Source organism: Syngnathoides biaculeatus, chromosome 11 (genome assembly GCF_019802595.1).
Source record: "Syngnathoides biaculeatus isolate LvHL_M chromosome 11, ASM1980259v1, whole genome shotgun sequence".
NCBI lineage: Eukaryota > Metazoa > Chordata > Actinopteri > Syngnathiformes > Syngnathidae > Syngnathoides > Syngnathoides biaculeatus.
Window position 1 is genome coordinate 1,990,926 of NC_084650.1, and position 72,089 is coordinate 2,063,014.

The following is a 72,089-nucleotide window of genomic DNA, read 5'->3' on the forward strand; positions in this document are numbered from 1 at the left end:
GGGGAAAAAACAATCCAGCCTAACTTGACTGTGTTTTGGTCCCAAGTTCTTTTCATGCAATCTGTACGTGTTTATTTATTCATTGTTCCTCTTGTCCAGAGGGATAATGCTACTCTGTTGTCATCCTTCCATGACCTTTACATCCTTTACATATTTTCAGTGGCATTTTGACAAAGGTGGACAGGGTGGGCAGGCCCTAAGGAGATGCAGAGGCTCCGCTCGACTTGACTGAATTATGTGTATGTGAGTTCACGTGTGTCTGCATCTCCAACTTCAGCAGAAGAGCCTAGAAGGCAGAGGAACACACTACTCTCTCATGGTTTGACTTTACTGCAGCAGTGTGAGGCTATTATCAAGCCAAGGCAATAGAGGTGAGGAAAGCAGGGGCTGTAATAGTTTTTTATAGGTTCACCACTGCCCTGTCTCTACAGCTGGCATTTATCTGCCCCTGGAGGTGTAGCAAATGATTTTAAATTAATAAACAGGTGCAGGTGGGTTGCTACTGATGAGCTTGGATGCCCTAATGACAGGAAGGTGAATAACTAGCTGTATTACAGTATGTGGTAAAAGCCTTTTTTTTTTTTTTGCCTTCCATCTGACCAGAAGTCAATCAGGAGGCGAAAACCAGGGACAAGCCTCAATTCAATCTGAAAGATTTGTCATCTGTGAAGTCTGTGAGGGAAAAGGTTAGATCAATTACATCCTTTTTTATAGGACAGTTATTTAAGAAATACGTACTAATTTTTTTTTTCTTTTAGTTTGACTTGGATAAAAGTGGGTCAGAAATTAATTAAATGGGGAAATGTGGATCCTTCGAAGAGACCAGTTGAGAACATTGGTTGTCAAGCAACTTTACAATAGTAAAATGCGTTTGTCTGTGTTTCTTATTAAATTATTAAATTTTATTATGATTAGAGCTGTTCAATAACTGAGAGATTCTGAGTTTGAATCTCAGCTCAAGTCTTTGTGTGTAGAGTTTCCATGCGCTCCCCACGTTTGCGTTGCTTTTCTCCCAGGTTATGCAGTTTCCTCCCACATTCCAGAAACATGCTTGATAGGTTGATTGAAGACTCCAAATTGTACATAATTATAAGGTTGTTTGCCTATATTTGTTCTGCAATTGAATAGTGAACAGTCTATGGTAGGCCATTTCTCTTGCTCTGTCATGCTCCTGGATTCCAGCCAGGGCTGGGCGTGGCCAGCTAATCTGAAGGTGCACACCTGCGCCTCATGACCACTGATTATACCCAGTACATATAGGACCCGGGGGACGACAGATACTCCGCTAGATCGTTGCTCTTCATGCCTCGTTCCCGCACTCCTGCTTTCTCGACTTCTGACCTCCGTGCACCGACCCACGCCTGTTCATTGACCACCCTCGTAAGCCCATTCGTACTGGTACTACGGATTGTTTTGACTGTCTACCTGATCTCAGACCTCGGACCGAATAAAGGTTTCCTCTGTACTGTCTGCTGTCTCTGGAGTCGTGCATTTGGGTCCACCCTTGAGCCCCGCATCGTGACAGCTCAAGTTAGTCAGGAATTACTCCTTCTCACCCATGACCCAAAGAGGACATATAAAATCATCATAATCACATTTATTTTACCGTCATTATTTGTGTTTGCGGTATCCTATTACTACACTCTTCCAATGTCCATGCAATTATTTGAACTTAGTGTGTTTAAGTGTTTATGTCCATGGATCTGGGACTCCGATGTGAACAGACTTGACAGTCTAAGTTTCAAGGCCAACACTCGGTATAAAGAAATATATCAGATTGGGTCACGTTGTTTTATAGGAATTGAACCAAGTCATACAAGCCTCCCTAGCCCACATAAGTAGCTATTTGTCAAATTAGGACAGTTTGTCAATAAATGCATGGACATGAAGTCCGGAACATGGGAATGTGACTTTAAGAGAGGGGGGTATTACGAGTGGGTATGAAAAAGCATCACAGTACCCCAAACACAGCCATTCACAGCTGTCCAATGATTTGACAAATAAAATGACATCTTTTCAATGCATAGTCGGAGCACTGGTAAAACACAAGATTCCCACACATATGCAGGGCCCAATTAAAAATTATCAGCAGAGGTAGGAAAACAACAACAACATTGAGTTTACAGTGGTAAAAACAAGTCCCGGCATGACGGCCGTCCAATTAAAACCCACCAATAAGAGAGGAAGGAAATGCAGCCCTATGGGGGCACAAACCAGTGCAATCTGTAGGCCGGTCCCAAGCCCGGATAAATGCAGAGGGTTGCGTCAGGAAGGGCATCCGGCGTAAAAACTGTGCCAAACAAATATGAGCGTTCATCTAAAGAATCCCATACCGGATCGGTCGTGGCCCGGGTTAACAACGCCCGCCCCCGGCACTGCTAACCTGCAGGGCGTCGGTGGAAATTCAGCTACTGTGGGTCGAAGACAAAGAAGAGGAGGAAACCGGATCCAGCGTCAGAAGAAAAAGAGGAATGCACAGAGCCTACAACTGAGTGTAGGGACTTTGAATGTTGGGACTATGACAGGAAAAGCACAGGAGTTGGTTGACATAATGATTAGGAGAAGGTTGATATTCTGTGCATCCAAGAGAGCAGGTGGAAAGGTAGTAAGGCTAGAAGTTTGGGAGCAGGGTTTAAATTATTCTACCACGGAGTAGATGGGAAGAGAAATGGAGTAGGGGTTATTTTAAAGGAAGAGCTGGCTAAGAATGTCTTGGAGGTGAAAAGAGTATCAGATCGAGTGATGAGACTAAAATTTGAAATTGAGGGTGTTATGTATAATGTGGTTAGCGGCTATGCACCACAGGTAGGATGTGACCTAGAGTTGAAAGAGAATTCTGGAAGGAACTAGATGAAGTAGTTCTGAGCATCCCAGACAGCGAGAGAGTTGTGATTGGTGCAGATTGTAATGGACATATTGGTAAAGGAAACAGGGGCGATGAAGAAGTGATGGGTAAGTACGGCATCCAGGAAAGGAACTTTGAAGGGCAGATGTGGTGGACTTTGCAAAAAGGATGGAGATGGCTGTAGTGAACACTTATTTCCAGAAGAGGGAGGAACATATAGTGACCTACAAGAGCGGAGGTAGAACCACGCAGGTAGATTATATTTTGTGCAGACGATGTAATCTGAAGGAGGTTACTGACTGTAAAGTAGTGGTAGGGGAGAGTGTAGCTCGACAGCATAGGATGGTAGTATGTAGGATGATTCTGGTGGTGGGTAGGAAGATTAGAAGACAAAGGTAGAGCAGAGAACCATGTGGTGGAAGCTGAAAAAGGAAGAATGTTGTGCAGCCTTCCGGAAAGAGGTGAGACAGGCTCTCGATGGACAACCGAAGCTCCCGGAAGACTGGACGACGACAGCCAAGGTGATCAGAGAGACAGGCAGGAGAGTACTTGGTGTGTCATCTGGTAGGAAAGGGGAGAAGGAGACTTGGTGGTGGAACCCCAAAATACAGGGAGTCATACAAGGAAGAGATTAGCGAAGAAGAAGTGGGATACTGAGAGGACTGAGGAGAGGCGAAAGGAGTACATCGAGATGCGACGTAGGGCAAAGGTAGAGGTGGCAAAGGCTAAACAAGAGGCATATGAAGACATGTACACCAGGTTGGACACGAAAGAAGGAGAAAAGGATCTCTACAGGTTGGCCAGACAGAGGATAGAGATGGGAAGGATGTGCAGCAGGTCAGGGTGATTAAGGATAGAGATGGAAATGTGTTGACTGGTGCCGGTAGTGTACTAAATAGATGGAAAGAATACTTTGAGAAGTTGATGAATGAAGAAAATGAGAGAGAAGGAAGAGTTGAAGAGGCAAGAGTGAAGGACCAGGAAGTGGAAATGATTACTAAGGGGGAAGTCAGAAAGGCACTACAAAGGATGAAAACTGGAAAGGCAGTTGGTCCTGATGACATACCGGTAGAGGTATGGAAGCAATTTGGAGAGATGGCTGTGGAGTTTTTGACCAACTTATTCAACAGAATACTAGCGGGCGAAAAGATGCCTGAAGAATGGCGGAAAAGTCTTCTAGTTCCATTTTTAAGAACAAAGGGGATGTTCAGAGCTGTGGGAACTATAGAGGAATAAAGTTGATGAGCCACACAATGAAGTTATGGGAAAGAGTAGTGGAGGCTAGACTCAGGACAGACGTAAGTATCTGCGAGCAACAGTATGGTTTCATGCCTAGAAAGAGTACCACAGATGCATTATTTGCCTTGAGGATGCTCGTGGAAAAGTACAGAGAAGGTCAGAAGGAGCTACATTGCGTCTTTGTGGATCTAGAGAAAGCCTATGACAGAGTACCAAGAGAGGAACTGTGGTACTGCATGCGTAAGTCTGGTGTGGCAGAGAAGTATGTTAAAACAGTACAGGACATGTATGATGGCAGCAGAACAATGGTGAGGTGTGCCTTAGGTGTGACAGAGGAATTTAAGGTGGAGGTGGGACTGCATCAGGGATCAGCTCTGAGCCCCTTCCTATTTGCAGTGGTAATGGATAGGCTGACAGATGAGGTTAGACTGGAATCCCCTTGGACCATGATGTTCGCAATGATATTGCCATATGCAGTGAAAGCAGGGAGCATGCAGAGGAACAATTGGAAAGATGGAGACATGCACTGGAAAGGAGAGGAATGAAGATTAGCCGAAGTAAAACAGAATATATGTGCGTGAATGAGAAAAGTGGAGGGGGAAGAGTGAGGCTACAGGGAGAAGAGATAGCGAGGGTGGATGACTTCAAATACTTGGGGTCAACAATCCAGAGCAATGGTGAGTGTGGTAAGGAAGTGAAGAAACGGGTCCAAGCAGGTTGGAACAGCTGGCGAAAGGTGTCTGGTGTGTTATGTGACAGAAGAGTGTCTGCTAGGATGAAGGGCAAAGTTTACAAAACAGTGGTGAGGCCGGCCATGATGTACGGATTAGAGACGGTGGCACTGAAGAAACAACAGGAAGCTGAACTGGAGGTGGCAGAAATGAAGATGTTGAGGTTCTCGCTCGGAGTGAGCAGGTTGGATAGGATTAGAAATGAGCTCATTAGAGGGACAGCCAAAGCTGGATGTTTTGGAGACAAGATTCGAGAGAGCAGACTTCGATGGTTTGGACATGTTCAGAGGCGTGAGAGTGAGTATATTGGTAGAAGGATGCTGAGGATGGAGCTCCCAGGCAAAAGAGCGAGAGGAAGACCAAAGAGAAGGTTTATGGATGTGGTGAGGGAAGACATGAGGGCAGTTGGGGTTAGAGAGGAAGATGCAGGAGATAGGCTAAGATGGCAAAAGATGACACGCTGTGGCGACCCCTAACGGGACAAGCCGAAAGGAAAAGAAGAAGAATAAGAGAGGAAGGCATTGTCCTGAATTACATCATTTCATCTATAAAAGTCTGTATTTTCTTGGGGGATGCTCAAAGGTGATTTTGTAATGGAATTTTTTTCAAGAATAAATTATTTTGTGACCTGAACATGCTTACTCTGTAGCTTCTGCCTCTTGTTCAATTTATGCAATAATTTTGGCTTTGGCTTTGCTTCCGGTCCCCAAATTGGAAGCAGCTTAAACAGGAGGCTCTGGCCAGCCCGATCGTTATTCAATAAATCCTGCTAAATTTGGACGGAATGTTGTGAATACTTGACGTGGGGCGCTCCTGGAGACGACTTTAGTGGACTAAAATCATCTGTGCAATCTTAGTACCCAAATTGGAGCTGTATCGTTCGCCTTGAAGCTGCTCGGCCTAAGTTAGCCTGGCCTAGATCGCTAAAAACAAAACGTGTCTGTATTCTAATATTGAACTGAGGTGAACTAATATTTAACATCAAACGTTAGCACTTACATGACCGGCAAAACCTATGTTTCATTTACAACGAGGACCGTGAGTACTTAGTAAGTAGAAACGTCAACTTAACTTTGCTTATAGGCCCAGACTACCTTAGCTTAGCTGGCTAACAATGAGGCTCGTTTGCGATCAAACCGTGCTGTTGAAGAAGCATCGAATGTGAGTAACTTCATAACTTGTACGACAAGGGCCGTAAGGACTTATAGGAAGTTTAATAAGTTTTATCTTAGTACATCTTAGTACCCAAATTGATGCCGTATCGTTCACGTTGAAGCTGTTCGGCCTAAGTTAGCCTAGTGCGCTAACAACATTGTCTACATAGAGTATACAACAAAGACCAAACATTGAACATGGACTCAACCTTTAACTACCAGAGTGAGGGCCATTGTGGTTTGAATCCCTTCCATCCACATATCTTTTGAATCACCATATCCTTTACATTTTCACACAGCTAGTATGTGATTTGTGTACTTTATCTGGCCCCGTAACTCAGTGTGTAGAGCATTGGTTTGGTAAACCAGGGGTTGTGGGTTCATATCCCACTGGGGCCTCCACTCCCTGAGAACGGTTGCGTCAGGAAGGGCATCCGACGTAAAAATTGTGCCAAATAAATATGTGGGTTCATCTGAGATGACACTCTGTGGCGACCCCGAAAGCGACAAGCTGAATGAAACTTATCTGCTGACTGTGTTTTATTTGATTTCTTTTATCTGACTTTAACTTTAACATAGATGAGGTAGTATGTGAATTGTGTATCTTATGTGCTGACTTTATTTATTTGATGGCTTGTTTTGACTATCTGCAGCCCGAAGGAGGGGGGGGGGGGGGGGGAACAATTCGTGTGCAACCTGTAGACCGGTCCCAAGCCCAGATAAATGTAGAAGGTTGGCAGGGCATCCAGCATAAAAACTGTACCAAACATATTGGAACGTTCATCAAACGAATTCCATAACGGACAGGTCGTGGCCCGGGCTAACTACGCCCGCCCCCGTCACTGTTAATTTGGAAGGTGTAGATAGGAATTCAGATAATGTAGGTCAAAGACAAAAAAAAGGGGAGGAAAGCGGCTTAGTCGGCAGAAGAAGAAGAGGCATGCACAGACACTACAACTGTGTGTAGGGACTTTGAATGTTGGTACTATAACAGGAAAAGCTCAGGAGTTAGTTGACATGATGATTAGGAGAAAGGTTGATGTATTGTGCATCCAAGAGAGCAAGTGGAAAAAGAGTAAGGCTAGAAGCTTAGGAGCAGTGTTTAAATTATATTACCATGGAGTAGATGGGAACAGAAATTGAGTAGGGTTATTTGAAAGGAAAAGCTGGCTAAGAATGTCTTTAAGGTGAAAAGAGTATCAGATCGAGTGATGAGGCTAAATTTGAAATTGATGGTATTTTGTATCATGTGATTAGCGGATATGCCCCACAGGTAGGTTGTGACCTCGAGTTTAAAGAGAAATATTGTAAGGAACTAAACAAAGTAGCCGTGAGCATTCCAGACACAGAGAGTGTTGTGAATGGTGCAGATTTAAATGGACACGTTGGCGAAGGAAACAGGGGCTATGAAGAAGTGATGGGTAAGAATGGCATTCAGCAAAGGAACTTTGATACTGATTGTAAGGTAGTGGTGGCGGAGAGTGTAGCTCGACAGCATAGGATGGTGCTGTGTAGGATGACTCTAGTAGCGGATAGGAAGATTAAGAAAGGCAAAGATCAGAAGAAAGCAGAGAATCAAGTGGTGGAAGTTGAGAAAGGAAGAATGTTGTGTGGCCTTTTGGAAAGAGGTAAGGCAGACTCTAGATGGACAGGAAGAACTCAGTGAAGACACGAATGCTACTGCCAAGGTTTTCAGAGAGGCAGGCAGAAGAGTACATGGGGTGTCTTCTGGTAGGATAGGGGAGGCTTGGTGGTGGAACCCCAAAATACAGGAAGTCATCCAAGGAAAGAGATTAGTGAAGAAGAAGTGGGACTTGGAGAGGACTGAGGAGAGGCGGAAGGAACACATTGAGATGTGACATAGGGCAAAGACAGAGGTGGCGAAGGCTAAACAAGAGGCATATGACAACATGTACACCAGGTTGGATACGAAAGAAGGAAAAAATGATCTCTACAGGTTGGCCAGACACAGAGATAGGGATGGGAATGATGTGCAGCATGTAAAGGTGATTAAGGATAGCGATGGAAATATGTTAACTGGTGCCAGTAGTATCCTAAGTAGATGGAAAGAGTACAATGAATGAATAAAATGGGAGAGATGGTAGAGTAGAAGAGGCAAGCGTGAATGATCAGGAAGTGGCAATGGTTAGTAAGGGAGAAGTTAGAAAGGCACTGAACAGAATGAAAAATGGAAAGACACTTGGTCCTGATGACATACCATTGGATGTATGGAAGCAATTTGGAGAGGAGGCTATGGAGTTTCTGACCAACTTATTCAAGAGAATACTAGCGGCAGAGAAAAAGTGTGCGAGTCCCCATTTTTAAGAACAAAGGCGATGTTCATAGCTGTGGAAACTATAGACGAATAAAGACAATGACCCACACAATGAAGTTATGGGAAAGAGTAGTGGAGGCTAGACTCAGGACAGAAGTATCTGTAAACAACAGTATGGATTCATGCCCAGAAAAAGTACCACAGTTGCACTCTTTTCCTTGAGGATGCTCGTGGGAAAGTACAGAGAAGGTCAGAAGGAGGTTCATTGTGTCTTTGTAGACCCAGATAAAGCCTATGACAGAGTACCAAGAGAGGAACTGTGGTACTGCATGAGCAAGTCTGGTGTGGTGGTGAAATATGTTAGAATAATACATGACGTGTATGAGGGCAGCAGAACAGCAGTGAGATATGCTGCAGGTGTGTCAGAAGAATTTAAGGTTGAGGTGGGACTGCATCAGGAATCCGTGCCGAGCCCCTTCCTGTTTTCAGTCGTAATGGATAGGCTGACAGATGAGGTTAGACTGGAATCCCCTTGGACTATGATGTTCGCAGATGATATTGTGATCTGCTGTGAAAGCAGGGAGCAGGTGGAGGAACAATTAGAAAGATTGAGGCACGCATTGGAAAGGAGAGGAATGAAGATTGGCCAAAGTAAAACAGAATATATGTGCATGACTGGGAGAGGCGGAGGAGGAAGAGTGAAGCTTCAGGGAGAAGAGATAGCGAGGGCGGACGACTTCAAATACTTGGGATAAACAATACAGAGCAATGGAGAGTGTGGTAAGGAAGTGAAGAAACGGGTCCAAGCGGGGTGGAACAGTTGGCGGAAGGTGTCCGGTGTTCTATGTGACAGAAGAGTCTCCGCTAGGATGAAGGGGAAAGTTTATAAAACAGTGGTGAGGCCGGCCATGATGTACAGATTAGAGACGGTGGCACAGAAGAAACAAGAAGAAGCAGAACTGGAGGTAGCAGAAATGAAGATGCTGAGGTTCTCGCTTGGAGTGAATAGGTTGGATAGGATTAGAAATGAGCTGATTAGAGGGACAGCCAAAGTTGGATGTTTTAGAGACAAGATTCGAGAAAGCAGACTTTGATGGTTTGTACATATTCAGAGAGGAGAGAGTGAGTATATTGGTGGAAAGGTGCTGAGGATGGAGCTGCCAGGCAAAAAGAGCGAGAGGAAGACCAAAGAGAAGGTTTATGGATGTGGTGAGGGAAGATATGAGGGCAGTTGGGGTTAGAGAGGAAGATGCACGAGATTGGCTTAGATGGAAAAAGATGAAATGCTGTGGTGACCCCTAACAGGAAAAGCCGAAAGGAAAAGAAGAAGAAGATTTTGGCTTTGGCTTTAAATTTTTGAGCTGAGGGAGATTTTTTTAACTAGAACATATGTGTGTGCATATATATTATATATTGGTTTTGGATACAAACATTTTGAAAATGGTTTTGGAATTTAAAAAAAAATAATTATCATGGGAAAAAATAAAAAAAAAACTTGGATTTACCTTTGGTTTCATTTGACGTACGTTTAATGTTACAATCAAACTATCTTTGTCTCTTATACGGCATCACGTCTCTTTTAATACATAGTGACCAAAAAAAAAAACTTGATCATTGTCTATACCAGGGTGTCAAACATACGGCCCACGGGCCGGATCCGGCCCATCTGGTGGTTTGGTACGGCCCGGGGAAGAAAGCTGCATTGTATAAAAAAATATGAATTTTCTTTAAAATTTGTAGTTCTTGTAGTATCCGCTAGGGGGTGCAGTGTTTTAGTACGTGCAGACAACATGAAAGCAACACTGCGGCGGAACTCGGACCACCTTGACCTGGTAAAATTGAACGTCTGTACAGCGTCTATTGGCGACAATTGCATTATCTACTTTTCCGTTTGCCTCGCACCCTCATCAGCAAAATGTCTTTGTCAAAAAGGAGAAAAGTAGACACAGAGTGTCGGACTTTTCAAGAAAAATGGATATGTTCTTATATGTTCACGGAGGTGAATGGGAAACCCGTGTGCCTGGTGTGCCAGCAGCAAGTTTCGGTGCTTAAAGAATACAATATTCGGCGCCATTACGAAACTCAGCATGGTGAAAAATACAACAGTTTGCATGGAGAATTGAGAAAACAGAGGTAAATGAAATGATGGCGCGTCTGAAGAAACAGCAATCTTTTTTCACCCGGAGCCGAGAAGCCAGTGATGCTGCAGTGAAAGCCAGCTACCTAATTGCGAGCCAAATAGCAATGGCATCAAAGCCGTACAGTGATGGAGAGTTCATCAAAAACTGCTTGCTGACGGCTGCTGAAATTGTGTGTCCTGAGAAGCGACATGCTTTCGCCAATATAAGCTTGACAAGAAATACCGTGGCAGACAGGATTTCGGAATTCTCTGCAGATTTGGACCACCAACTAAAACGCAAAGTGGGGTCATTTGTGGCATTTTCTGTTGCGATTGATGAGAGTACTGATATCACGGACGTCGCTCAACTGGCCATATTCATTTGTGGAGTTGACAAGACTTTGAATGTCACAGAGGAGTTTCTCGAGCTGGTGCCGATGATCGACACCACAACAGCTGAGGACATTTTCAGCTCGGTCGTCGGAGCGCTGGACAGAGTCGGAGCGGACTGGTCACACGCCGTAAGCCTGGCTACTGATGGTGAGCCGTCAATGATCGGTAAAAAGGCAGGTGTTGTGACAAAGTTCAGAGATAAAGTACAAGCCGCATATGGGGGAGGTAATTTTTGGACATTTCATTGCATTTTGCATCAGGAGGCATTATGCAGCAAATCGCTAAGAATGGATCACGTCATGGAGGTGGTTGTCCGAACTGTTAATTTCATCCGAGCCAGAGGTCTCAATCATCGTCAATTTGACAGCTTTCTCAGTGACTGTAACATTATCCATGGTGTGCCTTATCACACGAACGTACGATGGTTAAGCAGAGGTGCTGTGCTAAAGCGCTTCTTTGATTTACGTGATGAAATCGGACAATTCATGGAGAAAAAAGGTAAACCTGTTAAGGAATTACAGTGCCATCTGTGGCTGCAGGACCTTGCGTTTATGGTTGACATCACTGAGCACTTGAATATTCTTAACAAAATGTTGCAGGGACGCAAAAAAAATCCTAATATAGTATTATGACAGCATACGTGCATTCAAGTTAAAGCTCGGGTTATGGGAGACGCAGGTGGCAAGCGGTGACCCTGCTCATTTTCCCTGTTTAAAAGATATGTGCGCAGCAAGCGTTAATTCTGACGTGAAACGGTACAAAGAGAAGATTTCAGGGCTGTTGATGGAGTTTGAGAAAAGATGTCAGCGAACTTGAAACAGATTTTGCAGTTTTTCGCTCACCATTCACAGTCAAAGCTTTTGATTTGCCCGTTGCCATGCAACTTGAAATCATTGATTTGCAGTGTGATGTAGAACTGAAGGACAGATTTGCCTCTGTAAGCTTAGACACATTTTACAAGTACCTCCTACCAGGCTATCCCGCATTGACAGCACTAGCTGCTAAAACATTGTCCATGTTTGGGACAACCTACCTTTGTGAGCAAGTTTTCTCACTAATGAACATTAATAAAACAAAGCTGCGCTCAAAGCTCACACATAAGCATTTGAATGAGATTCTGAAATTGGCTGCTTCTCAGGACATGATGTCTCATATTGATGCACTTATGCAGGATAAACGATGTCAAGTTTCAGGGGCAAATTCCAAGCAAGACGAATAATTGCTGTGAAAGTTATTCATTTGTTCAAATTGCTTTCGAGATGTTGAAAAACAGTGTTTTTAAGTTCCACAAGGCTGGTACTAAATGTTTTTGGAACATTGTTACTATTTCTGTGATCAGTTTTATGTACAACACACTTAAATACATGTTTAACTGTGTAAAGGTTTTGTTAAAATTGCACATACTTTATTTATGTTCTTATGTTATTCTCTTGTTCATAATGTAAAAGGAAAATTCTGTTAATAAACATTTTGATAATTTACTCATTCTTTGCACTAATTATTAGTATTAGTGACTAATACAAAGGAAAAAAGTGGGTTTATTGTTACTTCTATGTAATTTTGCAATGAGTTTACTGGTCCGGCCCGGTTGATCTCAAATTAAGCTGTATTCGGCCCGCAGACCAAAGGGAGTTTGACACCCCTGGTCTATACCTCAGGGCTTGCTGCATTAATTATTATCTCTTACAGTGATTTTTACTATATCAGTCAAACACACACAAAAAACAAAAGAAAGTGGAATTTTATGGAAAATGTTATTTAATCAAAAAGGAAAAACTAAACAGAAATAATGCAAAGAGATGTTAATCCAAAAATAAAATGATAATTCTACTAGAAAGAGAAATATACGTGTGGCCAGACTTAAAATGGGCATGAACAGATTACAGTTTATTGAGCTAGTAGAAAGTTAGAAGTTGTGTGAAGCTGTTTTTTTTTCACCCCAAGATTATGAGGCTCTAACTTTGTAAATTCTGACAACAATTCTCACACTCTACTCATGACTGTAGACTGGTTGGCCCTGGGGATGGTCTGTCTCCAAGCATCTCAGGAAGAAAAAGAGGCAGATTCAGATGAGGAAAAGGATGAAAAAAGTAAACAAAACACATGGAGAAATGTGAAAAAATTGTTCTTCATGCATTCTGTGGGAGAACCTTCTTGCCTTTTCATGGACTTGCTGATGAATAAGAGAGCTCTGTTTATCAGCAGCTACTCTGATTGCCCAGAGAGGCCAGGAATCAGAGTCAGCATCCCAGGTTTTGCAATGGCCTGAAACACGTGGTTTGAACAAAAGGGTTTGGGGAGCAGCGCAACGTGGCCGAGCCATGGACTCAGGTAATTTTCAGCATGAAGAGAAGAGAGTCAGGAAGACAAGTGCGGGAGTCAAAGGGTTAAATACCAAAGGGGCATGTCTAAGAGATGTGGAGAAGTGGATAAGACCACACCTATCGACATGGATTGGACTCATATCCAATGTGTCATTGTTCTAGAAATATAATAGTTTAGTTCCTCATCTTGGTTACACTTAGTGGTTTGTCTTTTGTTGTCTTCTTTTCTTACTCCCCTCTATAAACCTTGTACTGATCAAGTGATTCTCAATAAATATCAAATATAATACTAAGTAAGTGTGTGTAGATATTAATTGTGCTAAGTGAGTGATTAAGAAGCACGGCTCCTGCAGGTCATGGCCATCAGGCCGGCCAACCACTCACGAAAAGGGGCACTATCTCCAGACAGCCTCCAGCACCCCCACATCCCTGCTGGCACCCAACCCTTCCCTGAGTATGGGAGGTGGACTGCCCCCTCAATGGTCTCCCTTTCAAGTTAGCAAGAGGCCCCCTGGATTGCAGGGTCCGTCCGGGGTAGCGATTAAGTAGTTTTGTGCCACCATGCTAGCCATGGCTGTCCAGTCTTTTCTCTGATGTTATTGCTGTCAATCCATTTCATGTCAGAGTCCCACAACAAATGTGCTGTCTCTTTATTCTTCCATTGCCAGTGGAACACGCGCCAAGCACCGAACTGTGGGGTGTCATCTCAAAGTCTTATGTTCACTACATGTTTTGGTAATTTTGTCATGGTCCCATGAAATGAAGGTTCAAGAAAAACTTGTTTTAAGGCCATTGACCATTAACTTGGTGGGGTATCCACAAAATCTCACCAGGTAGCTGTCTTTGATTCTATGCTTTTAAGACAAATAGATTTTTAGAAAATACCTGAGTCTTGCCCACTCCCTAAACCAGGAAGTTTAATTCCAGGTGTTTCGTTTTGTGGGCGGAGGAGGCCCAGGCTAAGAGGTTGAAGTAAACAGCATGTGTGCATGCATGTTTATGCAACATCGTCACCACTCCAGGATCCTGGTTACTAGGTTGCTTTTTTACCAGAAAAAAACACATTCAGAATTCCACCTACACATATTCAAGTTTGCATAGATGCCAGGCCTGTGAACTCTGAAGACAAAAAGAAACACAATAATCATTTGCAAAGGTTCAAAAAAGCAGATTTCCACGCAGCTACAGTGGTGATGAATAGGTTTACTTTCATATCAAAACTTCAAGTTCATACCAAGAGAAATCATGGCTTATAAATTTATGGGACCATGACGAAATGTTTGCACGTTTTCTTCAAAATTTTCTGGCAGGCAGCAGGATGTGATTAGATGCAGTATGTTGTTTTGTTGCAGTAGCAAATTTAGAGAAGTCCATATTTATATCCATAGTTCTATTCATGCTCATAGAATTAATTACTTTTTCCAACTTTTCAGAAGTCTAATTTATTTTTGTATTCAATCCAGATCAAACACAAACATGTGTTGTTTTTAAAAGGTTAGGATAGGTTAGGTTAGATTAGATTAAGGCTAACCTGCACCAACAGCGACTATATCCATTCCTCCTTTAAAATGGTTGTCTACCAGTAATATCCGCAGTGCAACCATTGGCACACTGCTATTCCTAACCAAAGTTCATTTGAGCATTAGTCTGTGATGATCTGAAAAATAAAGGTTTTCCTTTCAACACCAAGCTCAAAAACCAGCAACACACTAGTTAACCATCTCAGTGTATTTTCAGTCAGTTCCAATTTTGGAACATTATTAAATTGACTGGATTATGTTCTATAAACCATTTATTAGCAACCCTATTTTTTTTTTTTTTTTTTTTTTTTTTGCTGTGTGGCTCATTGGCTCAGCCTTAACCTGTGTTTCAAACCAATCTAATTTGAGCTAATGAGAATTGTCCCCTTGTGGTCTGTGATTCTGGAGCGACACCTAATTTCAATGCTTTATATTCCACTCGTGTTGTCAAATTCATTGATTGGAAATAACAGTGTGTTGCATATCTCATTACATTGTCACCATTGTATTGCACATTACTACACTATGTAGCAGACAATATGTCATTCGTACTCTTGCAACCCAAGCAGTTCAGACAACTGTATGGACAAAACTGGGCTTTTATTGCATTTAAATTTCAGCCAATTCTTGGAATAGCAAGAATTGATTGCCCTTGATAGGTCAGATATTTTAGTTGTTCAGTGTCCCAGCTCTACTAATCACACTTTATAACAGATGCTTAAACCTTCAGAGGTTATTATTGTAACTTTTGTCAAAACAAGCACTCTGTGTGTTTCATCAGACTTCTCATTCAATTTTCCCATTTCACTAATCAGTTTACATACACACAAGATTTTTTGTTTGATCGGATGACACCCGACTTTTAAAATATATGTGCATGTCTTTTATCGAATGTGCTTGGCTTTTGAAAAGTTGTATTAACTCTTCCAGACTATTCCATGAGTAAACAAGTTCCTCTTCATGTTGTAAAGACAAATCAACTTGTCAACATTTCCACTTCACAATCATGTTTAAAACACAAAACCGGCAAGAAGTTAATCAGATCTTTTTGGTTTGAGGATGAGCCAGAGGCCTTGTAGCAACAGATGTGCAGTGAATAAAATTAGTCCATCATCGTAATTATTTCAAATTGTTTTATATTTCTGAAAGTCCAGCTTTGTGAGGGAGAACCACAGAGGAGAGAGTGCAAAAAGCACAGGCTCCTGCAGAATTTTTACCCATTTTTTTTGGCTTGCACAATCAAAGTTGAGGGAGAGTGGGATAATTATCCAGTGCCTTTCAACCCCCATGTTTTTTTTCCCCATCTTGTTTTTTTGTCTGAACTATATCTGATGGACCGATATAAAGTAGCCTCTCTGCCTCTCTCTCCAAGCTCCTTATCCTCACAAGGATTACGGGAGTGCTGGAGCCTATCCCTGAACTGGTCGCCAGTCAGTCGCATAACACATATCGACACCATCACCAAGCGGGAATCGATCCCACGCTGTCCACAAAAAATTCAGGGATGTGTATCTCTACATCATCAGTGACAAATATACAGTATATACTTGTATTTTTGTTGCAGTCATGGATTCTATATTTTGCCCATTGCCTTTTCTTAATTTGTGATTTTTCTTTTAAAAATGTATTTATGTTAGAAAAAGACGTCATTTGTAATAAAATCCACTATAATCCTCAGTGTCTCATTCTGGTTTGATCAGGAAAAATGGAGGTGTGTTGAAACAGTTGAACTGAGAGTAAAGATGTTTAAAGCTATTTTTGTCACAACACAAAGAAGTAAACTTTTTAAAAGCATATGGACTGAAGAAAACATAACTCTTTAAAAAAATTGTTGACAATATCAGTAGACTGTGAGATGATGATATTGCACTTGAGCTATACCATGTCGCACCTTTCTCACATGTGAGAGTGAGAGGCTTCACACTCTCTTTCATCTGGTCTCTCTGTGCAGAGATCCATCTCCAGGGCTTGTCACCTTTGTTTGTTATGTAGTGTCTCACTTGGCCACATCTCACTAGATTCCTGGCTGGTTGAGCTGTTCCAATGCAACAAGCATCCATCTACCTGCACAGCTCGACCAGCATTATGCAGCATCACACTCACTTGCACATCTGTTGAGGAAGCGGGGGGATGATTTATTTATTAGATCCCAATTAAAACCCAAGGAACAAGAGCACTTCAATGGGAATAGAAATATCAAATACAGTGAGCTCTACATGACTCCTTAGTCATACAATCTGGCATTGGCACCATGGAACACTTCGGTAAGTAGAAGATCAGGAAATTAAAGTGGGACCTCTCAGATCTTTTGTGTAGGAACAGAAGCCCTTTAAAGTGCACTCATAATTTCTACCACATCCTCTATGCTTTCTTCTTCCTATGGTGCAGTTATAATTTGTTTTTCATTCAGTCTCGTGATTTTTTTTAAAGGCAAAAAGCCTATATCGTATTTCATGATGACAAGCATGCGGGAGGATTGATTGGTCTTGCTTTGTTTCATGCAAGACTAAGTTGTGAAAACACAAACCGAAGCAGTGTGCGGGTGAATATTGATTTCGGTAACACTTATAATCGGTGACTTGTCTTTAAATCTGTCACTATGTCTACTGTGCTTGTACACATCAAATACATCTTTCAATTTTATAGTTCTCTTTCTCATAGGAAGCCTCTCTGACCCACTTTTATTCCATCTGCCGTTTCAACTTGACTTGCCAATTATTCCTCCCCCTAATAGCAAGATAGCCACTCTCATTTAGACATTATACCGATTTTATTGACCTGAATGATAGAAGTAGTCAGTTTGGCGCTGATCAATGATCAGCAAATGCAAAAAAAAAAAAAAATAACAGATCACCGATACGATCCCAAGATGGAGCAATGAGTTTATTTAAATAACACACAACCACAAGAGGTAGCACTAGCTTGCTAGGCTATGTAATATTTTGTTGATGACTTGCGACCCATGTCATATTAAAAGTACCTTAACATACCTCAAGGAAGCCTTGCACGTGGTCCTCTCCATACCTGAGCACTGGTGACCACCAACACCCGTTTCTTCCCCATTTTCATCTTATAATACAGTCGGTGTGGTCCACTGGTATGGCCATCCCTATGGTAACGAGAGTAGTCAGTCTCATTTGAGGTGACAAGATAAAGCCCAATAATTGCAAAAAAACAAGATATGGTGGTATGAGAATACAAAGTTTTATTGCAGTGGTCTGCCATCGTGCAATCGTGAAAGAGCAAATTTGTCTTGTAGTCTGGTCCACGCATCATGTGTCAACTGTCTCAGCCGTGTTCTCTTTCTGATGCCGCTGAAGTTTTTTTTTTTTTTTAATAATGCAATCGGATGTCAGATATCTACAGTATTACATCAAAAGACACAAAAAATAAAAAAATACTAGTATATAAAAATATACTAGTGTTGGGATTCATTATACGATGCACGACCGCGACATGTAGTAAATTTCTTTCTCAGAGCCGATTATTCACGTGATTGTTCATATCGGCGAATTATGATATCAAAACCAATCAGATTATCAGCAAAAAAAGCCAATTATCGGCCGATCCACTCAGGCTGATCAAATCAATGTAGTCTACTGAAAAGGAAATTTGCCAATATTTCAATTTTTCTGTTCATCAGCTTTAATGTCATAATTCACCGATCCAATCAGCTCTGCAAAAAACATTTGCTTCACATCATCATCGTGCACAGTATGTATGAGTCTAAAAGCTAGTTTATTTTTACATTGGAGTATTTTTATAGCAATATATAGTATAGTTTTGATATAGTATTTATATAGCCTGTGTGTTGGCGCATGGGACAGAGAACATGTACAACACGTAATGCCCAGATCAGACTACAAGAAAAAATTGCTCTTTCACGATGGATGGAAGATCAAGATGGAACTTTTTGGTCATAATTCCACTACTGTGTTTAGAGGAAGACAAATGATGAGTTCTATCCCAAGAACACCATCCCTACTGTGAAGCATGGGGGTGGTAGCATCATGCTTTGGGGGTCTTTTTCTGCACAAGGGACAGGACGACTGCACTGTATTAAGGAGAGGATGACTGCGGCCATGTATTGCGAAATTTTGGGGAACAACCTCTTTCTCTCAGTCAGTGCATTAAAGATGGGTCGTAGCTGGGTCTTTTAACATTATAACAATCCGAAGCACACAAAGAAGAAAACCAAGTAGTGGCTCCGTAAGAAGGATATCAAGGTTCTGCCGTGGGCTAGCCATTCTCCAGACCTAAACCCAATCGAAACTCTTTGGAGGGAGCTGAAACTCTATGTTTCTGAGTGAGAAACCTGTTTGATCCAGACAAGATCTATGTGGAGGAGCAGGCCAAAATCCTTCCTGCAGTGCGTGCAAATCTGGTGAGCAACTACAGGAAACCTTTGACCTCTGTAATTGCAAACAAAGGCTACTGTACCAAATATTAACATTGTTATTTTCAGGTGTTCAAATACTTATTTGAAGCTGTATCACACAAATAAATCATAAAAAAATCATGCATTGTGATTTCTGGATTTTTCTTTTTACATTATCTCTCTCACAGTGGACATGCACCTACGACGGAAATTTCAGACCCCTCCATGATTTCCAAGTGGGAGAACTTGCAATATACCAGGGTGTTGAAATACCTCACTTCTTCAATGTAGATACATTAATTAGTGTATGTATTTATTGCCATCTCATGGAAAATCATTCATTTGTTCTGTCTGTCACTCTGCCTCACTTCCATAAATAGATGAACAAAGATAAATTGGTTATTGTACATATTTTTTGAGCAATTACATACACAAGTATATACAGTGGCGGCACAGTGGGGCAGCTGTTGAGCGTTGGCCTCATAGTTCTGAGGACCGAGGTTCAAATCCTGGCCCCGCTTGTGTGGCATATGCATGTTCTCTCCGTGCCTGTGTGGATTTTCTCCAGGCCGTCCGGTTTCCCCCCACAACCCAAAAACATGCGTTAATTGGACACTCTAAATTACACCCTATGTGTGATTGTGAGTGTGACTGTTCTCTGTCTCTATGTGCCCTGCAATTGGATGGCAACCAGTTCAGGGTGTACCCTGCCTCCAGCCCGATGACAACTCGGATTGGCTCAAACAGTCCAGCGACACTTGTGAGGATAAGGGGTTCATAAAAATGGATGGATGGATGGAAGCATTTACAGTAAATAAACAGGTCATTTAAATCGACATCTTGCTCCATTTTGTGATAGAATGTCATCGGTAATATTTTATTTTTAAACTCGCTGATTGGTCATTGGCCCCAAAACTCCTGATGGTGTAAAGCCTAGTGTCAATATGCAAGGCACATTGTGCACTTCTTCATGAATTAATCCATTGAGTGTAAGATACTGTACAGGATAGTACCAAGAGGTGAGTCGTTTTTGAAAGTCATTGATTAACAATGAATAATATCATGATCTTAAAGAAGGTGAGGAAAAAAAATCTCACATGAGAGTGAGGAATAGTCTTTTCCACGGGGATTTAAATGCCACTTTTAGTGTCAATATATTGTACACAATCAGGATAACAGTGGCAGATGAATGTTTTAATAAATGTCTTCATTTGTTTTAGTATTGCACAGTTTCTATTTTTAACCACACAATAATTAAAGTGAAGAAAATAAGTATCTGAACACCCTGCTATATTGCAAGTTCTTCCTCTTAGAAATCATGGAGGCAAATGTTTATCGTAGGTGCACTGTGAGAGAGATAATCTAAAAAGAAAAATCTAGAAATCACATATGACTTTTTAATGATTTATTTGTGTGATGCAGCTGCAAATAAGTATTTGAAAACCTGTCTATCAGCTGGAACTCTGACCCTCAAAGACCTGTTAGTCCTCATTTAAAAGTCCACCTGCACTCCATGTATTATCCTGAATCAGATGAACCATTCGGTGCATAAAGACACCTGTCCACCCCATACAATCAGTAAGACTCAAACTTGTAACATGGTCAAGACCAAAGAGCTGTCCAAAGACACCAGAGACAAAATTGTACAACTCCACACAGCTGGAAAGGACTAAGGAGAAATTGCCAAGCAGCTTGGTGAAAAAAGGTCCACTGTTGGAACAATCATTAGAAAATGGAAGAAGCTAAACATGACGGTCAATCTCAATCGGAGTGGAGCCCCATTCAAGATATAACCTTGTGGGGTCGCAATGATCTTTATAAAGGTGAAGAATCAGCCCAGGACTACACGACAGGACTTGGTCAATGACCTGAAAAGAGCTGGGACCACTGCTTCCAAGGTGACTTTTGGTAATAAACTGAGACATCATGGTTTGAAATCATGCATGGCAAAGAAGGTTCCCCTGCTTAAATTAGCACATGTTAAGGTCTGTCTTAAGTTTGCCAGTGACCATTTGGATGATACAGAGGAGTCATGGGAGAAAGTTTTGTGGTCAGATGAGACCAAAGTGGAACTTTTTGGACATATTTCATAATTCCTGTTTGATCCAGACAATATCTATGTGGAGGAGTGAGCCAAAATCCCTCCTGCAGTGTGTGTAAACCTGGTGAACAACTGCAGGAAACGTTTGACCTCTGTAATTGCAAACAAAGGCTACAGTACCAAATATTAACATTGTTTTTTTCAAGTGTTCAAAAATGTATTTGTAGTTGTATCACACAAAGAAATCGTTAAAAAAAAATCATACATTGTGATTTCTGGATTTTTCTTTTAAGAATATCGCTCTCACAGTAGACATGCACCTATGATGTAAATTTCCAGCACCTCTGTGATTTCTAAGTGGGAGAACTTGCAATATAGCAGGGAGTTCAAATACTTATTTTCTTCACTCATGTAAAAAGAGATCACTGTAATAAAATAGATTTGACTTCCACATGTGGCAAACCAAAACATTGCAACTTCTTCTGATCAGGTCACGAGTGGAGTCCTTTCGTGTCTTACTGTATATATCAAAGTTAATAGTTATACATAACTATAGATTGAATAATGTCACTTCTGAGTATGCTTGTGTCCCTAACTCCATCTTGGGAGTATGTGAGTTAGTAGATATTCTTCATTGAACCTACCCTGCATATTTTTCTGAAGTGGGAGTAAACCATAGTACCCGGAGAAAACCCACACAGATATGGGGACGACATATAAATTCCACACAGGGAAGGGTGGATTTTAAACTACGATCTCAGAATTGGGAGGCAAATGCGCTAACTAATCCTCCACTCTGCCTCTCAATCTATTACAACCTTTGTTAAATATAGGCCACTTTGACATTACCAGTAATAAAGATATTTATGATTAGTAGCCGTTTTCTTCAAAATGTAATCCAAAATGAATGAATGGAGAAAACAATTTTCAACATATTTTTACCAGTTCATAAATAATTGTGAAGCTTTACTGAGCATAAGAAATGTTTTTTGTTCTGATTAAATTGTTGGGCCTAAATTGGTGATGAGTGAAATTCCACATAATTTACAAAAAAAATAAAAATGTTGCTCTGTCCTTTTTTACATTCCTGTCTGTAAGTGGACACTTGTAATCACCAAGTGTATTTAACACAAGACAATCTTGCTGCACACAGCGAGAAGACACAGGGCGGGTTGTAGGTACACAGGAGAGATTTGTAACACTGTCTGACAACAAAAAGCTGCACACAAACTGAGTTTAAGATGATTTATAAGGCTTATTTCTGAGAACGGAAAAGTGAAATTCATCACATTCCCACCTGAGAACATTGCTCAGCGGTGATAAATGACGAGCTGCCAGGGACGGACAGTGAGCCTTCCATGAAGTGCTCCGTCACCAGACAGCCTGACCCAAGGTATCGCCTCGCCACATGCCCTGCCTGAATGGCCAATGCTTGGCACACTGGAGCAAGATTCCCACTGCACGCCCTCCCAGCTGGGCACTCAAATAGGGGCCTAACGACTCGAGGACAGCCAGTCAAAAAGATGGCATGTGGAACGGGGTGTAGCTTCACAGCAAACACCGTTGTCTGATATGAGACAATAGAAGGAAATTATATCAAACAATGCATACAAAATCTAATGATTGACAAAATAAAATGATTTTCAGCTCAGCTCAGCACCATGACCAAGTGATTAGCACATCCACTTCAGAGTTTTGTGCGTTTGAATCCGGGCTCTGGCCTTCCTGTGCAGTCCTCGCTCGTGTTTGTTTTCTTCAGACACTGCTGTTGTGTCCCATATTCCAAAAATATACTTGTTAAATTTATAATTTTACAATTGTAAATTGTCCATTGGTGTGAATGGTTGTTTGTGTATCCGATTGGCTGCTGACCAGTCTGGGTAGTACCTGGCCTCTTACCCGAAAAAAATTAGCAGAGCAGAATCGGAACCGGAATTGTTCAAATTCAAACAATTTGTAACCCTGTGACTAATACAAGTTAAATGTTCTAAATGTGCAGGGATTCTAATCCTCATATTGTAAATACATTGAATATTGACAGAACTGTCTAAATCAGTATTGTTGAGAAAATGCGTCCCACCTCACAGGTGTGGCATATCAAGATCCTGATTAGACAGCATGATTATTGCACAGGTGTGCCTGAGGCTAGCCCAATAAAAGGCCACTCTGAAATGTGCAGTTTGATCACACTGCACAATGCCACATATGGCGCAAGTTCTGAGGCAGCTGTCGTCTCCGATGGTGTTTCAGACACAATTTGAGAGAAATGGCCTTTGGTGCGAAAACAATATTGTTGTGTTTATATTTTTTTTCTGCGTGTATAAGCGAGGGAGAGAGAGTGAGAGAGAGAGAGAGAGGAGAGAGAGAGAGAGAGAGAGAGAGAGACTTAAAATCGTACACTCAAGGTTGCTGCGCTCAAAGGTCGTCACGTTAAAGTCGTTTTCTAAAGTTTCCCTACAAAGCAGTCACTTGTTACGAGACGACCGTCATCGGAGGCGGTTTTCTAATGATTGTGAAGAAAGTTTTGATTAAATAAAGTTGCCAACTTGTGAGCCAATAAAAAGCAACACAACGCTCCATTAAAATGTTAATTTGTCCTTTTTTTTCCAGCAATGCCTTGCAACTTCACAGCCTTTTTAGTTCTTTGTTGCTTCTAATTGTGCGATGAACCTCAGACTGATTTATTTGTTGTCACGGAAGGTTAGAAGCACATTTATTCTGATATCATGCTCCATCTTTCCATTATCAGACATTTACAAGGACTTTTGGAGATTGACAACGCAGCCCACGTTACTGTCAAGAGGGACACGGCCACATTTGATTTTCCATAAGTCAAGTTAGCCTTTTAATTCTCTGCGTGATAGTAAAGACTTTAAGCGGTCTTTAAGCGATTGAATGTTTATTTCGAGGCACCTTTTGGAGGAGCATTTAGATATAAATAAATAAAATGAAAGCCCAGATAAGTCACCTATGATGTTATTTTTACCTTCTGTGGGACAAATATATATCGTCACCCTTTGCCAGCTACATCATTAATTGAGAAGTTTAGCAGGTCCTCTTAATTGAATTGTGTTCCCACTCTGTGATTTGTTTAAAGTATGGCAAAATGATGCGCCATTAAACACTGTGTCTATGGCAATGGTCATTTTTCTTCTTGTGTAATTCTCTAATCTCACTCTTCTTACATCTCCTTTTCTTTCATCGATCTCTCACTCCTTGGTTCTCATTTAGCTGCACCAACATTAAATACTTTTAACACTTCTCCCGTGAGTATATTTGGAGTGCTGATCTAAATGTCAGCACTGCAAATGCTGCTCCATGTTCCACATTTACCCGTCATAAATGCTCGTATTTGTTATTCTGACATTTGAGAACTGTGACTTACCATTTGCGAAAGAATGTTAACAAATGACAAATCCATCAAAGTGTCATTTGGTTCTCAGTCAGATAGATGTTAGACGGTTATCTATTGGTAAACTGTGTAAAGGTTACATAAACTTTGAATTTACACTGTCAGGAAATAATATTCTGTTCCAATACCATACCTGACAGATACATAACACAAAACTATGATGGAGTCTTTCCAGGATTTTTGTTAGCTTTTTATTTCTTTATTTGGTTTCATTGTTATGGGCCAAAATGACAGAATTTTAACTAAACCTTGTAGGAATAAGAAATATTGAATGTGAAGTGGAACCCAAGTTCATGAACACTGGGTGAATATAGAATTCTGTTTATGAACAAAATTTTAGAAAAAAAAAAGATTACATCAGTTTACTTTAACGTTGGAAGAGTCTTGACATAGCCGTAAAAGATAAACATCACAGGCTCTCTGTGTATATTTTCTATTTTTGCTCTATATTACCCCTGAGAATGGTACCAAACAAAGTGAAAACTTGAAAAACACTTTCAGTGTGTGAGTACAAAGAGGTTATTAAATGTAAAAGAAATAGCTCAACATGAGAAGTGCGTTAGTGTTTGTGATCTTGCAACACAGTTTGGTTTAGCTAAATCTACCATCTTGTACTAGCAATTATATAAGTAATATCCATCCACACATCCACCCATTATCTGAGCAGCTTATTCTCACAAGGGTCATGGGAGCGCTGGAGCCTATCCAAGCTATCTTCCAGTAGGAGGCAGGGTACACTCTGAACTTGTTGCCATCCAATAGCAGGCCACATAGAAACATCCAACCATTCATTATAACAATCGCATCTAAGGGTTATTTAGAGTCTCCAAGTTTCCATGGTGTGGAGATGTGGAAGTAAACTTTAGTGCACAGAAAGAAAAGAAAAAAAAACACGCAGGCATGGGGACAATATGCAAACTCCACCCAGGCGGGGCTGGGATTTGAACCCTTGTCCTCAGAACCTCAGAACTGTGAAGCAGACGTTCTAACTAGTAATAACAATAATAGTTATTATCATTATTGTTTAGTGGATTTCTCAACACCCAAACATGCTTGCCGTAGGTGCACACAAAGACACAAGTTAAAAAGTATTCAAGTCTCAATAGATGTAGTTTGGTGTAGTGAAGAAGTATTCCCTCAGTGAAAAGAGAAGCCACTGGGTAGCAAGACTCACTAGCTCGAAGGCTCGGAGAAAAGGCACTCTTGTTGTTACGACCGCGAATGATTCATTCTGAAGAAAAATTCTATTTAGTGAACATACTGTAGTTTGTAAAATGATTCCTTATTTTTGCTTGGTCGCCGTCTGCCACTGTGAGGCAAATGAGTTATCTGGGAGCAGAAATGGGACTGTTGAAGCATTCAGTCATTCACTTCTATATATTCAGCGAATAGCCAATGAGCATTAGGCAGCGCTGTGCAGGACGAGGAGGGACTTAAGTGAACTGAATGATTTGTTCCTAAACTGGTGTCCTGAGGAACTGAAGTGATTTGTTCGTTTGTGATCCGCTTCTGTTTGCCAGAGGTACAACGTCCTACGCAATAAGTCTAATCATGAGTGTTTTTTTACATGTCCTGATGTTCCCGAGGATTAGCTTTCATGAGCAGCTGTCTCTTCAAGCTAATGAGCACATAAAAAGCACACATTTATAATAAATGTAAAGATTAATAAATGTATACACAGCACATATCATTCCTTCTGTCTCTAATGCAATTACTAACGCCCTTTTTTATTTAATAATAATAATACATTCAACTTATATAATGCTTCTCAACACTCAAAACCGTTCCGACTAATCAGATGATAATAACAGTAAAGTGAGTGACCAGGAAGGCAGCCCGTGTGGCAGATGCTGCTCTCACCAATGCTGTGCACCAGAATGCAGAAAAGTTAAGCCAGCTGGCGAGAGCCGAGATGGACGAAAGAGAAGCAGAAGAATTGTTGATAGCTGAGCTTGCTGATCGCTGCATACAAAGTTTTTACTTTTTTGTATTTTCCCACCTTTCTTACTTTACAACACATGACATCAATAAGAATCTAATGCCTCGTTGAACATGTTGAGTGAGCATGAACCTCCGGGATGGATCATTAATGAAATGAGGAAGCACTTGTATTATTTTATGAAAAAGAAGTGTATGATTCCGTGAAATTATTTTTTGAAATATGAACTGATTTGAGTGAAGCGTCATGGTGAGTCAGCTGGTAAAGCATTGGCCTCACAGTTTTGAGGTCCCGGGTTCAATCCCGGGCACTCCAGTTTCCTCCCACATTCCAAAAACATGCAACATTAATTGGAAACTCTAAATTTCCCCTGATTGTGAGTGCGGCTGTTTGTTGTCTGTTTCCATGTGCCCTGCAATTGGCTGGCAACCAATTCAGGGTGTACCCCGCCTCCTGCCCGTCGACAGCTGGGATAGGCTCCAGCACACCCCACGACCCTCGTGAGAATAAGCAGTGAAGAAAATGAATGGATGGATGAATGGATGGATGGATGGATGGATGGATGGATGATTTGAGTGGGGTGACATTGTGGAACAGCTGGAGAGTGTCGGCCTCACAGTTCTGAGGATCAGGATTCGAATCCCGGTCCCTATGTGGAGTGTGCATGTACTCCCTGTGGCTGCGCGTGTTTTCTCCGGGGACTCAGGTTTCCTCCCACATCCCACTAACATGCATTCATTCGAGACTCTAAATTGTCCCTAAGTGTGATTGTGAGTGCAACTGTTGTCTGTCTCCATGTGCCCTCCGATTGGCTAGTAAACTGTTCAGGATATACCCTGCCTCCTGCCCGTTGACAAAGGGGATTGGCTTCAGCACTCCCGCGACCCTCATGAGTATCAGTGGCTCAGAAAATGGTCATTGTATTATTCAATTGAATATAAAAAAATAACTTGCAAATCATTATATTCTCTTTTATTTAGTTTTTTTACACATAATTTCATTAAAACTGAGTTTTCAATATTATATTTGTATTTACTTTTAATTATATCTATTGTACTTGTATTTAGTTTTGACTACACAACATAACCTCGTTCTGGGGATGGATCAAATTAATTATCGATCCATCCATTATACACGCCGCTTAACGTCACAGGGGCCACGGGGGAGCCAGACCCTATCCAAGCTTGCTTCGGGCGAAAGGCGGACTACACCCTGAACTGGTCGCCAGTCAGCCGCAGGGCAGATATCAACACCGTCTCTGAGCAGGAATCGATCCCACGCTGCCCCCTCCAAAGTAGGGCGTGTGTACCACTACACCATCTGTGACTCCTAAATGAATCACATTTCCATTTATTTTAAAGGGAAACATTACCTCAGCTCATGAAAGATTAGGTTTGTGAACTGAATTATTAGTTCTCATAGTACTCAGTTCTAAATTCTCAGAATCTGAGTAATTACTGTCCAACACCAACAATTAATAAGTCATTATTAGCAATTACTAAAACGGTGCTGGGAACTCCATTTTTCACTTCCTCCGACACTACAACATTTAATTGTTGGGTATAAAAGGCCGCAATCATTTACTGCTTATGAAAATATGTTTAGCTTTATAACTTAAATGCCTTCAACATTTGATTTGTTATGCTTTTGATTAATGCTGTTTAAGAAGTTTAGTCATTTGCGCTCGAGAAGTGATTAGATGTAATCAGAAGTCTGAGGTTGGCATTTGTGCAGTAGTTTTCATCAATGACCTGTAGTAGTATCATTCAAATACATATGCATGCAAGTATGATGTGATGATGATAAGACATTGACATGGACGTTTGTTATAGTAGGGTTTAGTGCGACATTCATTCGTAAACCTGTTCCCTTGCAGCGATCTGTAAATTGCTTGGCAGTCCACTAAGCATAGCACTGGAAGTAGTGTGACTCTGACTTTCAAAATAAGTGTCTTAAGTAGTAGTGCTGTAATGGCTGTTTATTACTATCTTAAAAGTGTTTCGCATTATATGTGTACACACTGCAGCGTGGCCCCATAAAAAGTGCAAGTTGATTGCATGTCCGCCCTGACTCAAAGGACAGCGAATGGCAAAATGCCAGAAATAATGGATGCCTCAGTCTTACCATTGCATTTCCTGGGAGAATTAATGAGGCAAATCAAAATGTTGGAACATACCTTTTGTCTGAGAGGAGAGTGGGGCTTTGACCTGACAACCATTCACAGTGTCATGTCAACTCCTCAAATTATACATGCCATGGAAGACTGATGGAGCCTGACAAACGCCACCAAGTAAGAGAATATACAATTAGCAGGCTCGTTGGACAGGGCAAGAGGCTCTCATTTATTTATACTGACGCCTGACAGGTGATTGCTGGTGCCTCCACATTGCATCTGTGTGTGTGTGTGTGTGTGTGTCTGTGTGTGAGTGTGCGCATGCGCGCGTGCACGCAGACATGCGTGTGCTTCTGCCAATAATGTATTTGAATCTGACCTTATACTGGTACAAGTGTAAACGTGTACTTCAATGGATAACTGTCTTAATCCGTAAAGAGAAGTGGACATGCTGCTTAGATGCGTTTAATCTCCACATAAGGCACCGTGATAAACAGGTCTCTAAGCGAGACAGGCTTGGGGTAAAACAAATTTTGGGAGGGATAACAAGGCTTGTAGAAAACAGCGATTGATTAGCTAGCAATCAACTCTTGTTTAACTCAATCCCCTCGAGACATTGGCTATGTTTGCAAGGACAGCAAAAAATAAATAAATAAAAGAACAAGGAAAAAAGCAATTATTAACACCCTTCTAAGTTAGATAGTAGTTTAATTATAGTGTTGACATCTCTCTCCCCGTGATTCCCCACATATACTTTTATTTGTGTCGGGCCACCACAAATTAATTTTGGCTAACTTTAATAGATTTGGGCTTTTTGGATTATGGGTTATTGTATTGCTGTGGGCCATCTGTCGATACCACCACTCTCCTTTCTGATCCAATGCTGCAAGTACGGTACTTCAAATTATTTAAGTATTTACCTCAATTTTATCTTCTGGTAGCCGGCACAGTGGTACTCACAGGTTCACACTTCTGAGGACCGGGGTGCAAATCCTGCCCACCCTTGTGTGGAGTTTCCATGTTCTCCACATGCATGCTGAGGGTTTTCTTCAGTCACTCTGGTTTCCTCCCTCATCCCAAAACATGAATGGTATGTTAATTGAAGAACCTAAATTAACCACAGTTGTTAATGGTTGTTTGTTGGTATACGGCATATACAACAAGCCACTCGCTCCTTTTCTGTCAGAAGTGTATCGCATTTCACAGGTTCAAATCTTCACTTGAGCTCAATCTACACTAACATTGACCTGGAATTTCGAAAAGGGACTAAACTTCCCAGTCACAAGTTAGTCACTTTGAATTATAACACTGTTTTATTTTTAATTTTTTTAATAATGATGCAACCAGAGATCAATGCTTGCATCATATCAAATGCCTTGGAACATTGGAAGGGACAAAAAGCCTTACGTTGAAGGGTAATCTATTAAAATAATGCCTCAGTGATGTCGCTGAAATCTTGTGTCCTGAAAATAAAAATATTAAACAAATGGTATCAGACCTTCAACTGTTCCACCACACTGTTGAACACAGATTATCAGACATTTGCATGACTACTGATTCACAATTGCACTCAGACGTCCAGTCATGTGAGTATTTTAGTGTTGCATTAAATGAGGATTGTGGCATACAAGACAAGACTTGGCTGAACTGTTAGTTTGTCTATATGAGATAGAGCACACAATCTTTGTAGGAATCATTTTTTCTTATCATGTTGGTGTGTGACATTTACCATAAATCTGGCTGAGCAAAATGATGTGTGTGAGGAGGGAATGATGACCATGTGTATGATATTGCTCCGGCAAAGTGACGCAGCTGTAGCGCATTGGCCTCACAGTTCTGCGGACCGGGGTTCAAATCCCAGCATTGCCTGTGTGGAGTTTGCATACTCTCCCCGTGCCTGCGTGGGTATTTTCTGTGCACTCTGGTTTCCTACCACATCCCAAACAAATTAATGCATTCATCGAAGATTCTAAATTGACCCTAGATGTGATTGTATGTGCGACTGTTGTCTGTCTCCATGTGCCCTGTGATTGGCTGACAACCAGTTCAGGGTGTACTCCATCTCCTGCCCGATGACAGATGGGATGGGCTCTAGCATTCCCGTGAACCTCATGATGATAAGCGTCTCAAAAATGGATGGATGGATGGATGCTATGGCTCTTTGATGTGTATGATGTGGCTCTCTGCCGTAACTCAGTAAAAATGTGGCTCTTCATCTCTAACAGGTTGGCCACTCCTGGCTATGCCCTGCAACTGTCTGGCAACCAATTAGAGATGTGTCATGTTATTTAAAGTACAGCATTTCTGAAAATGGGCAGGAAAAGCTTAAAAACACTTGCATGTCTGCTGTTATGCTTTTTACAGGGTTCATACTCAGTCTGACCAAAAAAATTTAAGGGCTATTTAGGGGCATTTTTAGGGGCTGACACGAAAAATTTAGGGCTAACACGGATTTGGGCCGACACGAAAAATTTAGGGCCATCGTGGGAAATCAAGAGTAAGGAAAAAAGACTCACCCAATGGTGCCATCAACCGTTCTTGGTTCATCAAATGTTCTAGTACCTCAGTACCCCTTGTGGTAGTTCTCATTGATATGCCCATTGTCAACGTCTTCACATAACAGTATACAGAAAAACAGATTCTAACTACAATTGCAACTGTATACACAAATGTCTTCTACTGATGTCTGTCTCAGCACCCCTACTCTAGCTCCTTGAGCCTACCCAGTGCCTCCTCTATTTGTTGCCGCAGAGGTCCCAAAGTGGCTCTCTTGTCCTTTGCTCTGCCTCTGAGTGCATTGGCCTCGGTGATAAACCTCAGATTCCTCTTTTCTTCTGCCTCCTCACACAGCCTTTCAGCCTTCTCAATAAGCGTTGATATGTCAGTCTCTATTCTGGCTTTTTTGGCTTTGAGGCAGTAGAGATGAAAAGTGGGCAGCGATGCCAAATGTAGCCAGGTACGAAGTCTTCCTTTCCCCACAGTGGTGGTTTTTAGCAATGTCACTGTCTGGGAACGTGACTGCAAACACTTTCGAATTATTTTCACAAGATTTGTAACTGTAATGACTGCAGATCACTTTTAAAGTCCAGACGATCTCTGCCTTTATCGAGTCCGTCTTCGTGTATTGAACTACGTTCATAAAGCCTAAATTCTGGCTGGACAACTGTAGGTGCGCATTAGGGATCGCAACCGGCTACAAATAACCGGTTATAACTGGTTTTCGTTTTTTTTTTAAACCGAAACCGTAATCGGACTTTCGAAATCGGTTAAAATTTCTAATCATTTCTTTCGGTTCCGGTACACCACATTGCGCTATTTTTTCAACATCATTTCCACTTTTTTCAAGTTTTGCTGTTTGAGTAAAGTTGGACTCAAAAGAACATTCAGTTAAATCAAAGAAACATCAAACATGGCATCGAGGAAACGCTCCAAAGTATGGGAGAAAACTTGTTTTATTGTCAAACATCAAAACACTACTCACATAACGGGGGGAACTCTGTGAACTCGTCACTCCGGAAGAGCAACAACAAAAACAGTCCGCACACCAACTCGAGGTCCTGCGGGTTAATTATGTAAACACCACTATGGTACCGTTTTTTTGCTACACCTGTTTGGTTAAAACCGGTTATGAAAGTAAGCATTTTTTTGCGATCCCTAGTGCGCATGCACTGCTAGTACCACTGCCTTAAGTTGATGCTTCACTATCTTAATATTTTAGAAATAGATTCATACCAACGGAAGATGAGAGAGTCTTCGCCAAATCAGCGTGTCTCCTGTTTTTCCGGTGTGACTCCAGCGCTTTGACGCCCATCTTTTCAAGCTGGTAACTCTGCTTGCACAGATGGCAGTAAAACATGTGCCGATCTTTTGGATCTCGACGAACCCAGCTCCCAAACTCCTGACTTTCAACCCAAGCTTCTTGAAAAATGCACTTCCCCGTGATACGAGTTGGATCGATGAAAGAACTACGCTACGTCGTAACGAAGACGAAGTGAAATGCCTACTCACGGAAACAAACAATGGAATATCGACAAGATGGCGACTAGTTGTCAACACGGTGACTTCCGTTGACAATTTCCGGCTGATTTGGACGCCAGACGGATCGCTACTTTTTTTTAAATAAAAGTTTAATTTATTTTTTAGGAAGAATTTTGGCGGTAGAGGTCCTCCCTTTGATTTTATTTTAATTTAAGGCCTTTTTAGGCGCTTGACTGGTTTTCGTGGATTTTAAGGACTTTTACCAGCCCCTAAATGCACCTTCGAAAATTTAAGGGTTTTTAGGGACTTTTAGGGCCGGGTGCGAACCCTGTTTTTATTATCTTGCTCAGGGGTCACTTAATATTATTTAATGCTACAGGCCACTATCTCCTTGTGTGCAAGTCACCCCCTCATTAGCATATTATATATCAGATAATTTTAAATCAGTGTGAGACTTTTTAGTCTTCTGTTGAGATCTGTTTGTTGACACATCAGCACACCTAAATGTTCAATGCCCCGAGAAGTCATCACTCCTTGATGTGTTCTAGACCAATTTACCTCATAATTCTGCATTATAGCCATATTTGTTAATGATCTCAGTGACCACTGTGTCACTGCAACTGTCAGACATACTAAGCTTTCAAAAGCCAATTCCCATCTGCTTAGCGATAGGGATTTAATGTTTCTGTAATTTATGTTATTCTCATTGGAGTAGTGTTAATCTTATTGGTGGAGTAGAACTGACCTGGATATTCTTTCCTAACGGTGTCTTGGATACAGTACTTTAAAAAAAAAACCTGCACCATTCTTAATTTATTAAAAAAGAAAAATATAATTACTGCAAAGTCACATTGTAAAAATAATAAAATCATATTAAACTGTTCTCATGATTACATTATCTGTGCATGTTTGTTATTTGAATGTGGTTGAAGTTCAAACAGTCCTGATAATGTCTTGTCTGTGTGAAAAGAAAATGTGGAAGCCGCATTTCATTTTCTTCCTTTCTGCTGCTGTTGTAGCTAGTGAATTGAAGAAGCTCGACCTAAAGCAATCGGCTGGTCCTAATCAGTCTGAACCCTACTTGAACCCGACTGACTTACTTGCTAAGCCTTTATCCATTGTGTATAATCCCAGTCTTCTTAATAGTGAAGTTCCAAGCATTTGGAAATCCGCCTTCGTTCTTCCTTGCTAAAAGGAGGAGGACCCTCAATTATGAACAGGCCAATCTTGAAGCTCTGCATTTTCACAAAGGTCTTTGAAAGACTTGTCAGCAACCAACTATAGGACTTTCTTTACAGAAATAGTATCTTATCAAGGTAGCAATCTCTCTTTAGGAAAAGCAGCATCTCTTAAGGTTTTAAATTACATCATGGGATTACTGGACGTATATAAAGGGCTCTGTTTGTAATTAATGATCTTATAGCTATAGCTGTTCACACCTATATGGGGAGCCAAACACCAGCAGCATCTGCTCAGTCATCTTTTGGATATTTGTAAATTTGTTTGCGCTTAATGAAGCATAAAACCTCCAGCAGTTTGAGAGTTGAACTTCTCTTTTAAGACAGTATTGCATTGGAGATCAATCAGTTCCATCTGCAGCTCCCGTGGTGCTATTTCAGGGTCTTGTGTGACTGAATCTTGGGTGGGAGTTTGTCTGCAAGCTTGATTTTAACCACTGAGCCATAACCAACAGTTCCTGCACTGATTGGCTGTTAGCATAATCAGGATGCTTGGTAGAAAAGTGACAGCTGGTGTTATATTCCTCTCAAACCGCAATCGTTTCTTAAATTATACATACAGCCTTTGACTGGACTTCAGTGAAAAAGTACTGTATTTAGTAGTCCACACTCAGCATTCACCGTTGACCTTTTTGTTTTGTCTTGTTGTTTTGTTTTGTTTCCTTTGGCCCACTGGTTAAGGAAGGGTTCAGAGGAATAACAGTGAAAACAGAACACCCAAAGTCAAGTCAATGTATTAACACTACACTAATTGCACTATTTGATGGAACCACTGGGTACAAGGTTAAATGAATGCAGTAATGAATTTGATGTGTTTGGGGTGATCCTGTACCAATCTTTGGCGGGCCAGAATAAAAATGATCACCGGGCCGGAGTTTGCTAATCCTAGCATTGTACAGAATTTTAGACAATAAAAATCATCCTTCCATCCATTTTCTGTTCCACTTAGCCTTGCTCAGGTTGCAGGCAGAATATCCCAGCTATCTTTTGAGCGATACACCTTGAATTGGTCACCAGCTAGTTGCAGGACACATATAAACAAACAACCATTCACGCTCACATTCACACATATGGGCGATTCAGATTCTTCAATTAACCTAATACGTGTGTTTTTGTGGAGTGGTAGGAAACTGATATCCCTGGAGAAAACCCAAACAGACACAGGGAGAACATGCAAAATCCATACAGGTAGGGCCAGAACCCCAGTCCTTTTTGTGCTGCCTATAACAAAATCAACCTTTGTGAAACTCCTGGCATTCACAATTAACATTAGGGTGCTTGCAAAGAAAGGGCAAGGGGCAAGGACCGAAGCCAGCATGTGGCTGGTTATTTGCCACCATGATAAGAGTTAAGGAGAGAAGAAAACACTCGAGCAATTAGGTGCGAGTCAGGAGTTAAATACCCTGGGGTTCGGAGACGACCAAGGACCAGACAGAACCACACTCATACATTTGAGTCAAGTTTAGAATTTAGGACTATAGCATGGTTTTAAAAATCTTATATTGATATAAAATTACCTAAACTTGGTAAACTCTCTACTCACAGGTCAAGCATATCAGACTAACTGTTAATACTTTAGTCTTGACATATCAACTGGTTATGATTCAAATCACATTTCATACTATTTGGAGTCACATCAAGACAAAACAATTCTCAAATTCTAGCAAGTGTGCTTGTAAAGTTGACACACTGGCTTGGACAACTAGCATACATTTGGAATTTTCCTGCAGGGTTCATGAAATATCAAAACAGACATTTATCCTTGGTTAACATCAAAAGAGAGTACACAGGTTGCAGTATTATCAAACAACAGTGGACAGCCTCGTATGCTCATTTTTTAAGGAAAGAGTGTTACTGTTTTTGCATTCCACCGTCGATCGGTCCCCTCTTGGGGTGCTGCCAGTTCAAATGAAGAAAAGGACTCTTTGATGACTGTAAAGCAAGATGTCGAGGGGACCTGGTAATTACTTCAGGGTCCACTCGGCTTCTTGTTGGGGGAGTCTCACAGCATGGTGACTTCGTAGAATGCCGTTTATCAAGCTGTGGGGAGTCTTTGTGTCACCTCAGTTTGTGGGAAGCATGTCTGCTACAGATGTCTTTTATCATTTTTATCCAGATGAAACACTAAACACGCTGTTTTTCATCATCTGCGGTACAAGCTTTGATTCTTTTCCAGCCAGCCTTCAAAATATTTCAGAGCCATCTGCAAAGGCTGAAAGATTGTTTTAAATATCAGTCCATCCATTTTCTGTACCGCTTATCCTTACTATGGTTCCGGGCATGCTGGACCATATCTCAGCAATTTTTGGGTGAGAGGTCCGTTACACCTGGAACTGGTCGCCAGCCAATCGCATGACACATGTAAACAAACAAACATTGCCATGCACAGTCCCACCTACAGTTTACAAGCAAATGATTTCCTGACTCTGACTGTCCCATTTGTCTTAACAGAACTGGGTAAGGTGTTTGGTTATGATGCTCCATGTAACCTGATCTAAAATTGTTTGACCTGAACTACTGTATCTTGGCGGATTTTTTCGATTACTGAGAACCAAAGAAGTAAAAAACATTAGGTTTTTTAATTCAGAGGCCATACATTTTAGTAATGTATGACCTCTGACTTTTATTTGTATTTAGTGTATGAATGTTGATGATTGATGATTTCCACTACCTCTTGGCCAGGTTACTTTTCAAAATGATATTTTTAAATCTCTAAGATTTTACCGGGTTAAATTAAAAAAAACTACATGCAGGAATGTTTTTATTTCTGAAAATTAATTATAAGGTTGACCTATTTTGTCAGTCAGGCTTTGTAATTTTTACAGTCGAATATCTTACAGCACTAACTCATGTCACTGTCAATCTTAGTATCATACAAAGCTATGGTATGTCAATCATCATAGATCATAATGTGTGCCGGAATAATTTAAAGTCCATTTTGGAGGATTATGCAGGCATAAGAAACCTACTCGATGAAGTAGCATCCATTTTTCAAGGCTGTAGCAGTGTGTGTTATTTGACTGATGGTTGACAGCTGAGCAGTGTGTGGTTTTAACGCATTTAGCAGACATGGCCACAACATCTGAGAGCTGCGAAAAAGGCTTTATATGTCCTTATTTTCAAGCTTCATTTTATATACTTGACAAGTTATTTAATTATTCAAGTTTGGAAGGGTTGTTCACAGATTCTTTGCTATGGTGTCAAATTTAGAAGACAATTAGTTTCACTTTACAGGAACTTTAGCCAGGTTTATCTAATCAAGCATATGCACTGGTCACTGAATCTTGCCTCAAATGACAAATGAGGTTTTAGCAAGACCAAATAGGCAAATTGGGAGACACAGTGGCACTTTGTGTAAAGCTAAATCAGATTTAGCCGACCAATTTCAATACATGTGCGCCAGCTTATTTCTTTTTTTTTTATTCGATTTTATGAGTCAAAGGCAGTGAAGGCGATAGAAAACCAATAGAGCGATGCCACAGACTGTGACCGTGTGTATCACCGGGCTCCCACGGTCGACAGGTAATCGGGTGAATTCTCTCAAGGACTTTGATGCAGCCAAATAAGAGTCATGCTGAGATGTGAACTTGAAAGATGAGAGAAATTTGCTGCGAAGAGTGAAACTGCAACCTCCTTCTGGTTTCAACCACACACAAACACATTCAGTCAACACACATGCTGGTGTCTATGTTTCAAATATTATCAGAAGAAAAAAAAACCTTGGGTTCCTGTCATTCAGCATCTGACTCTATTGCTGCATTGGTGGACTTTCTCAACAAAAGCAGCTCAAAGAATGTCAAAAGCAAAACATGGAGCCTTGACATCTGACATATGAGGCTTTTTTTTTTTTTTTTTTTTGCTTTTGTGGACAACAGTTGTTGTGTTAGTATATTTCATCTCCACATTCAAGGTCTAAATTTGAACTGTCGGAAATTTGAACCATTCAAACTTGGGTTCATGGAAGTTAATTTATCAATAATCATTTCCTCTTTCCTGACACATTTTTTAAAACTTTTGCAGAGGCCTGTGACACTCAAAGCCTTCAGTTCATCGAAACTATATTGAACCAATGCCATCACTGCACTCTATTGCTTTTGTATGTGTCAAAACCATCCATCCATTTTTCTATAGGCCTTGTCCTCATTAAGGTCATAAGTCACGAGGGCAGGTACAACACACACGCAGCACGCAAGCTGATTACTGGACACACAAACATCCATTCAGACAATTCAGTCAGACCTGGGACTTTTTGAACTTCAGGCAAATTTTAACCACTACTTCACTGTTCATTTGTCAATGTATGAATTGAATACATAACCTTATAAAAATGATCATGCAGTTCAATATAACATTATTGCTAGATTATTCTTTCTGGATACTGTAAATGCTATAGTAGATTAACTTCATTAACTGGGGCAGATTTCATTGATAAATAAAGATATTGAAATATTAAATGCAAAAAGGTATAGATATACATATAGATTCATTGTTATTAATTATTATATAGATTATAGGTTTTAGGCCCTGTAGCTCAGTGGTTAGAGCACTGGTTTGGTAAACCAGGGGTTGTGGGTTCATATCCCACTGGGGCCTCCACTCCAGGAAGGGCATCCAGTGTAAAAATTGTGCCAAACATATATGTGCGTTCATCTTAGATGACACGCTGTGGTGACCCTGAAAGGGACAAGCCAAAAGAAACTATATAGATTCAGTGCCTGCAATTTAAGGACTTTCTAGTATTTAGTTGTTTATTTGGACTTTCAGCTCATAAAATCCACAAAATCGGGAATTAAAAAAAATGAATACTGTGAAGAAATTAGCTACAATTTTTCAGACCATAAATATTTTAAACTGTAACACACTAATCATCTACTAAGCTCAAAGCAACTGTAGAGGTTTCCCCAGGTAACATTAAATTGTTTCAGTTTGGTTCAACTGTCTCGATTTGAATATGGGGAAGACTCCAGACTTGACAAGTGGCCAGAAGACCACTATTGATAACGTCCATAGGATGGGTAACCCACAAAAATTCATAGCTAAGGAGACCGGCAGAGAAGATGCACCAGCAAAAGAGAAGACTGTGGGCTTTAGTGGATTATCAAACAGAGAAGATTCAAGAATCCAGCAGAGATCCAGAAAGAGTCAAATGAAAAAGGATTCACAGCTTTGAAAAACCACCGCATTCAGACACATCCAGAAGATGAGCTACAACTGTCGTGTTCCTCGGGTCAAACTTCTTCTTTGCCTGAGTCAACGTAGGAAGAGTCTCAACTGAGGAGAAGGACTTGACTGTTGACGAATGGTCTGGTGTCCTTTCCAAGAAAAGTCAAGTGTCTTTTTCATTCAAAATCAAGGTCCAAGGGTTTCGTAGTAGATGGGTGAAGAATGGAACCACACCTGCTTGAGCTTCAGTGGGAAATATCAATAGTCAGTCATTATTTGGGGTGCAACGTCCAGTGCAGGTGTTGGTAAACTCAACTTTCTTAAATACAAAGTCACTGCAACCGAATCTTTTTGAAGACTTCATGATTTCTTCTGCTGAGGATTTGTACACAGATACAAATTCCATCTTCCAGCAAGACCTTACCCCTGCCCATACCACCAGAGGCGCCAGAACCTGTTTTGATGCCCATGCCATGACAGTGGTTGAGTGGCGAGCCAACTCGCACATTTAAACCCAATTGGAAATGCATGTGGGGCGACAGACCCAAAACAAATACAAACTGACAGCAATTATCAAGGAAATCTGGGCTTCTATAACTCCCAGTCAATGGCACGGGCTGATTGCCTCAGTCCCATGGGTCATTGAGGCATTGATTAAACCGAATTGATACCCAACCAAATGTTGAATATTAGCATTTCATGTTAAAAGTACCATAATTGATTTAATTTGATCATTCCATCCATCTTCTACTGCTTATCTGGGACAGGTTGCAGCGGCAGCAGCTTCAGCAGGGATACCCAGACTTTCCCAATTCTTCCGGGGGATCCTGGGGTGTTACCATGCCAGCCAAGAGACGTAGAATCTCCAGTGTGTCCTGGGTCATCCCCGGGGTCTCTTTCCGGTGGGACACGGCTGGAACACCTCACCAGGGAGAGGTACGGGAGGCATTCGACTCAGATGCACCAGGGAGATCATCTGGCTCCTCTCAATACGGAGTAGCAGTGGTCCTACTCTGACTCCCTCCCGGATGGCTATTTCTCACCGAATCTCTAAGGGAAAGGCCAGACACCCTTCATTTTGGCCGCTTGTATCCGGGATCTTGTTCTTTCAGTCACGACCCACAGCTCGTTACCAAACTGAGGGTAGGAATGTAGATTGACTGGTAAACTGAGAGATTTGCCTTTCGATTTACAGTACCTCTCTCTTTACCACAATGGACCGTTACTGCAGATGCAGCACCATTGTTTCCTTAATCATGAACAAGACCACAAGATACCTGAACTCCTCTACTTGGACTCTATTTTCCCTTTCGTATCCTGAATTTTTCCTTCGTAACCAGCGACAATATTTTTCCGAGGAGACGAATGTTCGTTGAGGTACCACTGTATGTATGTATGTATGTGTGTGTATATATATATGCATATATTTTTTTTCAAAACACATTCTTCTCATATGCAGCACTGTATATTTATACTCATCATGCTTTTATGGAGGCCAAGGGCTATGTTGAGTGCTGCACCTGTGACACTTTTTCTCCTTTCCATTTGCACTTCTTTGAGTTAAATCGGTGTACTGTTTTCACTCAAGCGCCTTATGTAATGACAGTGAAAGAGCTTTCTATTATTCATACATCTGGGAACATTACACTGCATCCCCTCTTCCACCTTTTGGTCCGCTTAGTGGTCATGTCCTCTAATTTGAACATTTTATTTTCTATTCATCTGCCTGCTGATTTATTGAGGCATCTTTTCTGCCTGGGTCATGTCCATGAGCTGTATGCATGTGTTTCTACTGAAAAGCTCGAAACAATACCAAGTGGTCTTTGCATTTCAATCAAGTCGAGCCAGTTTCTCGCCATGCACCCAACTGTCTAACTATCTAAATGAGTATTTGCGTAGTATTGATTAGCATTAAACCCACACAAGTGTCTCTCATTTGCATGTGGCATACATGCTGGGAAGAAAAAATGGTGGGGATAGGGTGCAAGAACACCATGGGATGCATTAAAAGAGATGAAATATGTGTGGGTGGTTGCAATGATATAAAATAAAATCCCTCGACATGGCTTCTTTTTATAATACGGCCATTAACTTTTGTTTCTCTACTCACCAGTGGGGCTCAGAGCAACATGCACTGCAATCTGGTCCTCATCAACCCAGACAGCAAGATAGAAGATGAAGTGTGACGGGTTACAGTTAATGCTTAGCTCGGAATCTCTGTTGGGTAGTGATACAATCATGTGTGGAAAGGAAGCAGGATTCTTGCTCAGGTATGTCCTGCAAAAGAATAATTGCCTCCTCTTTTCATCTCTTAATTGGCCTGGTGCTATTTAGGGGAACTTGGAAAGGGGTAAGAGAAAGATGTGAGAATAAAAGTGGAGGGAAAGGAGGAGGAGGAGGCACATGGAGGGATAGTGCACCATTGTTACTGGGGCAGCAGCAGTCACTTTGTTCACACTATTCCACATTGTTGAAGTGTGACTGTTTTTGACATGTCTCACAGTTTATACATTGGCATGTTTTTCCACACCTTGTGGATTCATAGAAACGTTCCAAGTCCTCAGGGCTGAAGCACACAGGATCTCAAGCGACAGACTAAGCAGCACCATGGCCAGCGTCAGAGGTGCTATGCCGTGAGGAAAATAAGTACTTGAACACCCTGCAATTTTGAAAGTAAGTATTCCACACTCTGCTGCTGCAAATAAGTATTTGAAGACCTGTCAATCATCTAGAATTCTGGCCCTCAAAGACCTGCTAGTCCGCCTCTAAAAAGTCAACCTACGCTCCATTTATTATTCTAAATTAGAAGTACGTGATAGAAATCGTTAGCTGCATAAAGACACCTGTTCATCCCACACAAACAGGAAGACTACAACTACTTACATGGCTAAGACCAAAGAGCTGTCCAAAGGCACCAGAGACAAAATTTAGACCTTCACAAGGCTTGAAAGGGCTATAGGAGCATTTGTCAAGCTGCTTGGTGAAAAAAGATGAACTGTTGGAGAAATGATTAGTAAATGGAAGAAGCTAAACATGAGTGTCAATCAAGACTGGCCCTCCAACCAAGACCTCAACTTGTGTTGTATTAAGGATCGTAAGAAAGGAGAGTTAATTTCTTGATCAGCAATTTCTATTAATTTTTAATATTTTCTTCCTTCCGCTGTTGTTGGGACACACCCTCACCTCCTGCTGGTCCAATCAGTAGTAGTAATATATACTGGAGACAAATGTTCCCTCTAATTTTTTACATGTCTGAGGAATCACACTAAGACCGTGAGCGGTCCTTTTGTCCACTGTGAGCCACATCAGACGTATGCACTATGCTCAATCAATGTCATCCATTGAAGTTACATGGCTCATTAAAAGCTTCAGATTGCATTCCCATCAGAACAGTTTTCAGAACGATTTTGTGTTTTTGCAAATATACAATGAAAATGTCAACAATCCAAAAAAACAAAAATACATTACAATACAAATACATACCAAGCCAACTATTAACTATAAATTTTAAATGTTGCTTCCAACTCTGTTTCTTTTTTTTTTTTTTACCCACAATGATATCCCCGTCTGTTTTTCTTGGTGTAAAACTGCTGAATTATTCCTTGCAGAATATCTTTCACAATGCATGTTGAAAGCTGAATGATGCCCCCAAACAGTTTTAGGGTTAATGTTATTTTGCCTCCTATATTCAAAATACAGAATTAGCTTTTTGGGCAATGTATCGTCTGTGCTTTCATCCTTAATCAGGGTGTGCCAAGATGGGATTTTAACATTACACACCATCTCATCCTGCACTTTCTACATTGGCTTCAGATCAGACCTTTTTTTACTCAAAAAAGAGAAAATCTCATCCAGTTTCACCACTCTTTCTTCTATTATTCATTATCCGGTGTTTGTAATTGTTAGTGTACCCCTTCAAAATGGAGTGGGGCGGTGTCAGGTAAACTAGGAAATAGTGTGTGGCCCGGTGTGGATGAGCAGAAGCTCTTTCTGCGAGGAAGTGTGCTGCCATGTTCAAAAAAAAAAAAAAAAAAAAAGGCGTTAGGCTGCAGTTCAATGCGCTGGATCTGTTTTCCTCTGCGCAGAGAGTGTGCGACTAGTGCGCAGTTGCGCAGCTTAGAGGGAACATTGCTGTAGACTATCCCATGATTCGTCACTGTAAACTGCTCCCGTTGCACAATTGTCATTGCAATGATCTATAAAGGTGAACTGCAAAAAGGTAAAGGCATATTCTTAAAAAAATTAAGAAGACTCTGCATCTTGCACAACTGTGACTCTTATGAAGAATATTTCCTATTAATTGAATGTCTATTGTTCTTTGTTCTTGTTAATTCATTTGTTCTTTATATGTTCTCAACGCAATGTGACAGGAACAATGGTGAAAGGACATTGATCACTCCGTATTCCTCACATCTCTGGCTGACTATCCATCCATCCATCCATTTTCTTTTGCCACTTATCCTCACGAGGGTCGTGGGAAGTGCTAGAGCCTATCCCAGGTGTCAACGGGCAGGAGGCAGGGTACAGCCTCAACTGGATGCCAGCCAATCGCAGGGCACAAAGAGAGAAACAGCTGCACTCACAATCACACCTCGGGGCAATTTAGAGTGTCCAATTAATGTTGCAGTTTTTTGCGATGTTGGAGGAAACCGGAGTGCCCAGAGAAAACCCATGCAGTTCCGGGGAGAACATGCAAACTCCACACAGGTGAGGCTAACGCTTTACCAGTTGAGCCACAGTGCCGCTGGCTGACTATATTAACAAAATGATATACCCTATACCAGATATATCCTATATTAGAAAACAAAAATTCCACATTATGACTATGTGATTGCTCAATTTTTTTATCTAAAGCATTCTGGTACAAACAATGATTTTCCTCGGAATCAGTTTTTACAATAATGTACTGATGATGCATTAGAAAAACAACCACAGATCATTTATGTAGTGTCCCTTAAAGTACCTCGCACAGAAAAGCTTCTGCAATGTCCCTGCCGAATTTCAACATGAATGGCAGTTGTTTATCCCTGACATGTTCAAATGGGTTTTGTCTTGGATGTCCTTAACAAATCCTGGGACTCTTGAATGAAAGTTGGAAAAGTGTTCTTTGATGCAAGAACGATCATGTTCTCAATACCATTCATTAAGGAGAAATGAAAGAAGGTAAATTCACATTCTCCCAAAGTATGAAGTACCGGTCGTTCAAGAACTTCACTGATTCATTGAAGATTCAAATTTGCGCTTAAGTGTGATTGAAAGTGCAACTGTTGTCTGTCTCTGTGTGCCCTGCGATTGGCTGGCAACCAGTTCAGTGTGCCCGAAGACAGCTGGGATAGGCTACAGAACTCCCGCGACCCTCATGAGGATAAGCAGCTTAGAAAATGGATGAATGGATGGACATTTGGTCGAACATTATGAATCGTGGCTGTTTCATTTTATCTCTCTTTGAGAAACAGCAGTGAGTAAATTCTAAACTGTAGAGTAGAAAAACATCACCATTGTTTTTTCTTTAGTGGAGAAAAATGACACCTCCATGATGAAATTTGAAGCCTTTGTGACAACTGTATAGAAATGTTGGCTATCAGGGGAGAAAGGACAAAAAGATACGAGCACACGGGCAGGCAATGTATTCTCACTACTGTTTATTGCATATGTACGTTATTGTTTAGGGAAAGGTGGCTCGGATGAATCATTTTACCGAGAGCAAGTGAAGGAGACAGAGGGAGGTTTTGATTGAGTGCCCACTGAGGTCCCATCAGATGTGGCTTAAAGGAATAAAAGATTCATTTGAAGGGGGCTGAGGAAGATTACGGTTTTCACATCCATTCAAATCCTCTGAAATCCCTCAACATCACACTTATCAAGCTATGAGCAGCATGCTGCACTAACCCGCACTAGGCTTGTCGCTATGTATCATGGCAGCCCAGAGCAGGTGTAACTTATTCCTCAACAGACTGAACACAATATATGTAACTATGGGGCTTACTGAGGATATATTCAACCTACCTAGCTGCATAGGTATTTTCTCTTTTGACATAGAGTATAAAAATTGTTACAGGCTGTAAAGTGAAATTTGTAAAATGTAAATATTTATTAATACAAAATGCGTTGGTGTTCTAGATTTAAGGCATACATGTACATGACACATGGCAATAAAAATGACAAAAATATAACAAAATAACTTCTGGTACAGTAACTTCTAATAATTATTCAAATTCCAACCAAGAGGTTGCAGTGATGTGCATGATAACATTTCATCCATCCATCCATTTTCTTAGTCACTTATCCTCACAAGATAGTGCTAGAGCCTATCCCAGCTGTCAACGGGCAGGAGGCGGGGTACACCCTGAACTGGTTGCCAGCCAATCGCAGGGCACATAGAGACAAACGGCCACACTCACAATCACACCTAGGGGCAATTTGAGTGTCCAATTAATGTTGCATGTTTTTGGGATGTGGGAGGAAACCAGAGTGCCCGGAGAAAACCCACGCAGGCACAGGGGGAACATGCAAACTCCACACAGGTGGGTCCGTGATTGAACCCAGGACCTCAGAACTGTGAGGCCAACACTTTACCAGCTGAACCACCGTGCTGCCGATAACATTTCAGCTTGTAACCAAACCAAAAAGTGAAAAAAACTATCATTGGCCCATGCACTACCCCCTGTAAAACGTTTGATGTAATTTGTTATGTTTTGGTTATTTCTAATCTACTCAACAATTTCTTGAACTTACACTGACTTTTTAAAATTATTCAATCAGTTTTCAAAAATTGTCAAAGTACAGAATTTGCTCTTATTAAAGTCTTAAATGATATAAGGTTTAATAATGACTCAGTAAAGGGGCAATTTTGGTCTTGTTGGATCTCAGAGCCGCTTTTGATACGGTAGATCATAATATACTGCTGAACAAGTTGAGAATGTGGGTAGGTCTAAATTGAACAGTCCCTAAATGGTTCTTGTGCTACCTGAAGGAAAGGAGCTACATTGTAACCATTGGAAGTGCTCAATGCTCAACAAATGGCAATGACTTGTGGGGTCCCTCAAGGGTCAGTTCTCGGACCCCTCCTGTTTAGTTCAAAGTCACCAGAGCTTGAATTTTGACAATAATATCTATGCAGATGACACACAGTTACATTTAGCAGTCTCCAGATGACTACAGTTCAATGGAGTAATTGTACCACTGTCAAAAGCAGATAACTAGATGAACCAAAAATGTCAACTAAACCACAACAAAACTGAGGCAAATTTTGTTTTTGGCAATAAAGAAAAGAGAATTGCTGGAAGTAAATACCTGGACACACTATCTTTAAAAACTAAGGGCCAACTCTTAAACCTTGGAGTTCAGATAGAGTCCAATCTGACTTTCAACAGTCATATCAAATCAATTACTAAAACTGCCTTTTACCATCTGATGAACCTATCCATAGTGAAGCCTTGCATGTGACAAGCAGATGAGGAGAAGGCCATTCATGCTTTCATCTCAAGTAGACTAGACTATTTTAATGCTCTTCTGACTGGACTCCCCAAAATGAGCATTAAACAGCTGTAGCCCATTCAGAATGCTGCACCGCTCGGGTTGTGACCAGAACAAAAAGATCAGACCATGTAACTCCAAATCTAAAGTCTTTACACTGGCTTCCAAGCAGCTTTAGAAGGGATTTTTAAGTTCTGTTACTTGTCTATAACTCACTAAATGGTTTATCTCCTGAATAAATGAAAGAAGTTCTAATGGAAAATAAACTCTGTCAGGTTGAATTTGACAGACTCTGGTCGAATCGTTGAGCACAGGCCAACAGAAGTGAGGTCAGCTCCAAGTGTGAATGTTTTCTAAATCTAGGTTTAAAACTCTTCATTGTTGTCATCCTTTTAAGAGTATTTTCCTTTTCAAATTATATTTCTTGCACTGAACTTTGTTTTAATTTTACTAAATTTTCATAAGCTCTTTTTTTCTTTGTTTTCAAATAATTTTAATCATGTAAGGCACATTGAGTTACCTTGTGTATGAAGTTCACGATATAATTCAATTTGCTTTGTTTTCCTTTGTTTCCATGGTAAAATTCTAATAAACTAAATAAACTCATTCATAAACAAACCAACAAACAACATTTACAAAATTACTTCTGTCTTGTCCCAAAAAAGTAAATGGATTGCAAGCAAGAATGAAATTTGCTTTTGATGTCTCTGCTGTGACAGCAAAATGAAACCTTGATTTTCTTGTCAGTGAAATGCAAGACACTGACGTGACATGTGATGCTCTACTCGGAGAAACACAACAGTTCTAAAAAAAAAAAAAATTTTTTGACATTGTTCACGTTCACCAAATTGAACAGTTTGAATATTCCGTGCACCACAATTCTCTTTTTCATCATTGATTCATATTTTATCTTCTCATTAGTTTCTGAATTCTTGGGCAGCCATGGACACACTTTGAACAAATTCTGATTATTTTTCATGCAACTAAATATTATTACATACATTTGATGACATCAATACATGCTAATTAATGACATCAAGACATGTTTCTACAGTTTCGAATTTTATAATATTTAGTTTTGAGTTACATATTTCTAGTTGTGTGTACTGCATATTTTATACATCCAGCCATACATCCACTTTCTTTGCTGCTTATCCTCACGAGGGTCATGGGGAGTGCTGGAGCCTATTCCAGCTGTCAACGGGCAGGAGGCGGGGTACACCCTGAACTGGTTGCCAGCCAATCACAGGGCACATAGGACAAACAACCAGACTCACAATGACACCTAGGGGTAATCTAGAGTGTCCAATTAATGTTTCATGTTTTTGGGATGTGAGAGCAATCCGGAGTGCCTGGACAAAACCCACGCAGGCACAGGTAGAACATGCAAACTCCACACAGGCGGGGCCAGGATCAAACCCGGGTCCTTGGAACTGTGAGGTCAACGCTTTACCAGCTGATCCACCGTGCGGCCATATATATATATATATATATATATATATATATATATATTTTCCAAACTGTAGAACTGCACTCCAAAATACTGAATGATGTTTTTCTTAATGTGGTTACCAATTCATACCTTGGAAGCATCCCAGTAAATGTCATTGAAATTCAACACATACCACAGATACTGCAAAGAGGTGTATACGTATATCAACAAAAATCAAAAACCATAATGATGTCAACATGGTAAGCTACATTTAAAAAGGGATGATAATTTCCTATGCAAGGCCTTTTGTTGATGTGTCACTTTGTAGACTCTTTTCAGTCCATCTAGTCCAAATCTTAATGTTGCTGCATAATTGCAGATTTGTGCTGCTATTCCTTTGTATCGGCCATGCGTATTATTCACCCGGTTCACCCTCTCCATCTAGCTGCTCCCTCTCCGAGGATAATCTACTTTGTATTTTCTATCAAGCACCATTTGGCATTGGGTTTTGCTATTCACATGACCAAATTGCGTTAAGAGGGATTTGCCACAGTAGTGATAAACTACTGACCAATATTGAAAATCAGTCACTGACACAATCCTCCTAATAATGAGGGGTGTATTGTGATTTGAGAGGCGTGGAGGCAAACAACAAATCTGCACACAAAAAAAGAACTCTTACCTTCTTCCCATGTAAACCAATAGAGCTCAGTGAAGAATGGATCGTACCTGAATAATGAAAAAAAAGCACAATAAATGAATATGTTTCACATAAGTGGTAATTCACACCATGAAATATCACACAGGGTTAACCTAGGAATGTCTTCGCATTAGTTAAGGAGAACAAACACCCGCATGTCAAGGTCCAAAAAGGGGGAATCATTATAGATGAGTGCAGGCTTGGTGAGGTGTGCATTTTTAAAGGTCTGGAAAATTTACTGTTGTTTGAAAGGTCACGGTCTGGTACTGGCAAGCAGCTGGGAGTTGTAAACGACCCTCCTTATCAAATGTTAATGCTGTCACAGCGCACGTCACACAAAGCAGCGGCTGGAATATGTCTTTGAGGTCCTGCAGGTTCCATGGAAACAAGTTGTTTCATTTACATGCAGAAAGGCGAGCGGCTAATTGCTTTTCTTGGAACATCAAATAGCAGGATGGCTTTTGGAGGTGGACGCTTCACCGAGGGGCTCACGGGAGGGAGGGAAATGGAAATTCCCCGAGGAGCAGATCACCATTAGATTATGAGAGACGTCTTTAACAGAAAAGATTAAGACAAGGGCAGGGTCTGATTCTTCATTAGTCATATTCACTGTTGATTCTTAGGGAAAAAAAATGTCGGTCATCTTGTTGGACAAAAATGAGCAGCAAGAGAACAATTACCATAATTTCTCGAAAATAATGTGCCAAAAATATTTTCAAAAAGTCAAGAGAGCGCATTATATTTAGGTATGGATGAAAAATAAAAAAAATACAATCACATTGTATAGTCGTATACAGGTTCATAGAGTGGGGAAAAAAGGTATACATACAGTATATATTTTGATACGATGTTGATGTTTTATGTTACCCATTTATATAAATTACAGTAATGTGCGCCACCAACCTGAACTCTGACCTCCTTGGCGGGTGGGTGGGGGGTTGTTGCATTTTACGATCGTTAGCGTCACATATTTGTTGATACTGCACCAAACATCAGAAACGACAGCCCGCAAGTTTGTTTAAACTCAAACGGAGAGAAAAAAAAAATGTCGACTATAAGGGCTAGTTGTGCAGCCACTTTTAAAAGAAATGTGACCTCACTCTGGCTGATGATACGGCGAAACCGGAAGCAAAACATCGTGAGCTAACTGCTAACAGATAATTAACCAAACTACATAGTACGATCATAATGGACACATTTAAAAACAAAACGAGATAGCGCACACAATTGAATTGCTCGTTTTTATTAAGTGCCCATTTTGCTCATTTCTATGTAGTTTGAGCTCTCGTTTTTTATTGAGACCTGACGTTATGAAGAGCTGCGTCAGATTATAGCCGAACGGGAGCTAGAGGCTACGCCAGTAGCACGATGGAGCTTCCCCTCAAAGTGCTGACAATAATGAGGAATAAAGGGGACCATGACTCTTAGGATTCAAAAAATGTTTCCTCACAAACCTCACGGATGGCACAGAGGATGACATGGTGTGGGAGCAAGATGGGATTACTGTTCATGAATGCAGGAGGCACCAGAACTGGACCAAGTTATAAATAATGAGTTTGACAGTGATGCACAAAGATAGCTACGATGGATATTTTTTTAGATGGGAGATGATTTGGATCCTTCTTTTGAAGTCTTGGCCAAGGATCGTGGATAAACTGCACTATGCACAAACATTTTATACACAAATATTTGATGCAAACATGTTTGTGTTAAATACTGTAGTTTATTTATTTAAGACTGTAATATGTGTTATCAACAGTATAAATAAAATGTCATGCCATTGTTAAGCATTTATTTTGGTTGGTTGAGGGATTCTGTTCTGACAAATGCAGGGACCAGGACAAAGATATCCTGTGGCCTTTCCCGAGATACAATGAAGAAAATAAGTATTTGAACACCCTGCTATATTGCAAGTTCTCCCACTTAGAAATCATGGAGGGGTCTGAAATTTTCATCGGAGGTGCATGTCCACTGTGAGAGAGATAATCTAAAAAGAAAAATCCAGAAATCACAATCCTTGATTTTTTAATGATTTATTTGTGTGCTACAGCTGCAAATAAGTATTTGAACATCTGAGAAAATCAATCTTAATATTTGGTACAGTAGCCTTTGTTTGCAATTACTGAGGTCACATTTTCCCATAGTTGTTCACCAGGTTTGCACAAACTGCAGGAGAGATTTTGGCTCACTCCTCCACACAGATCTTCTCTAGATCAGACAGGTTTCTGGGCTGTCGTTGAGATACACGGAATTTCAGCTCCCTCCAAAGATTTTCTTTTGGGTTTAGGTCTGGAGATATGCTTCTTACGGAGCCACTCCTTGGGTTTTCTGGCTATGTGTTTCGGGTCATCGTCATGTTGAAAGACACAGCCATGACCCATCTTCAATGCTCTGACTGAGGGAAAGAGGTTGTTCCCTAAAATCTCACAATGCATGGCCGCGGTCATCCTCTCCTTTATACACTGCAGTCGTCCTGTCCCATGTGCAGAAAAAGATCCCCAAAGCATGATGCTTCTACTCCCATGCTTCACAGTAGGGATGGTGTTCTCTGGATGGAACGAATCATTTGTCTTCCTCCAAGCACAGTTCGTGGAATTATGACCAAAAAGTTCCATTTTGGTCTCATCTGACCACAAAAATTTCTCCCAGGACTTCTCTGTATCATCCAAATGGTCATTGGCAAACTTAAGACGGGCCTTGACATGTGCTGGTTTAAGCAGGGGAATCCTCTGTGCCATGGATGATTTTAAACCATGACGTCTTAGTGTATTACCAACAGTCACCTTGGAAACGGTGGTCCCAGCTCTTTTCAGGCCATTGATTAAGTCCTGTCGTGGAGTCTTGGGCTGATTCCTCACCTTTCTAAGGATCATTTAGACCCCACGAGGTGATATCTTGCATGGGGCTCAACTCCGATTGAGATTGTCATATTTAGCTTCTTCCATTTTCTAATGATTGCTCCAACAGTGGACCTTTTATCACCAAGCTTCTTGGCAATTTCTCCGTAGCTATTTCCAGCTGTGTGGAGTTGTACAATTTAGTTTGTGGTGTCTTTGGACAGCTCTTTGGTCTTGGCCATGTTACAAGTTTGAGTCTTACTGGTTGTATGGGGTGGACAGGTGTCTTTATGCAGCTAACGACCTCACACAGGTGCATCTGATTCAGGATAATACATGGAGTGGAGGTGGACTTTTAAAGGCGGACTAACAAGTCTTTGAGGGTCAGAATTCTAGCTGACAGACACATGTTCAAATACCTATTTGCAGCTGTATCACACAAATAAATCATTAACAAATCATACATTGTGATTTCTGGATTTTCTTTTTAGATTATCTCTCTCACAGTGGACATGCACCAACAATAACAATTTCAGACCCCTCCATGATTTCTATGTGGGAGAACTTGCAATATCGCAGAGTGTTGAAATACTTATTTTCTTCACTGCATATATTACCGCTGCATCGGTACATGCACAAAGAGAATTATTAATGATGACGTTTTGAAAAACAATGCAAGTACAAACATTAGAATTACAAACCTAACAAAATAGAAATATATAATTCCTGATATTTTGAGCATACGTACAGCAGAACATTAGTGGTGCACGTTGTACATTAGCAGTAGGGTTTTCCTGTTTTTTTTAGGTCAACTTTGGGGGTGCGCATTATACTTCAGTGCGCATTATACTCGAGAAATTACGGTAGTTTATAGTTCAACCAGCATTCTGCCTAAAAAGGTTGCCATATACTTTGAAACTGAAGGTAAACAGGAAGAGAACTAGAAGTAGATGATGAATGAGCTTATGCAAAAGAAACAAATCTTATAGGGAAAATATAAGTACCAAAAGTGTTTCAAGAGACATTTGCATTTGCTACACCCAGGGTGAAATTTTTGATCATCTCCTGAGGCAATTGGAAGAATTGCTCGTCTTTTTTGTCATCAGATTCAAACAGAATTCCAAGACTGATTGAAGCACTTGTACTTGTTGCTCTCCTATAAGAGCTGCATGTAATCACGCTGCTTTGAATCACATTTTCTTTTTAATGTGCCCCTAAGACCTTTTGCTATTTATTTTGAATGTTAAAAAAATCCAACTCAATCATTGTGAGAGCTTTTTGAATCAAATTAACAGCACTGGGGAGGTTGTTGGCGAATAAAAGCAACACAGCTTTTTTTTTTCCCCTTTACTACAATGATATATTTGTTTTGTACATTTTAGGCTTTTGATCTCTCCATGTTTGTGGATAGATGTTTGACACCAACATCACTCAAAATTTGTTAAAGTGAAACAGTTAAATTCAGTTCAATAGTCTTTCACATAAAATCAGATAAATACAATAATACCTCAATTAATACGAATAAACTAGATACTGGTAAAAAAAAAAAAAAAAAGCCCTATTTTTCAAAACTAAAATCACACATAGGACTACAAGCAATTAAAGACAGCAAAACATAATATCTGCAATTTTCAGATGTTTGGCGGTCACAGCAGGTGTTTTTTTTTTTATTGAGGAAATTTACAGTATGTTAACAGGAAAAACTTCTCACCTCTTCATTAATTGGTAATGAGATAACATTTGCAGACAAACACAGCAAAGGGAGCCACTGAATTCCTAAAACAACATTACCAAATGCACGATTATGCAGTTTTGTTTTTCCAAAGCATGCAAGAAGAAGATAAAAAATGATTTACAGATCGGCTTTTGTGCATGTGTGCATGTTTACACAATAAGAAAAAAAAAATCAAGATAATCTGCAGTTATCAAAAAGATCTTGTTTATTCACCCAGCTACTAATTACAGGCCGTATCAGAAGTGTTCCCATTGTGACTTTTAAAAAAAAAAAGAAAACATCCATCAGTGTGGATATTAATGCATTATGCTCTGTCTATTGTGCACATCAGTGTAATGTGGCTAAGACTGCCCCTGAGAGAATACAGTAGAACTCAGGAGAGATATCTTTTTTACTGTCTGTGTCACATCCCAAGGCTGTTAAGAATTGGACTTAATCATCAAGTGCATGGCGTTGAATGTTAATTTTCCTAGAAGGATCTAATCTTTGCCATTGTGGTTTTGTGTCATGATCCTGCCGCTCCAGCACGAGCTGTGCGGGTGCCCGCGTGGGTGCCCGCGCGGTTGCGCTGATTGAGGCGCACACCTGCGTCTCATGTGGGCTGATTAGTCCGTGTATTTATATCACCCCGATGACGAGTGTTGGGCGCCAGTTCGTTGATCTTCATGTCCCGTTCGTGTGCTCCGGTATCCCTGATCGAACCTGTGTGTACCAACCTTCGCCCGTTCTCCGACCACCCTTGTAAGGCTGACTCCTTTGATACTTCTGCCTGCCTTGATCGTTCTCCTGTGTACCGACTCCTGCCTGCCCGCTCACCTGCTCTCTTCGCCCAACGTCCCAACTACCGCGGCTGCACCGGACTGCCTGCTCGATCCCCGACCTCGGCATATAATAAACGTTTCTCCTTGAACTACCTTGCATCGTCCGAGTCCTGCATTTGGGTCCTACTCTCGTTCCGATGGGACGTGACATTTTGTTGCAGAACAACTGTTGTTTTTGTCCTTTTGTCGTAGCCAGAAAGGTGATCAAGAGATTTGTGATTACTACAGTACGATGCGTTGGTTATACATCAGAAAATCCTACAAGAAACGCAGCGAGAAAATTCCCCCGCCCCCTGCCTCCCCACAATTATACATAACCCTACACTAATGATATAGTTGCATAAGTCACACACCCGTGAATCCCCATTTGTCCTTGAGAGCTATTAATCAAAGTACGTTCACGTGAATGGGGAAGAGACAAAAACAAATATATGGCGAATGCACTGATGGTCCACGGTTTTTGTATTTATGAGTGCCCTGGAGACAGTCAGCATACTAATCACCTTGGCGAGGCCCTGGCGTGTGTCTGCAAAGTAATGTACCGGTGTCGGTGGTAATTACGCTTGTACAGATGTAAAACACGGGGCTGAAGATGCAAAATCACAGTCAAGAGAGCTCGTGCAATGCAGTCACATACATATGCCCTTCCTCTCTTTGCTCTCCACCTTTATCCTGCCTTTCTTTTTTTCTCCTGGTGGACTGCACCAGCCCCATCACTCTCACGTCATGAGGGCGAGCGATACCTCATTTAAGACTGCCCCCTGATGGATGGATGTCGAAGGGACGCCTCAAAAGGTAAGCAGAAACAGTTCTTTGAACCTCTTGTGTGCTCTCATTGAAAGCTCACATTTCATTATACTGAGGGTCCCCATGAAGTAGCTAATAATAATGCTCCGTCATACTAAAATTGCTCCAATGATAATATTGAAATAGTAGAAAACCCTTAAAGTATGAAAGGAATACATCAATATTGATGACGCTCCAAGATGGGGATTATAAAGCCAAATCTTTTCACACAGCTCTTTAATGGATCTCATTGGGTCTTATTAAATAGTGTGGAAGAGGCTTATGAAGTATTCAGCTCATGTGCAATTTAACTACAGTTATTTTGTTTTGTTTTTCTCAATACTTTGACCACATCAACTAATTGTTTGCTAGTTCGTAATTTTGAATTGTAGTTAGAATACAATCAGAAAGGATCTGGAAATATCCTTGCATACAGTCAAATATACTCACTTCTTAGACGATGCACAAGTTAACTGTTAACTAAACTAAACACACAAACACTTATTAAATCACATGTTGCACAACAATGCTAGTGAGCATCAAGCTGCCTTTCTAAAAACCTCACTGATATTTTTTGACTATCCAACTTTTGACATCAGGTCAATAATGCAAGCAACCACCAACGGTGGCTTGAGACCTTTGCGGGGGTTTTGTTGTTCTTTTTTTTTTGTTTGTTTTTTTTAGACAATGTATGGAGGAAGCCACATCAGCCTTGCAAATGTTTGAAAGCAGTTATCCTTATCATGGTTAAGCAGCGCATACACATACAGTAGATTGTGGAAAAGGAAGCACATGTTCGAGTTAGATGGTTGTATGCATTAGGGCACAAGAATATAGATTTTCTGTCAGGGTGTCATTGCACGGATGGAAGTCATCTTGTTTGCTCTTGAAAATGTAAATGAGAGTCAGCCTATATATGCGTGTGTGCCTGTGTGTGCTTAACAGGACACCTGATCAAAGAACAATAGAATAGGAGAGTTTTAAAAACATGGAAAATTTGCCGGTACAATGTTTTTAAATTGCTGCTATTCGCCACATCCATCAGTTCACTTTGCTGTTATTCTCACCTTCAACCTTGCCCAGAATTGCTACTGTCCAGGAAAATAAAAGATCAGCAAGCGCAGGCACAGCGTGGGGCTGAAGGTAAACGAGCCAGGTTATCGAGATATTCTTTGAATTGTGCCACCTTAGCTTTGAGAGCTCAATACAGCCCGAGTGATCCAGCCTCTGAGGAGCAGGTCTTCGGTGGTGGACAACTCCTTAGATCACAGCAAGCCAGCCCACCCACCCGGTGCTTGTGTTGCAAAGACTGCGGAGAAAAGATGGAGAATGGGAATTATTTTCAATATGAACCACAAAGAGAGAGAGAGAGAGAGAGAGAGGAGAGAGAGAGAGAGAATCTGGATGCCTAATTCTTTCGTATTTTGGAAGCTTTGAAAAGCCAAAATGCTGAATGCCGTCCGTCCCTTCCTTCTCTCCCTTGTTAAGCCAAGGCCAAATCTGGAGCCCCAGTGAGTCATTTTTCACCAGTGTTTCAAGCTGCCAGGCCTGATGGCTCAATGCTCCCTGTATGACAAGCATTGCCTCAAATGGTGGTCTGAGCTTTTATTCAGCTCAATGTTGATACCAAAGCTGTTCAAATACCAAGGCCCTGTCCTATAAATACAGGATAAAGGCTTTGTGCGTTCATCCGTGTGTGTACGTGTGTGCATGTGTGGGTGCGTGCGAGTGTTTGCGTGTGTGATAGAGACGAAAAAAAAAGAAAAAATCTGTATGTCTTGGAAAGTGAATCTTTTCTTGTTTGACAATCCACTATTCTTGTAATCTTTCATTTTATGTGCCATATTTTTTGTTTAAAGCTGTATGTACAGTATGTTTGTACTGTATATGCGTGTGTACAGTATACGTACATACATGTTTGTACACACATTTTTTCCTTTTTTATGTATTTATTTATTCACAAGAATTCTATTCTTATGTGTTATATCTGTGCATCCCCAAAATGTCATGATTCTTCCTAATGATTATCAGACTCTCTCTCTCTCTCTCTCTCTCTCTCTCTCTCTCTCTCTCTCTCTCTCTATCTCTCTCTCTCTCTCTCTCTCTCTCTCTTTCTCTCTCTCTCTCTCTCTCAGAATGTTTGGTCAACTTAAGCCTTGTTGCTAAAAAAAAAACAAATTATACTTTTAAAGAACATGACAGATTACAAAATGTTTAAAAGTAGGCCACAGACATCTTTATTCACGATTGATCCACATACTTAAAAAAAAACAACAACTCACAAATCTAGCTGTTTGTGCTGGGACCCATCACATCTTGGCGACATAGATTTGTTTTCACTGTAGATCATGTGGAGCGCTAAAGAAGAGAATTTTAAATTAATAGAGCAACTATTCAGGGCATGCCGAGGCTGCGTGAGCTCAACCTGCCTGCAGGATCACACACACTTTGTCCTTCCAAATGTTGGCCAGCCAGCTGGGCTGGCCGTTTCAAAGACACCTTTCATCAGAGGATCGCTATCTTGGTTTGCTAAAACTACACAAATATTTTATAAAGAGTGAACTGTAAAATGGTGAAATGGTGGGCCTGGCCTGTGTGGAGCTTGCATGTTCTCCCTGTGCCTGTGTGGGTTTTCTCCAGATACTCCAATTTCCTCCCACATGCCCAAAACAAGAACCTTAGGTTAATTGAAGACTACGCCCACATCTCAAGATGACCAGTATGGAAAATGAATGAATGAATGAATGAATGAATAAATGAATGAATGACTAGCTTTCTTATGTCTGGATCACATTATAAAACAAATTTGGCCTTTCGTAGTTGCATTATGTCAGACAATTGCAATAAAATATTGCCGTATCTCAGTCAGACAGAGGCAACATTAAACAATATGTATTCTAACACCACTGTGTCCTTTTTTCTGTCAATGGGCTTCATCTTGTCAAATCAAACAGTTTCAGAGAAGCAGAACCATAAATCCTGTCACCGTTTAACACGACCGGGTACACTTGTGACCATGGCAACAACAACAACAAGGGATCTCGGCAATGTATTGAGGTTGAAAAGAAAAAGACCAAAATGATGAATGATGTGTCTTTGTCGTCATTGATGCTTGGGAGAGAACATTCCTTCAAGGATTCCTTGAAGTATGCTCAAGTACTTTTAATACGATATGGGTCACAAGCTGGCAACAAAACTGCTAGCACTAGCGGTTCTACGGAAATGGTGTTTCGGCGTTCTGTTGAATTATGCTCTAAAGTTTTGGTAAACTTTTCATTGGTAAACATGAATCATTTTTATGAGTCACTGATAGTGTAGTGGTACAGACGCCTTACTTTGGTGTGGGCAGCGTGGGATTGATTCCTGCTCAGTGAAGATGTTGATATCTGCCCTGTGACTGACTGGTGACCAGTTGAGGGTATAGTCTGCCTTTTGCTTGAAACTAGCTGGGATAGGCTCCATCTCTCCTGTGACCCTTTTGAGGCTAAGTGGCTTGGATGGCTGGAGTCAATTCTGACAATGTTGGGTCATGTTGCACTGTCGGAGAGTTTTCGTTTATATGCCACACTACAGGGAAGATATCAAAAAATAAAAAAATAATCGACCATGCTGAACTTTCATTTTGGCGTTGCAGGCCTATGGTATAAGCAAATCATTGGTCGTGGATTATGTCACATTACAAGATGTTTTGTCGCACCCAACAATTTGGAAATTGCACATGATAGCTGATGGGGCAATATTGAGGCGAAAACTGTGTTGTCTGATCTACGGTATGAGGTCAAGCAATTTATTTTCCTGTTTCCTGACGTCGCCAAAGCCCCTAATTTTCCCCAAACAGTTGCTGGAGTGGAAAAAGCAAAATTATCACGTTCCCAAAAAGGGGAATTTTGTGCACACTGCTGATGTTAAGGAGTTGGGATAAGGCTAACTGGTCTTATTAAAGCATCCACCCAAAGACGTGGAGGGAAGTGACATCATGCACTCTGCCAACCATCAACATTTTTTTTTCAGTATTGTGACTTCACGTGTGACTGTTAATCGGGCTCAGCACCCTCAAACTAGCCTGGGATTCAATGTCTTCATTCCATGTGTACAAACAGAGCAGCCGCCTCCCCGCATTAGTAAGCACCTTTGGTCTTGTCACCAGTGCCACAGAAATTGTAAAAAAAAAAAAACGTGACAAGGTTATTATTGGTATTGAGCAGAGAGTTTGTAAAGCAAGCCACTGAATTATAAGTACTCCAGTAAATTAAGTAGATTTCCGCTAGAGCACTGAGGAACATCAGGCAGTCTCAATGGAATGCAATGACCCTCATGCCTTTTACCAAAAAAGTACAAAAAATGCACACATACCTGTATCTCATCCAAATGCATAATAAACACAGAAAATACACACATGCACACAGAATCCCGTGGCTAAAAAGCAAAGTGTGGAGAGTCTCTGTCGCCGAAATCCACAGATTCAGTCTGAGCATTGTGTGATCTATTATTGCAAACAGCCGCTTACATTATCCCCGCTCTCTCCTTCTTCTCATTGTTTTCCTTTCTTTGTGGCTGTTTGTCTCTTCGTTGACAATCATGTTTTTGTTCAGTAAAGAATAGTACAGTGGAACCTCGGGTTACGCCCAACTGCATTTACAAAAATGAGGGTTACATACAAAATTTTGGGAGACAAATTACCTCTAGTTACGTACTATTTTTGGTTTAGGAACGATCTTGGTATGAATGAATGGAAGGCTGTATGTTGTGCTACTTTTCATACTCTGTGCAAGTTGAAAACTGCAGTAGTTAGTGTATCTGCTCCAAGGCATGAGGCAGTAACCCATTTCACATGGAATTTCTGTCCTTGATCATTCAATCCCAAATCTGACAGCATTTGCTATTGCTGTGGTAAAGGAAGTTGGAAAATCATTTTATTTTCATCCAAAAATACCATTTACAGTATGTATACAAATATAATTTTACACCTGAGACTACTTGAATCCTATGATGAACATGTCATGGAATCAATGAGTCTGAGCCCTGGAATAATGGATCCCTGCAATTTATCATCATGGAATACAGATACAGTAATCCTCCGTGATATGGCGGTTTACCTGCGGTCTCTCAATATATTATACATATTTGAATGGATTTGTGTTGTTTTAAAGATCTATTGAAAGACCTTAAAATGTTTGAAGGGCTGTAAATGCTATACAAACACGCCACCTGTGTTTATCTGAACACAGTATTTCTTTATCACAGATTTTCCTTTGTTGTGGGGGGTCTTTAATTTAACCCCAGCGATGTAATGGGGATTTCTGTATTTTAATTTCACACATTTCATTCATAGTGGAGGTGGACAGCAATTTAACACCTGATCTCATAAAATTGGAAGATTTTCTGAAATTCACACTGTTTAGTTGTTAATCAACATTAATATTGAAAATTTCAGATGGTAAATATGATTTACTGGCCAGTGGGAGAATTGACAAACAGTGATGTACAGTAATTTAAGATGTCAGATAATTATGCTAGCTGCACTACACCTTAAACGTTCCTCGGAGTCCTAAATTTTATTTTGGCATGGAGCGACGACCTGACTTAATTGGCACTGTCGACTGCACAGGATTGGACAGACTCCCCCAGCCTGCAGACTTCTAGATCAAGAAGTTCCTGACTCCTCCGCTCCTCGCATACAAAAGTCATTGAGCCTGTCCGCAGTGGCACCTCTGCTGCCTAATTCGGAGGAAAATGTTATTTATATCTTCCTCAGCCACAGTGAAAGTGAAATTAAAGATTACCATACAATTCCAAACCACATGGTGTGCGCATGGTAGCACATTTACACCTCTATCATCCTTGCGCATGTCACCAGAAATATCATACACCAGATTTCCGGCACTACACCAAAATACTTTAAGCCATGAATAAATACTTAACTTTCCCTTAAGTGTCCTACTCATTTGCATCTACTAAGGCAATGCCCCCCTGCCAATGTCTCAATGCCTTTTGTGAGCGGCACTCCAGCCTTACTTGATTGAGCAATGTTGTGCATCAGTGGACGAAGATTGAGCATGCTTTACACATTCTAGCTCACTTCTGTGCCTCTGAGACATGGGACCCACATCAAACCAGCTCCCGTGTCTGCTATTTATGGAATTGTAGCCTCTGTAATTAAAACAACAAACGCTTCCAGTTGGCTGAAGGAGGTGCGCTATTGGCATCTGGAACTTTTTCCCCCCAAAAAATCAAACAAGGGGCTCAACAGTCTGAATGGCACCCAAGATTTAAAAAAATTAAAAAAGCACTTTCTTAGACGAAAAGAAGGATCTGTCAATTGTGCAATCGTCACTGACTGTGCGTCACAGAGTACAACAAAGGCAGAAAAGCCTTGATTTATTTATTTATTTATTGCCCTATTAGACTGACAACAATGAGAAACAAGCTCGCTGGTGAAAGCGTGAGTGAGACAAAAAAAAAAAGATCAAATGAAATGGGCAGCAAAACAGAAGCTAATCTTGTAAATAACAATGTAAAGTCCAACTTTTTCAGTATTTTATTTTTTAACATAAAAAAAGATTATTTTTCACAGATTGCTTTGTTTTGCCAGAATCAACCATCAATCCATTTTCTGAGCCACTTATCCTCACAAGGGCCGTGGGAGTCCCAGAACCTATTCCAGCTATCATCGGGCACGAGGTGGGGTACACCCTGAACTGTTTGCCAACTAATCGCAGGGCACATGGAGATAGACAACAGTCCCACTCACAATCACACCTGGGGAGGAAACCAGGGTGCCCGGAGAAAACCCACACAGGCCCAGGGAGAACATGGAAACGGCACACAGGGGGGGCCGGGATTTGAACCCCGGTCCTCAGAACTGTGAGGCCAACGCGCTAATCAGTTGTTCCACCGTGCCACCAGTATGAACCAATAGATTAGAAAGGAAAAAATGCCTGAATTGAACTGTGTTGTTATGGAAGAGCTTCTTCTTCAATGAGTAGCTATATTCATCCATCCATTCATTTTCTTAGCAGCTTATCCTCACGAGGTTCGCCGGCGTGTTGGAGCCTATCTCAGCTATCAAAGGGGAGGAAGCAGGGTACACCCTGGACTGGTTGCCAGCCAAACACAGGGCACACAGCCACACACCACAATCACACCTAGGGGCAATTTAGAGTGTCCAATTAACGTTGCATGTTTTTAGAATGTGGGAGGAAACTGGAATGCCTGGAGGAAACCCATGCAGGCACGGGGAGAACATGCAAACTTCATATAGGCGGGTCCAGGATTGAACCTCAGAACTGTGAGGTCAACGCTTTCCATCTGATACACCATACCGCCTAGCTATATTCATCCTTCTCTTTTTCTTCCTTCGTTAATGAGCAATAAACTGTTATCATATCTATTTAGCATTTTGTTTCCTTATGATAATGTGTGTTGTTTATTTTTAGCCACATCATGATTAAAAAAATGGTAAGTAACTTTTATTTTGGGACTGGATCAGATTAATTGCATTTCAAATAATTTCTAAGCGAAACATTACCCTAGTTTATGAACATTTTGGTGTGCAAATAGGGTCACGGAACAAATTAAGTTTGTAACCCAAGATTCCACTATACTTGATATTTGATCTGTGAAATTGTGTTGAAATTCCACAAAGCTCTGGTCAAATGATGCTTATCTGAAAGTGCGGGGAAAAACAAACCAAATGTTTGACTGGATAATGCATTAAGTAAATTAATCCTGAAGCAAAGTGGCATAAAACAGACATATATCTAAATAAGAATTCCATACTGTATATGAATGCCGAACTGCTTTTTAAAAGGGGTCCGACAAAATCCTCCCACGTGTCTCACGGATGTCTGAGGCAGGATAATGAAGTGACGCCCCACAACAGCAGAGTAGAATGTTTTAACCTCGATGAAGAAGCTCCACAAAGTGGTTAGATGTAGAATTAGCTCATCTTTCTTGTGTTTGCGACACAATTATTCTGTCTTTTTTCTTGTTCTTCATTCATTCACTTTGTTTTCATTAGAGCAGTCAGATTGTTGCATTTTCGGTATGCGCACATTTTTAACTAAATGTGTTCACTTCAGTGATGAGTGATCGGATGGCTTCAAAATATGCTCTCTACTGCCATCACGTGGCGTAAAAAATAATTACAGTGAAACGTGATCCTTTCGTCCATTTTCTACATTTTCTATTGCTGTTTATTATTAGACAGGTAACCATTCACACTAAAATACTAATCATAGTCTTCTATTCTTTTTTTTTTTCAGGATGCGGGAGGAAACTGGAGTACCAAGAGAAATGAGAACATGCAAACTGCCACACTGGATGATTCAAACAATTATAAGGCAGATATTCTAACCAGATGGCCATCATGCCGTTCTGATTCCTCACTTTTTTCGAGGTGACACATCCACATTCTACTTCTTTCCCTCTGGATGTGACACTGCACTTACCTGAAGGATGTTCAGAGTTACTGCTGGGAAAAGAAAGTCCCACATGGTACTGTTGCAAAGAGATCCTCTGTGCATCCTGGAAAAATCATAGTGTATACTCTATGTTATATATATTTGAGAGAATTTATCAAGGCACACACGCACACTGCACACCCAGATATATTAACGAGTGGAATCATCGAAGACATCGTTTTCTTATCACACCTTGAGTATTGAGATAATAACTCCCGAAATTAGATTCCAAATTAGGAGGGGAATGACACACTAGATTAGAGCGCTGCACCATGCCAACATAGGGAGGAGCAAAGTTGATGGAGGGGAGGAAGCACCAAAAAGATAGTGATAGGAACAATCAGAGGACCCAAAAGTTGTATTCCTTAATTACTCCCTAAGATAACCTCCCCCCACTCCCTCCTTCTCCAAAGCTTGCTTTGTGTTTTGTCCCAGCTACATAAAGAGTGGGGATGGACGGGGGGCATTCAAGGATAGTATAATCTCCTTTCCCTGTCAATGTGTGCAATTATAATAACAATCTTTCTCCTCCTGTAGTTTTTGTCTTCCTCCATGAAAAACCTCACTTTTGCAGAGAACCTTGCTGCGAGATCATGAGATCAGATGAGACCTCACTGATTATTTGACTTTGGCTACCATCGTAAGTTTGTGTGCACTACTGTGTTTCTTACAAAGTAGATTTCCAAGAAAAATCTGTCAATGGAATGAAGCCGTTATATTGTCAAGTAATAGAAGTTTTTACAATCTTGACAAATAATAATAACAAATAATTTCAAATATTACAAAAAGTAAACGTCATGTAAACATTCACAGCGGAGGGTTGAAAAAAAATGTATGTGAAGCCCAAGGTTAATGAATCTTAAGCAGGAGTCCGCCAAGTTATAGAGAATTCAGTTGGTGTGATTAGCTTGGAGGTGTTGCATGTTTCTGATACACACAGACACACACAAACGCACGCACATTAACACACTGAACTTTTGAGATTTCTATTCTGAAGATTTCCCGCCCGATGTGAATGCCTCGTACAAAAGAGCTAAGTTAATTAAGTTGTTTACTTGCACAAAGCGGTAAAGTGTCAGGGGGAAAAAAAAGACAATCTCTAAAAGCCTTCATGTTCATGTAAGACAGATTGTGTCAAAATGAGGAAAGTTCAGTGCTTTTTATTCTCTCAAGAACGGCCATCGAGTGAACAATTCCAGACATCCCAGCGATCTTGCAGAAATGAAACATTTTTGCAAAGAGGAAAGGTCTCACATTCATCTTGACTGTTGTGCACATCTGATCTGCAACTTCAGGAAATGTTTGGCTGCCAAGTTATTGCTGCCAAAGGGGGTTCAACCAGTTATTACATCCAAAGGTTCATATGCAGTACTGTAGTTCTCCCACCCTGCCCTTTTATGTTCATGTTTTATTCAGTCAAAACAGGAATATATCACTGTTTGTACATTTTTAGTAAAAATGTTTGTCTACTGTTGTGCAGATCACACGTTGTGACTAATTTATGGAGAAATTAAATAGCAAGGGTTCACATCAAGGGCGATTCTCTGTTCAGAGGTTTAGTAGTGCTGCGATTCTTAAGGGGTGCTTCTAATCAACACCCCCCAAAAATGGGTTAGAAACACCTCTAGGTGGAGGAGATGTGGGGGCACACTTTTCCGCTCAAACACATACTCATTGAAAAGTACAATGTCATTAGATTGTACTGGTGAAAAATGTTGTGAACAATTAGTGTATGTGATACAAGAGATTTATATGTTGATAATATCCAAATTATTTTACATTTTCATTTTGGGGCTTTTCTTCCATGTGTCTTTCTTTATCCAATAAATATTGTGTAAATACAGCATATGCCCACTCCGATCAGAGCAAACCAATTTGCAGCACAGCAACCACCAGGCAACTAAGTATTTTCAGGACATGACACAGTTCACTGTAATATGATATTTCGTCTGGCGTAACACATAACGGACACTAGGAGGAACCACACGCTTTGTCTCTAGAACTTCCTGACCTAGTTTCAACTCTCGGTGTCTAGGACATTTTGTTCCTGTCTTTCACATCCACCCCTCATGAGCTCACATCAGGTCAACTGCTGCTCATCTGAAGCCAAAAACAAAGAGAACATGGCACAGACGTGTGTTCGATGAATGAATTTAGCCTAAATTGTAAACAGTACTGAAACATTTATTGATGGTGATCCAATTTTAGGCTGTAGACTTCAGACACTTCTTAAATTAAAAATGTTCATGTCATCATCAAATGCAACAGTTTATTGTTGTCTTTGCATACTTCTAGTGGTGAAGAACAGCAAACACATGAAAGGGTAATGTAATGCATGAGAGACAACTGCAAGTGGACATCATGTTGGGGGCGAGTGAAAAAAAAATGGAATAAGGGGCATCAAGTACAGAAGTGTTTGGTCGAAAGAAAATTCTGCTGTGTTCTAGTACACTCCGTCCCGTCTGTGCACGTGTCGAGGAAATAAATTGAGGCCACGCCTTGGAAAAACAAGCAGAGGCACTGGTGGCAATCGGAGCAGTGTCAAATAAGGAAAGTTTGTCAAAGTTCAGTTCTGATGGGATTCTGTGATGTCGCTGTGTGTGCTTATGTGTCGATCTGATCAAACTTGGGAGATACAGGTGCATACGTGAAGACGAGGAGGTCTACAGATTGACACTAGTTCCCACATGCCTGCATGTGTGTGAACAAGCTTCTGTACTTTACTAACAGAATTCATCAAGGTAAAATCAAGTATCCTTTTACGGATCAATTTCACTCACGGGTCGCTTGATGATGCAATCGTGGGTTCACTTGCCACTCAGTGACAGTTGGAATGGTTGTCGGTCCCTGCTTGGTCCTAAATCCTGTGCAATCCGCTTTTAAGTGTAAGTGGTATTGAATACAGATGGATGGAAATTCAATTTCACTGCAAGTGTTGTATTTTGTCACAGGAAGGTCAAAAAAGGTCATGTCAAATCTCATATCACTTTTGAGAAACCTGCTTGTTCCAATATTGCAAAGAGGATGTCCATGTTTGAAATTTTTGAAGTAACAAAGAAGCAACAACTATGAATTTTGAATTGTATAAAACAAGTAATTATTGATATAGCGCTGCCCAGACACCAGACTGGTACACTTATGTTTTGGATAGGGCTCCTGCAAATAAATATTTTGTCAGTTGACTAATTCCCGATTATATTTGCAATGAGTCGACGAATAGGATCAGGGGCGAAACCTCCTCGGTCCAGATTTTGTTAATTCTCTAATTTTTCAAGTGTTGAAAATGGCTTGCTGTTTTTGGCAATGTAAAGTTAATGGCTCACCGCACCTGCTATTTTAAAATATATCTTTATCTGTTTATCTTTGTATCCTGAAAAGTGAATCCGCCTGATGCTGGTGGTACAGTAAATTACACATTATCGCAGCGGGTTGAAGTGTGTTGTGTATGTGCAAAAGATAGTTAAGATAATAGATAAGAAACAGTTACAATAATCTGCAGCCTTAATTCATCCTGTAAGAACACTAAGAACAGTTCATTATTCACAACGTTGAACTGGTAACATTACACTTAACTTTTAATACATTTTACATCTCGTACCAGCATTCCTGACCCAGTTTTATTGTACACTTGTTACTGTATGATACTCCAAATTAGAATACTTGCCTTTAATATTTTTTGCTGTAAATGTTTTGTCCAATTTAAAATGTAATCAAACAGTGCAGAAACAAGTACAATTACAACAAGGGAACTGGGAATAACCTTTCATAGGGAACTTCTTCTTTTCCTTGTCCCGTTAGGGGTCACCACAGCCTGTCATCTTAGATGAACGCATATTTATCTGGCCCAGTTTTTATGCCGGATGCCCTTCCTGACGCAACGCCTCTGCATTTAGCCAGAGAGAGAAGCTTACAGCACCTGGTATTCCCAGGCGGCCTCTCATCCAAGTACTAACCAGGGCCAAACCCGCTTAGCTTCCGAGATCTGACGAGATTGGGCGTTCTCAGGGTAGCATGGCCGTAAGCCAACTTTTTATAGGTAACGTTTTTTTTCAGACATCTGTCGTAATAACATCCTTCAACATTTGACAAAAAAGTAAACTTCATGAAAGTTATTTGAGGAATGAGGATGTTCTGATTTGTTTTCAAAGTACATGTATTGCCAGTGATGAGAAGATTTCCCCGCCAATGCGGCCGCTGCGTCACCACGTGGCCCAGTCGGCCTGCTACAACCTATCAATCTTGTATTCATATATGTGGTTATAACCTTACATTACATTACAACTAACTACGTGCTGAGGCATATGATGTCATCATTGTTTGCCTTAAGTTACTGTTAACATTTACAGCGCTAGGCAAAAGTGTCACCCACCTAGTTTTGCTCTGCATTGTGTTATGGTTCCCACAGTTGCACCATTGACTAAACTGTGGATAGATCCCACAATTCCATTCTACCATGTCTTGCCAGTCCAGTTTGCTGAGCATTGAGCTAAAAGCACTGGGCTGCTAACTTTTAAGGATTGGAGATTGACGTTTCTTAAAACATCAGTACAGCCTTGCTGGCACACTGCTGTTGATGCTAATATTAGCTGCTAACTAGCCAAACAATCCTTTATACCTTTGAAAATTAGCATCAAACTTGCACCACTTATATCCCTCAAAATAATTAGGATTGGTACACAAACGCTGTGTGAAAATTTAGAAACAGGTTACATAATAATACCATCTAGCATATAATTAAATTCTTCAAACTGTGAAAAACAAGTTCAATTAACAATATTCAAGTATTTTCTTTCTTATTGAAAGTGTGTATCGCATTTGCCTTCGGAGCTCAAGATGAGTACTGGGGAACAGCTGAGACAGCGAAGTACTTCAAGCTTCACTACATGACTACTATCATGGGTACACACTGCACTGGTTGTCCGACCAATCGCAGGGCACATGAAGACAGACAACAGTCACACTCACAATCACACCTAAGGGGCAATTTAAAGTGTCGACTTAATGTCCATGTTCTTGGGATGTGGCAGGAAACCGGAATGCTCAGAGAAAACTCACGCAGGCACGGGGAGAACATGTAAACTTATTTGCCCAGGATTTGAACCCCATTCCTCACAACTGTGAGGCCAACGCTCTGCAGCTGCGGCACAGTGCCGCTGTTTAACGCATCTCTATGTATAATGCATCTCTATGTAAATACCATGAAATAAAAGATGGAATTGTGAACTTTTTTCCTCCTGTTCATCATTTGATCTGAAACACAAATGTCTGCAGTATGCAACACAAAAGGAACCAACTATGCAGTTCCGGTACTTTTGGGGGGACTTTGGGTTGAAAAGGATTTGCAAGTCATTGTATTCTGTTTGTAATTACATTTTACACAACATCTAAACATCATTTGAATTGGTGTTGAAAGATTAGCGGAGCTCCTTGTAACAGGCTGCCAACTCAAAGGTGCCACCTTGTGACAAACATGAAGATCTCATTTCATCTCATATTTGTTCACTAGCTCGGCGAAGTGAATTGATTGAACTGATTCAAGTTCCGCCTCATAGAAAACGTGTCAGCCGCAAACTCGTCATTGACCTTTCTCTGGCTGCTTGGCAACGTGAAAGCAGGCACATTCTGTCCTTGGTGAGCTTTGAAAAGGGAAGTGGCTGCTACCCACCTACACATGGACACAGACCCACACCATTTTATTCATGTGCACACAGACGTACTTAGCAAAAAAGGATATTTATTATGTGAATTGTAAAGATACCGCAGATGTGCTGACAAAGAGCAGAATAAAAACCTGACACTCTCTTTTACTTTTTACATGTCTACCTCTGCAAGACCAAACCTTGAGACGCAGGTCTCAGCAGATCAGCCCGTTCTGACTTAACCTCAGCAATCACCCTTGCCGTATTGAATACGCTTAAAAGAACAGAATCAGGCAATATGTACTGCAAAAGATGGTATGATAAACATGCTTTGACATAAAGAATTTCTGCTTCACCTAAAGCATTGGTTGTTCAATAAAGGACTGTGCACAATTGTGCAAGCCTATTTCAAAACTAGCAAAGTAAAAAAAATAAAAAAGCAAACCCGTATCAGTTGTGCGCAAGGAGTTTGGACTCATGATGATATTTGCCTGTTAACAATTTATTAAATCTGGAATAACAAAGATGGGCTAGAAATGTATTTCTTCCAAGCAAAGAGAAATGCCAAGGTTGTTAGATGAAATAATGTGTAAATGGAGACTGAAAATAAAGGTCAGAATGATTTAGAGGGTGGGGGGGATTAGAGGAATAGCAACCTCTAATTAATGATGATTTGTTCATCCGTGCTGGTGTGTCCCCTGTTATGTGCTCTTTCTCTATACAGTAAGGGACATATTTTGACCTGCTTGTGGCCTTGTAATGAATTATGATTATTGAGTTGGTGATCAGAGGAGACAGTTCTAGGTTAGCTGTCACATAATTATCAAGCTAACGTTTGCGTGTTAGCAGTCACCAGCCACATACCAGCCACATCAAAGGTTACAAGAATGGAGCCTATTAAGATGACAAAGTATTTACTGACCCTTTATCTCACATGTGGTAAAGAAAGTCAGATTTGGACAATTCACATAATTTAAGCAACCTGCAAAAATATTATAAAAATGACAACAACCAAATACAGGTTAGATTATTTAATGTGTGTATGATAAGGGTCGGCGTGGTGAGGGACTGGTTAGTCCATCAGCGTCGCAGTTCTGAGGACCAGGTTTCAAAATCTGGGCTCACCTGGGTGGACTGTGCATGTTCTCCTCATGTCTGCAGTGGTTTCCTCCCACATCCCAAAAACCTGTGGTAGGTAGATTCAAGACTGATTGAATGATTGAGTATGGTTGTTTCGATGTGCCCGTGATTGGCTGGCGACCTATTCAGAGTATACCCTGCCTCTCACCCAAAGATAGCTGGAATACAATCAAGAACACCCACAAATCTAGTGAGGATAAGTGGTGAGCAAAATCAATGGATGGATGGATGGATGGATGGGCGATTGTAAAAGTTCCCACACAGAGCACACATAAGCTACCCTGAATTTATACAGTGCAACATAAACACAAACCACATGGGGCACAGGAACATTTGGCTACCAGGAACTCAAAGTTCCTTGGGTGGTTGGTGGAAAAGCCCCAATACCTTGAATAGGTAAATAATATATGCCTGTTTTACGCTGTATGCCAACAGCAATGCATAGCTAGGAGGGTCAAACTTTTCAGCACATTCCATGTGTGGAGTACAAGAAACCCAAAGACAAAGGATCCCTGGACACATTACAGCAAATTGTTGTGTATAATATTCTACAACTACGACAAGAGAACAAGGATTAACCTTTCACAAGTAAAAATTCTTTGTTTTTTTTGTTTTTTTCCAAAATGTATGTTTTAATTGCCTACGCTTTGTAGTTAACACAAAAACAAATTTAATACAAATTGGTCACAAAATGAGTCCGTTTTTAAGTAAGTCAGTCATTTCAATGCACATGCAGTACGATCTTCAACATAGCCATCACATAGGCATGTCGGTCATTCGGGGCGCTACACGGGAATACGATCAAAGATACGGGAGTGCTGGAACAGGGCATGAAGCGCAACATTCTGGCGCTGGAACAGTCGTCCCCATGGTCCTATATACACTGGGGCCAATCAGCCAGCATGAGGCGCAGGTGGGCACCTCCCAATCAGCGCGACCGCGCGGGCACCCGCACAGCCAGGACTGGACGGCAGGATTACGGCACGGCCTCCAGCCCAATGATAGCTGGGAGAGGCTTCAGCACTCCCGCAACCCTTGTAAGGATAAGGAGCTCAGAAAATGGATTGATGGATTCAATCAGGGAATTTTGATACAGGGCTTTAATCGCACTAGATTGTGGCCTGATAGAGTGCAGACTATTGGACCAAACAGGTATATTCACAGCTAAAAGAAAGTTGTTTTTGTGTATTAATTTGGGTGTGAAATAATGAATGAAAAGGTTGCACTGTCATGTGATAGTAAACAAGACTGACCGGAGTGCAACAATAAACTCTGCAAAGGTGACACAGAGATAGACAAACACACACACACACAGACAAATTACTGGTGAATCATCACGCTTTACTCAAGGGCACAGATGCAAATCTACCAAAACAGCAGTGGCACGCAAGCAGCACCAGCAGTAGCAGCAGCTGGGCATTGTGCCAACCACAAAAGGCTCTCTGCTAAGGAGAAGGCCAGACCAGAAACACATCCTACCCAACCGGTCTAATGGGTTCAGGAACGGCAAAGAGGTGAATGTGATTCTGACAAATATGGAATACAAGTTTTAGTTGAGTTGTGGCTTTTACCACAGACAGGTGTAGCCATGCATGGTTAACATATAACTTAACCTCAGTATATTATCCTCTGTGAGTGTTTTTAATGTCCAGTGTTCAATGAAGTGTATGTATAAATATATAAAGAAAGAATTGGGTTTTGCAGCCAAGGTGCAACTACGATGTCTAACTCCAGGAGGCTCACTGGTACATGATTCACATCCAATGCTGTTGTGAGGAAAGCATAAACAAGATAATCAAGTCACAGTCTGTGCCATTCTGACAATGCTCGATTCCAGTGGATTATGTGGTGTAAACAGGTATTTCCTTTTTTAGAGGGTGGGTTCTTTTTTGATTTTGCATGAGGGAGTTCCATTTAGGAAGGCAGGAAATTACAGCACCGGGCTCTGAATAGGTGATAAAAGTGGAGCTGGGAATTAATTAGACCACAAATGTTCTGCTGGTTGGCAACTTTAATGGCCTCTAGAGGGCTCACCAACACTAAATGTGGTACCTGTCTGAAGCGTTGCACCTGCTCGTTTGTTTTTGGTCTTTTGTCCACATTACAGTGTATTAAATTGGCAGCTACATAAAGTGGAATGTCGCTTTAAATGGGCCTATATGAGGTAGAGATGTTTGTAGTTGATTAAATTTGGGGTAC

The 72,089-nt window shown here is 40.8% G+C and overlaps 1 long non-coding RNA gene and 1 pseudogene across 1 annotated transcript; both read right to left on the reverse strand.

Moving 5' to 3' along the window:
• Positions 1-16,497: 16,497 nt before the first annotated feature.
• On the reverse strand, positions 16,498-55,949 carry LOC133509198 (uncharacterized). Its single transcript, XR_009797262.1, has 4 exons — positions 55,717-55,949; positions 48,453-48,499; positions 17,591-17,709; positions 16,498-16,711 (listed from the first exon to the last, which is right to left on the reverse strand). It is a non-coding gene; the product is annotated as an uncharacterized LOC133509198 (long non-coding RNA).
• Positions 55,950-67,015: 11,066 nt separating this feature from the next.
• Positions 67,016-67,134, reverse strand: LOC133509261 (5S ribosomal RNA; annotated as a pseudogene).
• Positions 67,135-72,089: the final 4,955 nt, after the last annotated feature.